Source organism: Triticum urartu, chromosome 3A, assembly GCF_056163025.1.
Source record: "Triticum urartu cultivar PI428250 chromosome 3A, HENAU_Tu73, whole genome shotgun sequence".
Taxonomy (NCBI): Eukaryota; Viridiplantae; Streptophyta; class Magnoliopsida; order Poales; family Poaceae; genus Triticum; species Triticum urartu.
Window position 1 is genome coordinate 665206973 of NC_141875.1, and position 72089 is coordinate 665279061.

Genomic DNA, 72089 nt, shown 5'->3' on the forward strand with positions numbered 1-72089 from the left:
GTGATAGCGCAGCGGGCCAGGCAACCGGACTATAATGCTTTAACACTTTCACTTAGCCATAGGAGTTTGACAGTGAGACTATTTAGGTAGCCCCTTGGTGGCGACTACGCTCGTCCGAGTTCGGGCGTGTATGTGCCTGACCGGGAAGCGGCCCTTCATTAAAGCGGAGGAATCCGATAGATTCCGATAGGTCATCGAGTGGCTGACCAGTCTCACGCTACATCATGACAATCAGTTTTCGGCTTTCTCTACTGAGGTGCTCACCCGGCTGAACCGGGGCACAATCGCAGTAGTTCTCCTGGTGCTACCTTAGCCGATAGAGCGGAACGTAAGGTAGCCGAACTCAGGAGCCGGGCAACCCAACATTTGACTAAAGACATGATTCGGAGCTGATGCATATAATGCCAAAACTCGCGACGCCGAACACTCCCTAAGGTGTTCGGTCTTTATGAGTGCGAGCGAAACAACACTCTTTATTAAAAAAGCCCCTAGTGCCCAGGTACGTGCAAAACATTCTGACGTGGCCACATGCCAAGACGCCAGCCTCCTCCTTGGTTATATCAGAAAAAACCAGGGGATGTGTAGCAACAAGAGACAGTAAAAAAGGTTTACGCAGGGTCTTAATCTAAAAAGAATCCTTTAGGACGGGTCCCTACTTCACGTCTGCGCCTGTGTCTCCGTTGTGCCGTATCCTGGACGGGCGCCGCACGATGTTCATCTGTAAAAGAGAGGAACTAAGTTGAAAACGGGTCGTGCGGAACAAAAGTTTAAAATAAACAAAGTATAAAGTAAAATATATAAGATTGCGCTTTATTGTCTCTTATTGTATATGCGTGGAGCCCCTAGTGCGGTGGTATATGGCCACTAAGCCTGCATCAATGATGATTTTGCACCGAACTCGTCTATCCGCGTTCGTGGTCTTGAATGGCCTATTTCGAAGTATTTTGGCCGGTGAGGCCATTTTGCTATGGGGCTGTCAAAGCGGCCGCACAGTCCTCCGCTTTGGGGAGGCGCACTTTAGTGCTTCCCCTTCAAAGAGATGATGCCTCGTGGACCAGGCATCTTAAGCGTAAGAGATGCATAATGCGGTATTGCGTTAAAGCGAGCGAAAGCTTCACGTCCTAGTGGTGCTTGATAGCGACTTGAGAACGGGACGATATGGAAGGTCAACTTTTCGCGGCGGAAGTTATCGGCAGAGCCGAATATGACTTCGAGCCGGAGAAAACCCATACAATGGGTGTCCGGACCAGGTATTACCCCTTGAAAGGAGGTTTTGCTGCGGCAGATTCTTGCTGGGTTTATCCCCATGTGCTGGATTGTATCCTGATATATCAGGTTTAGTCCACTACCGCCGTCCATAAGGGCATTTGAAAACTGGAGTCTGCCAATTATTGGATCGAGTATCAAGGCAGTCCAGCCTGCATTCTTGATATTTCTAGAATAATCTAGCTGATCGAAGATGATCGGTTTTGACAACCAGTGGCAGGACCCTTTGGGGATGGGTCGTGTGGTGCGTACCTTTACGGGCGCCGCACGTTTTTTTATGTGAAGTAGGTTCACTGTTTTTACTTCTTGTGGGAAGTTCTTTGGTTTCCTGGTGCTCTGCTTTTGGGGTTCGTCCTCGTCTTCGCTTGGTGTGTCGAGCCCCTTGTGTTCGGCATTGAGTCTGCCGGATTGTTTGAAAACCCAACAGTCTCTGTGGGTATGGTTAGCAGGCTTCCCGAGAGTACTGTGTATCTGACATATCCTATCCAGGATTGTATTTAGGTTGGATGGATCGTCCCTGTTATCCTGGGGGGGGGCGATTTTGCCTGATTTTGTCATGAGCCTTTGAATTCGGCATTGACTGCCGTGCTCTTCGGACTTTTGTCCTTAGTCCGGCGACGGTCCTTGTTGCGTCGCGGTTTTCCGTTTCCATCCCTAGTTTCGGATGTACTTGGGTCGCTAGGGCTGCACCTTGCCAACCAGCTGTCCTCCCCTGCACAAAAGCGGGTCATGAGGCTTGTTAGTGCGGCCATTGTTCTTGGCTTTTCTTGGCCGAGGTGTCTGGCGAGCCATTCGTCTCGGACATTATGCCTGAAAGCTGCTAAGGCTTCGGCGTCCGAACAGTCGACTATCTGATTCTTTTTAGTGAGGAATCTGTTCCAGAACTGCCGAGCTGATTCTCCGGGTTGTTGAGTTATGTGACTAAGATTGTCTGCATCCGGAGGGCGGACATAGGTCCCTTGAAAGTTTGCTCGGAAAGCATCCTCGAGCTCTTCCCAGCTTCCAATTGTGTTTTCGAGAAGGCTTTTAAGCCAATGCCGGGCTGGCCCTTTAAGCTTAAGGGGTAAATATTTTATGGCGTGGACATCATCTCCTCTAGCCATGTGTATGTGGAGGATATAATCCTCGATCCAAACTCCAGGGTCTGTTGTTCCATCATATGCCTCTATGTTTACGGGTTTGAACCCCTCTGGAAATTCATAGTCCAGGACCTCATCGGTGAAACATAGGGGGGGTGTGGTGCCCCTGTATTTGGGTGTGCCCGATTCTGATGATGGCTTCATAGCATTGCTTACGAGAGCTTGCTTTCTTGGCCCATAAATGGACCTGACTGGGCCATGATGCGAATCCTTAAGTGGGTCGCATGCCGATTTAAGTTCGGCGCCGCTTGCCGCTTTATGGGGTCGTCTATCCGACCGTGTGGCTTTCTCATTTTTTGAATGCGAGGGCTCTAGGGCCTCTTCATCGAATTCAGGCAGTAGCTTTCTTTTCAGATAACTTTTAGTGCGGCGACTGTCGCCGTATTTATCTGCGGTATTGATTACTTTGTTCCATCTAATCCGGAGTGTATCTTCCGCTGTTTTTAGCTTCCGCTTCTGCTTTTTTAGGCTGCGTGCAATTGCAACGAGCCTCTCGTGGAGATTCTTCTGCTCCATAGGTTTATCCAGTGTGAGGTCGTCCGGAATGCCGTTTTTGCCGGAGGAGGGATGTTCGGTTTCTCTATCCGTGTTGCCCTGTTCGGACGGTTGCTCTAAGGCCTGCTCATCGTCTACCGGCTCGTCCTGCTCTATGGCTGGGTTTTATCGAGGCGGGGCTTGGGTCGGCGTTTACGCCGACGCTTTGATTGCTTTTCGGGGGGTCGATCTCCCGTTCCATCCCCTTTTTCCTCATTGTTGCTTCCTTTAGGGGTATCCACCATGTACACATCGTGAGATGAGGTGGCTATCCAATGCCCTATGGGCGTTGGTTCGTCGGTATCTCCTGCATCGTCATCCATGCTGTCGATGTCTCCGGAGTCGAGGTTGAGCACGTCGTTTAAATTGTCGACAGTGGCTACCAAGTGGGTGGTGGGTGGGCTTTGAATTTCTTCATCGTCCGTATCCCACCCTCGCTGACCGTAATCCGGCCAGGGCTCTCCTGATAAAGAGAGAGACTTAAGAGAATTCAGGATGTCGCCAAAAGGCGAGTGCTGAAAGATGTCTGCGGCGGTGAACTCCATTATCGGCGTCCAATCGGATTCGATCGGCAGGGGCGCGGGGGGTTCGGAGTTCGGAAAGGAGTCCGGATCCTCGGAGTCACGGATCATGCAGAGTGCGGGGCTAGCGTTCGGCTCGATCGCCTTTGAGATCGAAGCCCCCAAGGTGACGTCCAACCGCTCATCCTCGATTGGCGCAATAGGCTCCGAGTTAGGGGTCGGAACCGATGCGTGTGCGGCCTCCAGGACACTGTCCGGAGGCAAAGCTAGATCATGCCCCTCGAGATAGTGCGGCGCGCTTGGCCATGGCTCGAACCCGTCGAAGATCAAGTCTCCGCGGATGTCAGCCATGTAGTTTAAGCTTCCAAACCTGACTTGACGGCCAGGGGCGTAGCTTTCGATCTGCTCCAGGTGGCCAAGCGAATTGGCCCGCAGAGCGAAGCCGCCGAAGACGAAGATCTGTCCGGGGAGAAAAGTCTCACCCTGGACCGCATCGTTGTTGATGATCAAAGGAGCCATCGGGCCTAAAGGCGACGACACAGAGGAACTCTCAATGAAAGCACCAATGTCGGTGTCAAAACCGGCGGATCTTGGGTAGGGGGTCCCGAACTGTGCGTCTAGGCCGGATGGTAACAGGAGGCAGGGAACACGATGTTTTACCCAGGTTCGGGCCCTCTTGATGGAGGTAAAACCCTACGTCCTGCTTGATTAATATTGATGATATGGGTAGTACAAGAGTAAATCTACCACGAGATCGAGGAGGCTAAACCCTAGAAGCTAGCCTATGGTATGATTGTTGTATATGGAGTTGATGTCCTACGGACTACAACCCTCCGGTTTATATAGACACCGGATAGGGTTAGGGTTACATAGAGTCGGTTACAATGGTAGGAGATCTTGAATATCCGCAACGCCAAGCTTGCCTTCCACGCCAAGGAAAGTCCCATCCGGACACGGGACGAAGTCTTCAATCTTATATCTTCATAGTCCAGGAGTCCAGCTGAAGGTATAGTCCGGCTACCCGAACACCCCCTAATCCAGGACTCCCTCAGTGCACCTCCGGACTGTTCACGAGGCAGGGGGCGTGCCCAAGGGGGTGGACGCGCCCCCACCCTCGTGGGCAGCCCGGGACTCTCCTGGTCCAACTCCGATACTCCGTGGGCTTCTTCTGGTCCAAAAAGAAGTTCCGTGAAGTTTCAGGTCAATTGGACTCCGTTTGATTTTCCTTTTCTGCGATACTCTAAAACAAGGAAAAAACAGAAACTGGCACTAGACTCTGGGTTAATAGGTTAGTCCCAAAAATATTATAACAGTGCATAATAAAGCCCATAAATATCCAAAACAAATAATATAATAGCATGGAACAATCAAAAATAATAGATACGTTGGAGACGTATCAGCATCCCCAAGCTTAATTCCTGCTCGTCCTCGAGTAGGTAAATGATAAAAACAGAATTTTTGATGTGGAATGCTACCTAACATATTCATCATGTATTTCTCTTTATTGTAGCAAGAATATTCAGATCCATGAGATTCAATACAAAATTTTAATATTGACATAAAAATAATAATACTTCAAGCATACTAACTAAGCAATCATGTCTTCTCAAAATAACATGGCCAAAGGAAGTTCATCCCTACGAAATCATATAGTTTGGTCATGCTCCATTTTCGTCACACAAGAATGCTCTCATCATGCACAACCCCAATGACAAGCCAAGCAATTGTTTCATACTTTAGTAATCTCAAACCTTTTTCAACTTTCACGCAATACATGAGCGTGAGCCATGGATATAGCACTATGGGTGGAACAGAATATAATGATGGGGGTTATGTGGAGAAGACAAAAGGGAGAAAGTCTCACATCAACAAGGCTAATCAATGAGCTATGGAGATGCCCATCAATTGGTGTTAATGCAAGGAGTAGGGATTGCCATGCAACGGATGCACTAGAGCTATAAATATATGAAAGCTCAACAAAAGAAACTAAGTGGGTGTGCATCCAACTTGCTTGCTCACGAAGACCTAGGGCACTTGAGGAGGCCCATTGTTGGAATATACAAGCCAAGTTCTATAATGAAAATTTCCCACTAGTATATGAAAGTGACAAAACAAGAGACTCTCTATCATGAAGATCATGGTGCTACTTTGAAGCACAAGTGTGGAAAAAGGATAGTAGCATTGTCCCTTTTTTGGCCTTTCTCTTTTTTTGGCCTTTCTTTTTTTTGGCCTTTATTTTTTTGGGACAATGCTCTATTAATGATGATCATCACACTTCTATTTATTTACAACTCAAAGATTACAACTCGATACTAGAACAAAGTATGACTCTATATGAATGCCTCCAGCGGTGTACCAGGATGGGCAATGAATCAAGAGTGACATGTATGATAAATTATGCATGGTGGCTTTTCCACAAATATGATGTCAACTACATGATCATGCAAAGCAATATGACAATGATGATGCGTGTCATAATAAACAGAATGGTGGAAAGTTGCATGACAATATATCTCGGAATGGCTATGGAAATGCCATAATAGGTAGGTATGGTGGTTGTTTTGAGGAAGATATAAGGATGTTTATGTGTGAAAGAGTGTATCATATCACGGGGTTTGGATGCACCGGCGAAGTTTGCACCAACTCTCAATGTGAGAAAGGGCAATGCACGGTACCGAAGAGGCTAGCGATGATGGAAGGGTAAGAGTGCGTATAATCCATGGACTCAATATTAGTCATAAAGAACTCACATACTTATTGCAAAAATCTACAAGTAATCAAAAACCAAGCACTACACGCATGCTCCTAGGGGGATAGATTGGTAGGAAAATACCATCGCTCGTCCCCGACCGCCACTCATAAGGAGGACAATCAAAGAACACCTCATGTTTCAAATTTGTTACATAACGTTTACCATACGTGCATGCTACGAGACTTGCAAACTTCAACACAAGTATTTCTAAAATTCACAACCACTCAACTAGCACAACTTTGATATCACTACCTCCATATCTCAACACAATCATCAAGTTTCAAACTTCTCTTAGTATTCAATGCACTTATATGAAAGTTTTTATTATATCCCTCTTGGATGCCCATCATATTAGGACTAATTTCATAACCAAAGAAAATTACCATATTGTTCTAAAGACTCTCAAAATAATATAAGTGAAGCATGAGATTTCATCTATTTCTACAAAATAAAACCACCACCGTGCTCTAAAAAGATATAAGTGAAGCACTAGAGCAAATGACAAACTACTCCGAAAGATATAAGTGAAGATCAATGAGTAGTCGAACAATTATGCAACTATATGAAGACTCTCTAACATTTAATAATTTCAGATCTTGGTATTTCATTCAAACAGCAAGCAAAACAAAATGAAATAAATTTACGCTCCAAGAAAAACACATATCATGTGGTGAATAAAAATATAGCTCCAAGTAAAGTTACCGATGAGCGAAGACGAAAGAGGGGATGCCTTCCGGGGCATCCCCAAACTTAGGCTCGTGGTTGTCCTTGAATATTAACTTGGGGTGCCTTGGGCATCCCCAAGCTTAGGCTCTTGCCACTCCTTATTCCATAGTCCATCGAATCTTTACCCAAAACTTGATAACTTCACAACACAAAACTAAACAGAAAACTCGTAAGCTCCGTTAGTATTAGAAAGCAAATCACCATCATAAGGTACTGTAATGAACTCATTCTAAATTCATATTGGTGTAATATATACTGTATTCCAACTTCTCTATGGTTCATACCCTCCGATACTACTCATAGATTCATCAAAATAAGCAAACAACACATAGAAAACAGAATCTGTCAAAAACAGAACAGTCTGTAGTAATCTGTATCAAACGTATACTTATGGAACTCATAAAATTCTCAAATAAATTGGTGTACCTGAGTAATTTGTCTATTAATCATCTGTAAAAATAATTAACTCAATAGCACTCTCCAATAAAAACTGGCAGCAATTCTCGTGAGCGCTAAAGTTTCTGTTTTTTACAGCATGATCGCAAAGACTTTCCCCAAGTCTTCCCAAAGGTTCTACTTGGCACAAACACTAATTAAACACAAAACTCAATAATAACAGAGGCTAGATAAATTATTTATTACTAAACAGGAACAAAAATAAAATTGGGTTGCCTCCCAACAAGCGCTTAACGCCCCTAGCTAGGCATGATGATTTCAATGATGCTCACATAAAAGATAAGAATTGTAACATAAAGAGAGCATCATGAAGAATATGACTAGCACATTTAAGTCTAACCCTCTTCCTATGCATAGGGATTTTGTGAGCAAACAACTTATGGGAACAATAATCAACTAGCATAGGAGGGCAAAACAAGCATAACTTCAAAACTTTAAGCACATAGAGAGGAAACTTGATATTATTGCAATTCCTACAAGCATAAGTTCCTCCCTCATAATAATTTTCAGTAGCATCATGAATGAATTCAACAATATAACTATCACATAAAGCATTCTTTTCATGATCTACAAGCATAGAAATTTTATTACTCTCCACATAAGCAAATCTATTCTCATCAATAGTAGTGGGAGCAAACTCAACGAAATAACTATCATGTGAGGCATAATCCAATTGAAAATTAAAATCATGATGACAAGTTTCATGGATATCATTATTCTTTATAGCATACAAGTCATCACAATAATCATCATAGATAGCAACTTTGTTCTCATAATCAATTGGAACCTCTTTCGAAATAGTGGATTTATCACCAAATAAAGTCATGACCTCTCCAAATCTACTTTCATCAATATAATCATCATAAATAGGAGGCATGATTTCATCATAATAAATTTGCTCATCATAACTTGGGGGACTAAAAATAACATCTTCATCAAACATAGCTTCCCCAAGCTTGTGGCTTTGCATATCATTAGCATCATGGATATTCAAGGAATTCATACTAACAACATTGCAATCATGCTCATCATCCAAAAATTTAGTGCCAAACATTTTAATTCATTCTTCTTCTAACACTTTGGCACAATTTTCCTTCCCATCATACTCACGAAAGATATTAAAAAGATGAAGCGTACGAGGCAAACTCAATTCCATATTTTTTGTAGTTTTCTTTTATAAACTAAACTAGTGCTAAAACAAGAAACAAAAAGATTCAATTGCAAGATCTAAAGATATACCTTCAAGCGCTAACCTCCCCGGCAACGGCGCCAGAAAAGAGCTTGATGTCTACTACACAACCTTCTTCTTGTAGACGTTGTTGGGCCTCCAAGTGCAGAGGTTTGTAGGACAGTAGCAAATTTCCCTCAAGTGGATGACCTAAGGTTTATCAATCCGTAGGAGGCGTAGGATGAAGATGGTCTCTCTCAAGCAACCCTGCAACCAAATAACAAAGAGTCTCTTGTGTCCCCAACACACCCAATACAATGGTAAATTGTATAGGTGCACTAGTTCGGCGAAGAGATGGTGATACAAGTGGTATATGGATGGTAGATAAAGGTTTTTGTAATCTGAAATTATAAAAACAGCAAGGTAACTAATGGTAAAAGTGAGCGTAAACGGTATTGCAATGCGTTGAAACAAGGCCTAGGGTTCATACTTTCACTAGTGCAAGTTCTCTCAACAATAATAACATAATTGGATCACATAACTATGCCTCAACATGCAACAAAGAGTCACTCCAAAGTCACTAATAGCGGAGAACAAACGAAGAGATTATGGTAGGGTACGAAACCACCTCAAAGTTATTCTTTCCAATCAATCCGTTGGGCTAGCTATTCCTATAAGTGTTACAAACATCCCTAGAGTTAGTACTAGAATAACACCTTAAGACACAAATCAACCAAAACCCTAATGCCACCTAGATACTCCAATGTCACCTCAAGTATCCGTGGGTATGATTATACGATATGCATCACACAATCTCAGATTCATCTATTCAACCAACACATAGAACCTCAAAGAGTGCCCCAAAGTTTCTACCAGAGAGTCAAGACGAAAATGTGTGCCAACCCCTATGCATAGATTCCTAAGGTCACGGAACCCGCAAGTTGATCACCAAAACATACATCAAGTGAATCAATAGAATAACCCATTGTCACCACGGTTATCCCACGCAAGACATACATCAAGTATTCTCAAATCCTTAAAGACTCAATCCGATAAGATAACTTCAAAGGGAAAACTCAATCCATTACAAGAGAGTAGAGGGGGAGAAACATCATAAGATCCAACTATAATAGCAAAGCTTGCGATACATGAAGATCGTACCACCTCAAGAACATGAGAGAGAGAGAGAGAGATCAAACACATAGCTACTGGTAACATACCCTCAGCCCCGAGGGAGAACTACTCCCTCCTCGTCATGGAGAGCACCGGGATGATGAAGATGGCCACCGGAGAGGGATTCCCCCTCAGGCAGGGTGCCGGAACAGGTCTAGATTTGTTTTCGGTGGCTACAGAGGCTTCTGGCGGCGGAACTCCTGATCTATTGTGTTCCCCGAAGTTTTTAGGGTATATGGGTATATATGGGAGGAAGAAGTACGTCGGTGGACCTCCGGGCTATCCACGAGGCAGGGGGTCGCGCCCACCCCTGGGCACGGCCCCCACCCTCATGGGCAGCCTGGGACTCTCCTGGTCCAACTCCGATTCTCAGTGGGCTTCTTCTGGTCCAAAAATAAGTTCCGTGAAGTTTCAGGTCAATTGGACTCCATTTGATTTTCCTTTTCTGCGATACTCTAAAACAAGGAAAAATAGAAACTGGCACTGGGCTCTGGGTTAATAGGTTAGTCCCAAAAATAATATAAAAGTGCATAATAAATCCCATAAACATCCAAAATAGATAATATAATAGCATGGAACAATCAAAAATTATAGATACGTTGGAGACGTATCAGGCCTTCTGGATACAAAGGTTCCTGAGTCATTTTACCAGTTCTAGTAGCCACTCTAACAGCAAAATCATTATTCTTACTATTCAATTCATTGAGCAAATCATTTTGAGCTTTAAGTACTTGTTCTACTTGAGTGATAACCATAGAAGCATGTTTACTAATAAGTTTAAGTTCACCTTTGACATTAGCCATATAATCACCCAAGTGTTCAAGCATATCAGCATTGCGTTTTAATTCTCTACCAAAATAAGCATTGAAGTCTTCTTGCTTAACCATAGATTTATCAAACTCATCTAAGCATGGGCTAGCAAACTTAGTAAATGGGATTTCAACTTTATCATATCTATAGAGAGAATTTAACTTTACTACCTGTGTCGGGTTATCAAGACCATGTATTTCTTCAATAGGAGATGGATTAAAATTATGCATTTCTTCGACAGGCGGTAAATTAAGACCATGTATTTCTTCAATAGGAGGTAAATTCTTAACATCTTCAGCTTTAATACCCTTTTTCTTTCATGGATTTCTTTGCCTCTTGCATATCTTTAGGACTGAGAAATAGAACACCTCTCTTCTTCGTAGTTGGTTTAGGAATAGGCCCAGGAAGTGTCCAATTATTTTCATTTGTCAACATATTATTCAATAGAATTTCAGCTTCATCCGGTGTTCTTTCCCTGAAAACAGAACCAGCACAACTATCCAGGTAATCTCTGGAAGCATCGGTTAGTCCATTATAAAAGATAGCAAGTATTTCATTTTTCTTAAGAGGATAATCAGGCAAAGCATTAAGTAATTGGAGAAGCCTCCCCCAAGCTTGTGGGAGACTCTCTTCTTCAAGTTGCACAAAATTATATATATCCCTTAAAGCAGCTTGTTTCTTATGAGCAGGGAAATATTTAGCAGAGAAGTAATAAATCATATCCTGGGGACTACGCACACAACCAGGATCAAGAGAATTAAACCATATCTTAGCATCACCCTTTAATGCGAATGGAAATATTTTAAGGATATAAAAGTAACGAGTTCTCTCATCATTAGTAAACAGGGTAGCTATATCATTTAATTTAGTAAGATGTGCCACAACAGTTTCAGATTCATAGCCATAAAAAGGATCAGATTCAACCAAAGTAATTATATCAGGATCAACAGAGAATTCATAATCCTTATCAGTAACACAGATAGGTGAAGTAGAAAAAGCAGGGTCAGGTTTCATTCTAGCATTAAGGGATTGCTGCTTCCATTTAGCTAATAACCTCTTTAGATCATATCTATCATTGCAAGCTAAAATAGCTCTAGTAGCTTCTTCATCCATAACATAACCCTCAGGAACAACAGGCAATTCATATTTATTAGGGGGAGAGTCTTCATCATCACTTTCATCAATATTATCAGTTTCAATAATTTCATTCTCTCTAACCCTAGCAAGTTGTTCATCAAGAAATTCACCAAGTGGCATAGTAGTATCAAGCATAGAAGTAGTTTCATCATAAGTATCATGCATAGCAGAAGTGGCATCATCAATAACATGCGACATATCAGAATCAATAGCAGAAGGAGGTTTAGGTGTCGCAAGCTTACTCAAAACAGAAGGTGAATCAAGTGCAGAGCTAGATGGCAGTTCCTTACCTCCCCTCGTAGTTGAGGGATAAATCTTGGTTCTTGGATCTTTCAAGTTCTTCATAATGATAAGTAGATATAAATCCCAAGTGACTCAAAGAATAGAGCTATGCTCCCCGACAATGGCGCCAGAAAATAGTCTTGATAACCCACAAGTATAGGGGATCACAACAGTTTTCGAGGGTAGAGTATTCAACCCAAATTTATTGATTCGACACAAGGGGAGCCAAAGAATATTCTCAAGTATTAGCAGCTAAGTTGTCAATTCAACCACACCTAGAAACTTAATATCTGCAAGAAGTGTTTAGTAGCAAAGTAATATGATAGTAATGGTAACGATAGCAAAAGGTAACGGTAGCAAAAGTAATATTTTTGGTGTTTTGTAGTTATGATAACAATAGCAACAGAAAAGTAAATAAGCGAAGAACAAAATATGGAAAGCTCGTAGGCAATGGATCGGTGATAGAGAATTATGCCAGATGCGGTTCATCATGTAACAGTCATAACCTAGGGTGACACAGAACTAGCTCCAATTCATCAATGTAATGTAGGCATGTATTCTGAATATAGTCATACGTGCTTATGGAAAAGAACTTGTATGACATCCTTTGTCCTACCCTCACGTGGCAGCGGGGTCCTAGTGGAAACTAAGGGATATTAAGGCCTCCTTTTAATAGAGTACCGGACCAAAGCATTAACACATAGTGAATACATGAACTCCTCAAACTACGGTCATCATCAGGAGTGGTCCCGATTATTGTCACTTCGGGGTTGCCGGATCATAACACATAGTAGGTGACTATAGACTTGCAAGATAGGATCAAGAACTCACATATATTCATGAAAACATAATAGGTTCAGATCTGAAATCATGGCACTCGGGCCCTAGTGACAAGCATTAAGCATAGCAAAGTCATAGCAACATCAATCTCAGAACATAGTGGATACTAGGGATCAAACCCTAACAAAACTAACTCGATTACATGATAAATCTCATCCAACCCATCACCGTCTAGCAAGCCTACGATGGAATTACTCACGCACGGCGGTGAGCATCATGAAATTGGTGATGGAGGATGGTTGATGATGATGATGGCGACGGATTCCCTTCTCCAGAGCCCCGAACGGACTCCAGATCAGCCCTCCCGAGAGAGTTTAGGGCTTGGCGGAAGCTCCGTATCATAAAACACGATGAATCCTTCTCCTTTTTTTCTCCCCGAACACGAATATATGGAGTCAAGGTTGAGGTCGGTGGAGCTCCAGGGGGCCCACGAGGTAGGGGGCGCGCCCCCACCCTCGTGGCTAGGGTGTGGGCCCCTGGACTAAGGCGGACGCCTTAGACACACAGGTAAGGCAAGGCCGACGCCTTGGCTCCTGGTGTTGGAAATATGCCCTAGAGGCAATAATAAATTGGTTATTATTATATTTCCTTGTTCATGATAATCGTTTATTGTCCATGCTAGAATTGTATTGATAGGAAACTCAGATACATGTGTGGATACATAGACAACACCATGTCCCTAGTAAGCCTCTAGTTGACTAGCTCGTTGATCAATAGATGGTTACGGTTTCCTGACCATGGACATTGAATGTCATTGATAACGGGATCACATCATTAGAAGAATGATGTGATGGACAAGACCCAATCCTAAGCCTAGCACAAAGATCATGTAGTTCGTATGCTAAAGCTTTTCTAATGTCAAGTATCATTTCCTTAGACCATGAGATTGTGCAACTCCCGGATACCGTAGGAGTGCTTTGGGTGTGCCAAACGTCACAACGTAACTAGGTGGCTATAAAGGTACACTACAGGTATCTCCGAAAGTGTCTGTTGGGTTGGCGCGAATCGAGACTGGGATTTGTCACTCCATGTAAACGGAGAGGTATCTCTGGGCCCACTCGGTAGGACATCATCATAATGTGCACAATGTGATCAAGGAGTTGATCACGGGATGATGTGTTACGGAACGAGTAAAGAGACTTGCCGGTAACGAGATTGAACAAAGGTATCGGGATACCGACGATCGAATCTCGGGCAAGTATTGTACCGCTAGACAAAGGGAATTGGATACGGGATTGATCGAATCCTCGACATCGTAGTTCATCCGATGAGATCATCGTGGAACATGTGGGAACCAACATGGATATCCAGATCCCACTGTTGGTTATTGACCGGAGAACGTCTCGGTCATGTCTGCATGGTTCCTGAACCCGTAGGGTCTACACACTTAAGGTTCGGTGACGCTAGGGTTATAGAGATATTAGTATGCGGTAACCCAAAAGTTGTTCAGAGTCCCGGATGAGATCCCGGACGTCATGAGGAGTTCCTGAATGGTCCGGAGGTAAAGATTTATATATGGGAAGTCTTGTTTTGGTCGCCGGAAAAGTTTCGCGCATTATCAGTATTGTACCGGGAGTGCCGAAAGGGGTCCGGGGGTCCACCAAGGGGGTCCACCTGCCCCGGGGGGGCACATGGGCTGTAGGGGTGTGCGCCTTGGCCTATATGGGCCAAGGGCACCAGCCCCAAGAGGCCCATGCGCCAAGAGATAAGGGAAAGGAAGAGTCCTAAAGGGGGAAGGCACCTCCTAGGTGCCTTGGGGAGGATGGACTCCTCCCTGGCCGCACCCTTCCTTGGAGGAAGGGCCAAGGCTGTGCCCCCCCCTTCTTCGTTGGCCCTATATATAGTGGGGGGAAGGGAGGGCAGCTACACCTAAGCCCTGGCGCCTCCCTCTCCCTCCCATGACACATCTCCCTCCTCCCGCAGCGCTTGGCGAAGCCCTGTTGGAATCCCGCTACTTCCACCACCACGCCGTCGTGCTGCTGGATCTCCATCAACCTCTCCTCCCCCTTGCTGGATCAAGAAGGAGGAGACGTCGCTGCTCCGTACGTGTGCTGAACGCGGAGGTGCCGTCCGTTCGGCGCTAGGATCATCGGTGATTTGGATCACGACGAGTACGACTCCATCAATCCCGTTCTCTTGAACGCTTCCGCGCGTGATCTACAAGGGTATGTAGATCCACTCCTCCCTCGTTGCTAGATGACTCCATAGATTGATCTTGGTGATACGTAGAAAAGTTTGAATTATTGCTACGTTCCCCAACACCTGGGGGTGCCCTGACGCCTAGGCGTCGCCTAAGCGACGCCTTAGGGACGCCTTAAAAACAATGGCGGCAGCTCTGTCACACCTAGGCTCTGACTATCTAGATCAAACTCAAGTATGACATAGTGATGATGACCGGTAAGCATAGTTTTAAATAGCCAGCTATAGCTCCGCTATAGCCCACTATAGCCTTTTCAGCAGGGTACCGCTAAATAGTCGCCTTCATAAATAGCCCGCTTTAGCCCGAGCTATAGCTGATTTGAAGGCCCGTCGCTATTTTCCATAGCCCACTATTTAAAATATTGTGGTAAGTAACCAGCAAAAGGAATTCCCAATCAAAGTACTGGGTTCTACAGTAGAGACAAACGATTGCAGCTACAGTGAGTTGATGTTGCTCCATGCGCCGTTGTCCGATGAGTAGAGGCATGTGAAACTCTGGTACGAGTGCTCCATCTGTTAAGGGCTAGCAGGGCCACCTGGAAATAGCTCGAATGACATCCTTGGCCGAGGCAGGGCGAAGCACCGCCCCGTTGAAGACAAGGTTTTAAATAGCGAGCTATGGCATATAGCGGCGACCCTTAAAAACAACTATAGCTGGGCTATAGTGAGGCTATAGCGGCAAATTGTACATGAAATCATTTAGCGGCAACATGCTCAAACAGCTACACTAATAGAAAAACGACCTAATGTGAAACACATTAGTACCGGTTTGTAACAAAACCGGCACTAATGTTGTCATGAGTGCTGGTTCGAACGGCTAGGCGGTGGAGCTAATTAGTACCGGTTCGTGGCGAACCTCTAATACCGGTTCGTGGCGAACCTCTAATACCGGTTCGTGCCACGAACCGTTACTAAAGAGGCTGTGGCACGCCGTGGTCCGGCTAGGGCCCCACCGGCACCTTTAGTACGGTTCATACCACAAACCGGTACCAGAGGTTTTTAGTTGCAGCGGTTTTTTAGTCCCACATCGCTCCGCTAACAGGGTTTTTACCACCTTAAATATGTTACTTCTTAAACTATCATAACCACTTGGTCTTCATTGAACTCTATGTGTAGAACTTGTGGCCACAATATGAGTTTTCTCCAGTTTCTAAACCGGTGAGGACTCATATTGTCAATTCAGATTGTACACAAAAAGATCATGGATGATCAATGTATTTTTGTTGTATTTCTCTATAAAAAAATATAAGAGCATTTAGACCACTATTTTAGTAATCGAAATGCTCTTATATTTCTTTATAGAGGGGTATATTTTTACATTTTTACGAACCGGTGCAAAAAAGTAGAGATGGTTACGGCAAAAACTGGATGCACTTCGTGTACAAACTGGACACTCTCTTTCAAAGTATCAGAGTTTCGGACGAAAACTCATCTGTTACACCGGCTATTCAAAATTTTAATAACTTATTACAACTCGAAACTTTTTGTGCATTTATTATGCACCATTCAAAGCCACGTCGTCAACTTTCAACCATTTCTGACATAATTTGATATTTTTTATGCATTTAATAATTTGTTTTGAGCTAAATGACCCTGAAATTGAAAAACACTACAAATGAACTCTGAAAAGGTTGAAACTTGGCATGGTATCATCATTTCACCCACATGACATGTGCAAAAAAGTAGAGATGGTTAGGCAAAAACTGGATGCTCTTCGTGTACAAACTGAACACTTTCTTTCGAAGTATCAGCGTTTCGGACGAAAACCCATCTGTTAGATTGGCACTTCATTATTTTAAACTTATTACAACTCCAGACTTTTTGTACATTCATTATGATCCATTCAAAGTCACGACGTCAACTTTCAACCCTTTCTGACATAACTTGATATTTTTGATGCATTTATTGATTTGTTTTGAGCTAAATGATCCTGAAATTGAAAAGCACTACAAATGAACTCTGAAAAGGTTAAAACTTGGCATGGTATCATCATTTCACCCACATGGCATGTGCAAAAAAGTAAAGATGGTTACGGCAAAAACTGGATGCACTTCGTGTACAAACTGGACACTGTCTTCCGTAGTATCAGAGTTTCAGACGAAAACTCATCTGTTACACCGGCTATTCAAAATTTTAATAATTTATTACAACTCCAGACTTTTTGTGCGTTCATTATGCAACATTCAATGCCACATCGTCAACTTTCAACCCTTTCTGACATAAATAAAGCAGAAGAGAAAAAACTACTCAGAAAAAATAGAAGAAAATAAGTAAAGCAGAAAAGAAAAAAAACTATATAAAAAACTACTCAGAAATAAATAGAAGAAAATAAATAAAGCAGAAAAGAAAAAATATAAAAAAAACTACTCAGAAATAAATAAAAGAAAATAAATAAAGCATAAAAGAGAAAACTATATAAAAAACTACTCAGAAATAAAAAGAAGAAAATAAATAAAGCAGAAAAAACTATATAAAAAACTACTCAAAAATAAATAGAAGAAAATAAATAAAGCAGACAAGAAAAAACTATATAAAAAACTACTCAGAAATAAATAGAAGAAAATAAATAAAACAGACAAGAAAAAACTATATAAAAAACTACTCAGAAATAAATAGAAGAAAATAAATAAAACAGAAAAGAAAAAACTACATATATAAACTACTCAGAAATAAATAGAAAAAATAAATAAAGTAGAAAAGAAAAAACTATATAAAAAATTGTTTGGGCGCTATCTTGTGGGCCTGTTAGGCCTCGGGCGTGGAAATTCAGGCCCACAAGGGCCAGCAGGCTCAGAGTGCAGCGCCCCATAGTTAGGCCGAGAAACCTGCTTTACACAGGAGCTCCAAGGAGCAGTCATGCTGAGTTTATAAACTAGTGCGGTTGCCCTTCGCCCAGCGAGGTGAGACTAAACTTTCTGCACCGTGGGATGGGAGCGCACCCACTTTAGTACCGGTTCGTGGCTCCAACTGGTACTAAAGGGGGGGGGTTTACTACCGGTTTTTGCCACGACCCGGTACTAAAGGAAGGTTGCTTCCCGCCGCTTGGCCTGGACAAATTTAACCTTTAGTACCGGTTGGCGGCACCAACCGGTACTAATGGCCTCCCCTATATATACAACACTTATGAAAATTTCAGTTGGTTTCAGTTCATCTGCTTGTTCACCCCCGTCGCCGAGCCCGTCGCGCCCCAGCCCGTCCCCGTCGCTGTCGTCGCCGCCCCAGCCCGCCCCCGTCGTGCCGTCATCGCCGCCCTCCGCCGTCGTCACCGGCCGCCCCCGTCGCGGGCCGGGCCCCAGCCCGGCCGTCCCCGTCGTCGACGTCGCCACCCCCGCCCCAGTCGCCGTGCCCCGGCCCGTCCCCGTCGTTGCCCCGCTGTAAGAGATCGACCGCGCGTCGGCGGCCTCACACGCACACATGATTTTTTTCTGTTTTTTCTTAATGATTTTTTTTCTGTTTTTAGTTTTTTAGTTTTTTATATATACTTTTAGTTTATATCAATGTTAGATTAATGTCAAATGTTAGATGAATTAGATAGAAATATATGTTAGATATTAATGTCAAATGTTAGATGAATATTAGAATTAGCTAGATATTAATGTTAGATGAGTTAGTTTTTAATACTTTTATAGTTATAGATGAATTAGATATATTAATGTCAAATCTTAGATATATTAAATTTACTATATATAGAACTAGCTACTTTATTTTTAGTAAGAAAATTAATTGAACTAGTTTATTTTTAGTAAGTGCTTAGTTGAATTAGTTGAATTGAACTAGTTGAATTAATTGAACTAGCTACTTTAATTAATTAGTTTAATTAATATAGAACTAGCTAGCTAGTAAGTGTTTATCAATTAATGTTTCAACTATGAACATAGGAAATATCGTCTGACGTGAAAACAATTTCGTTATGTGCGAATACTGTGAAGACGAGCGCGACCTGTGCGACAAAAATTTCCTAGTTGATGATAGGTGGTTTAGCATCAAGCTGGATGAGACCTTCGAAGTGGATACAGTAAGTATGCTTCATTTGTTTCAACTTATAATTTTAAATTTTCACTATTATACCAGCGTATCCCCTGTCATGAAAGAATTTTTGTCTTGGATAAGATAGGTTTCAGTCCTAACAAAACTATGGAGGTAAAGAGAGCTTACTTGAAGACCGAGTATGGTTATACCATCAACGTCAAATTATACAATGCAGACACCTGTACCTATTTTGAATGCAAAATTTGGCAAGCATTATGCAAGACTTATGCATTTGAGCCTGATATGTTTAGCACCTTTGATATTCGTCCCGAAGATGATATTGAAGGTAATAGAGACATTTGGGTCGATGTGCAGACGCCTCCAGTACTACCATTATATGAGTTTGTGAACCATATTTATGTCTTCGATATTGTTTATTCAAAACTAGTTGACAACTAATTTATATTAACAGCTTATTTCCATTCAAGCAAACATGTCCAGCGCTTGGTAGATAGTATCGTCCACTGTCCCGGGGCTGAACTAAACTGCGAGGAGATAAGTCACTATGTTTCATGGCTTGAGGATCTTGATGATGTCAAGAGAAATTATTTTCCTGAATTTGAAAATCTTAGTACTCAAAACATGCGACCAATAGTGATCATATTGAACTACGGTCACATCTATTTAGGAAAGATGGTAAGATTTTTACTATTTATCCTCAGTGCATCTTTTGCATACATTATTTTTCAAGCTAAACTTCATTGCTAAGTAATGTTACTATACACGATGTTCTTAAACAGGGACTCCCGGTGACAGTTGTGCCTCAGTGGATCGAGACTAAAGGCCGCATGTCAATGGTTAGATTACGGCCAAGATATCCTACATTGCACATGAGTGCATTCAAGATTTCTAGAACCGAGGAATGCTTAATAGTGAAAGACTGGAGCAAAATTATGAAGGGTCGCAGAGAAGTACTACGGGGCAGCAAACAGAAGCGCAACCCACGATTAGGAGACATGTTCATCTACATGCTCCAATATGATGAATCAGGAGAGCTATACATGTTCTATACTATTTTACCTGAGAGAGAGCAGCATGAGTGATTAGCATGCTCTTAGTACTTGTCCTCTCATGTCTGTGTTCTTCGTCGATCCTGGACTTAATCTCATGACCATGTTGAACTCGATGATATCTTTGCTTCTGGTACAAGTGAATGTTTCTTCTTTAAGCTAGTGTTGGTGGTGATTAGATAGCGGTAACGACTATGATGATTAAATAGTGGTAATGACAACTATATATGATGATTTTTAGCTAGCTAGTATACTGTTGTTGGTGATGGTATGATGCAAGAGTTTTATATTAATATGATGATGATGAGTTATTATTTCATTTATGAAAGAAACCGCAGATTAGTTTCAACTGGATGCAGAGCTAGCTAGCTAAGTGATCAAGTATATATATGCGGATATGGCATATATATACTTGATCACTTAGCTAGCTAGCTCTGCATCCAGTTGAAACTAATATGCGGTACTTTCACCTAATGATTTAACAACTCATTATAATGTAAAAACAATCTTTAAATTAAATTGAAAACACAAAATTAAAGGAAAAATAAAACCAAAACCACCCCAAACATTTAGTATCGGTTGGTGGTACCAACCGGTACTAAAGGTCTCCCCGCACCCGGCCCTGGCATGTGCCACGTGGTGGCACTTTAGTGGCGGTTCGTGCCGAACCGGTACTAAAGGGGGGACCTTTAGTCCCCACCCTTTAGTGCCGGTTACAGAACCGACACTAAAGGCCCTTACGAACCGGTGCTAAATCCCAGTTCTGCACTAGTGATAGCGGAGCTATAGCGGGGCTATAGCCGGCTATTTAAAACTATGGTTGAAGATGAACAACTGGTCGTAGTCCAGCTCTGGCGGGGAGACGAGGCGGCGCTGCTCGCGGGCGACGGGGTCCCACACAAATAGGCGGCACAACAGTCGACGATGCGGCTGCCCTTGTGGATAGGCATGGTGAAGCGAGCGCGGGGGATGTGATCTGGTCGATCCAGCATTGAAAAAAAATGGATAGGAGCCACAGTTGTCGATGAAGAAGCCAAGGAGAGGAGGCTTGCCGTGGTGGTCACGGAAGTGACGTTGGAATTGGGGGTCGGCGACGAGGCTGCACCAACGCTTGCAGACGAGAGAGGCCCGGGGGAGGGAGGAAGGCCGCGGGGGCAGGTGGAGGAGAATCTCCCCGAGTAGGTCGTCGGAGCCATCTCCCCTCCCGTGCTCATTGGAGGGCTTAGTAGTACAGGTCGGTGATTTGGTCGGTACGGAAGTCGCCACCGGAGGATCATGCTCGTGGTAGCGACTAGAGAGGGGAATTTGGGGGTTTGGTCAACTAGTCAGTCGGTCGATTTATTTATAACCAAAGAAAAAACATGCTCCTGGTCAATATCTTAAATCATCATAGATGGTCGTATTTTTTTAACAATAACAAAATTTTATTAATTGCAAATCACGGTTACATTGTCTATAAGGAGAGATACAATCTCATCCAAGGGCTCCTCAAACCAGTCCCTTGTCGCTGAAAATTTTGCTAACCTAGCAAGTTCATGGGTGACCTTATTCACTTCCCTATTACAATGTTCAAAACTATTAAAAGAAAAATCACAAGTCAAAAAATAGTAGTCGTCGAAAACACCGCCGCTCCCACAGGTTGTCCTCCATTCTTCATTGTATCAATGACTTTCATATTATCCGATTAATAACAAGTCGATTGCAACCCACTTTTTGTGCAATAGATAAGCCAAATCTTAGAGCCAACGCTTCAGCTATCAGAACATCAGAACACCAATCAATCTTCCAATTTCCACTAGCGGTGAGTTTTTTTGTCATCTCTGAGTACAACGCTCGTTGTTACCCTAAGCAGATCATGATCGAAAGAAGCATCTATATTTAACTTGACAAAACCCATAGGAGGTCTGCTCCATCCCATTTTTCTACTGATAGCATTAGGGGACTGAGCATTGACAAAATTTGCTGTTATAGCACGAACCCCCATAGACGTCTGGATTGCATCTTAGGACTTTCCTTCATGAACCAACTTATGTCTATCCCACCACAAGCACCAAGTGGTTATGGCAATAAATTCACAAACATTATGGATACCCAAACTAGGCAACTCTTGATCTGGCATAACGAGTAAGAATTTGAGGACTGCCTCACCCGCATGATCAACGACAGAAGCTTTGTTAATCACCTCATGCAAACCTAACTTGCTCCAAACCTCCTTTGCTTTCTAACAAAGAAACAATACATGCTCTTTATCTTCCGCCCCATTTGAACATGATGGGCAAGTGGACGAAACTTTCATGTGTCTATTAGCAAATGTAGCACAACACCGGAGTGTTCCATGTAACATTTGCCAAATAAAAAATTTAGCTTCGCTGAACAAGATAATTTTCAAATCTCACCCCAAATATGATTGACATCGATTCGCCCCATACCATTACTAGTGAATTTTGAATATGTTGAATACAAATATTAGCGATTTTTAATATGTTTTTAAGGGAATGCCACATGGTTTACTTTATTGATCAAATAAAAACACTTACATCGTTCACAAGACACACATTAATAAAAGACAGAGGATCATCTACTCAACTACAAAATAAATGGTTCTCTTAGATTTTTAGGGGTAACACCAAGTCTATTCATCAAAGTCCACAAATTGTGAGAGACGTCTTAGTTCGTGGGGTTGGCCAAACCAGGCGTGGTGTTCTGGACCCCTTGAAAGAGCAAACTTGGCTAGACTATGTGCTTCCACATTGGCCACACGACTCCCAAAAGTAAAATCACATTGAAATTGAGCCACCTCAAGATTAATCTCACTAACTATAGCAGCATAACTACCTCTACCTCTATTAGCGAGTTTCAGCCAGTGCAAGTCCTTATCTACATGCTATAGCTTCAAGGGCCGATGGATCCTCTAACCCATCAATGACAAGAGCCGAACTGCCCAGGTACTATCCATTACTGTTCTGGTACACCGCTGCAGCCGATAACAAGGCTTTGGTCACATCGCAATATACACATTAGTCCCGGTTGCATTATGAACCGGGACTAATGTGAGCATTAGTCCCGGTTCGAGCGGCTAAAGGCATTAGTCCCGGTTCAAATGTGCCCTTTAGTCCCGGTTTGAGACACGAACCGGGACAAAAGGGTATCGCACTCTTTAGTCCCGGTTCATATCTCGAACCGGGACTGAACCGGGACTAAAGGGTGTGATGCCCTTTTGTCCCGATTCGTGTCTCAAACCGGGACTAAAGGGCCCATTTCTCAAACTCTACCCCCCCCCCCCCCCCCGTGTATCGTCATTTCAGTTTTGAAAAAACAAAAGAAAATGATAAAAACTTCAAAAAATAAAATCCTTCGAGATGTATTATATTACTACATCTACTAGTTAGGAAAATTTAAAAACTTATATTTGGACATGTTTTGCAAAAAAGTGTCATGAAAAAGTAAAACGGCTATAACTTTTGCATACGATGTCGGAAAAAAGTATAATATATCAAAATGTTCAGCATGAAAATCCGCATCCGATTTTGACAGCCTACGGCCTGTTTGCAAATTTTTAGAATCCTCAAATTCTAAAAGGAAAAAAAGATATGCTCAAATTTCAGTTTTTTTTTGAATTTTGGTTAAATCTGGTCAAACTATGGTCAAACTACTCATTCAAGAAGTATTAGTGTTACTACATAATTATTCAAAAATATTAGTGTTATTAAATAATTATTTCAACTGTTTTGAATTTTGGTCAAATCTGGTCAAACTACTTATTCAAAAAATATTAGTGTTACTAAATAATTATTGTTTTTTAGAATCATAGTTTCAAACTCAAACAGTGAAACATGTGACTTCATGCTCAAGCTAAACTGCAGAGGGTTAATAGGATTGACATCTTACTATTGTCAGGAAAACAACAAGTGCAGACTTGGAAACGAGGGGGAATAGAACCCGGAAGTTAAGCGTGCTTAGGCTGGTGTAGTGATAGGATGGGATGGGTGACCGGCCGGGAAGTTAGATGATTTGGAATGATGAGGGGTGATTAGAGATTAGAGGTTAAATTGAGCAGGGGTGATTAGAGATTAAATTGTAAAATAATTCAGAAATTTGAAAACACGAAAAAATTCAAAAAAAATCATAAAACCAACCGGGACTAAAGGTGGAGTTCCAGACAGCAGCCACGTGGAGGGCCTTTAGTCCCGGTTCTTTAGTCCTGATTCCAGAACCGAGACTAAAGGCTCTCTAGAACCGGGACAAATGCCCTTTTTCTACTAGTGTTAGCGAACACCTGCATCTACGTGAATTTTTGCGAAACCCGACGGTGGAGCCTTCGGTCATTGTTGCTGGATATTAGGTGTTGCTCTCTGTATGCCAGATGAGGGTGTTACCTTAAGGACATCATGATCCCCTATGAATCCCGTGATGAAGGATGATGTCGCCTGGGAAGACTGAAAAATCCCCTCATGGATGGCCCTGCACCGAGCAGACCAAATTGCCCAAAGAATTACTTTAAGAAGTACAAATTTCTCACGCGATAATGATTCCAACACAATAAAAAGCCACAGTTTGGCACTTGGTTCAGCTATAGAAACCAAGGCCCGAGCCATTTCCTCATCAACTATAGCCCAAATGCATCTCGCCGTTGTGCAATTGATCAAGAAGTGTCTCCAGGAGTCCAGTGAGCCACACAATCCACAAGAAGAAGAATCAGACATGTGCCTATGAGCTCGACATCTTCTTTAGGTAACGAATGTTTAGAGAGCCTCCATAAGAACATTCATACTTACTTGATTTCACTAAGAAAACTCTATGCTTATCGAAGTGCCAGCTCCAGAAATCTTCGATTGATCTCGTAAATATAGTTCTCATAGCTATGCTTGGCAATTTCATGTGTGACTCGATTGGCTTCCCCAGGATAATTTTTGAATATGTTGCACATCACGCTTACTAGTTTTTTTTTGAGACAACGTCACGCTTACTAGTAATCTCTAAAAAAAAGTTGACTTTTTTAAGTAGAAAAAGTGTCTGGGTGGCAGAGGCACGCGTAAGTGGTGAATGACCTGGCCAGATGATTAGAGGTTGTGCGTTGCTGACCAAACTCGGAGCTGACGGCTGCCCATGTGGCGGAACTTAACGCGTGATTGGCTGATTGTAACTGATTCCCTTTTTTAATGATCTGCTTTTTTTAGAAGAATTTTTTTTTTGAGAATTTTAATTTTTTTGAGGGGTTTTTGAGAATTTTAATGCTCTGCTGGGAGCGAACCACCCCTCCCGCTTATGGGCCGCGGCCTATGGTTGAGACGGTATCCAAAGTCGGGCCGCACAGCCCGGCCGAATCCCTCCATAAGCAGGGCCTCTCGTGCGAGACAAGGCCTGCCGCAAGAAAAGGAAGGGGGAGACCGACGCGAGGAGGAAAAGAGAAGAAATCTCAATTGATCGCCTCCGCCGCTACACATCCTCGCCGTCGAGAACCACTTCGGCACCGCCGCGGCCGGCAGCGAAGACTTCGGCGGCCTCTTCTCCGCCGACACCGACGACCAGCTCGCCCTCGAATTCCCAACCTCTCCGCCCTAAAGAACCACTTCGGCGCCGCCGCGGCCGGCAGCGACGACTTCGGCGGCCTCTTCTCCGCCGACCAGCTCGCCCTCCAGTTCCCCACCTGCAACCACGTGCGTGAGCCTTACCCTCCGTCAATCCCCCTTTCTCCCCGCCGGCCTCTGATCCATTTGCGCCCCTTTTTCGTTTCCCGGTGGCAGTTCGATGGGTTCCACAAGGCGACCAACAAGAAGGGGACGACCACGCTCTCCTTCATCTCCGACAAGGCGTCATCGTCGCCGCCGACTCCCGGGCCAGCATGGGCGGGTACACATGTGAGTCCCCTGTCCCTTGGCCTCGCATTTGTGCTAGGGTTTGGTGCTGCGGGGATTCGATTTGCTGGCGTGGATGCGTGGTTTAGGGTCGGGATGTTTATAGATCTACTAGTGACATCTGATTCCTTTGTCCGTTGATTATCTCTGGGAGGACAATTTGGTGGTCAGGGGTGTGTTTCTTTACTCTTGCGTACCAGGGCATGTACATTTTCATATATAGTAATTCAGGGCAGTGGTTCATACTTCTATGAAATCTCAAACCAACTTGATTTGGGTGTGAAGAACTTCTGCTTAGGTTCTAGTGTACAACAGAGAAAAACATATCACAACCTCACAATAGCTGAGCCACCAATTGCAGTGCCATTATCTCACACCAGTTGTGGTGACCGTGCTTGGATGTGGCGGTTCATTTTAATTGTAACCATAAACTTCTTGTAGTGAAAGTTTATTGAATATCATAATTACCAAGTTGCAACTACCACAAAATGATTTTAACTACTAATATAAGACCTTCTGTCAATTATATTTCAACCTACACTATTTAAGTATTATTTCTCTGTGCTCTTACTAAGTCTACAAAAACAAAATACACAAATAGCAAATCTAAGTATGCTCTAGATATTCATCATGTGAGACAATAGGTGAAAAAGACCAGCAAAGTAAAGTATCATTCCGGAAAGAAATGATATCAACATCGGATTTGAATCTTTCACATTTTATCACAAAGAAAGACAGCTAAAAACTCACTTCCAATGGATGTGGCACAAACAAAAGGGACCAAGCAGGACTGAGTGCAAGTCTTGTCTTCTTCATCTGCATATAGATTGATAATGTACGGTCTATGTACAGTTGATTACACTTGAACTATCTTGTATGGGCAAAAAAAATTATTCAGATCTTTTTATTTTATAATTAGCGTGTGAATTTTCTTGGGGTGGGCAGTTAGTATAGGTATATATTCTGTAAGGATTGGGGTGCAAATGATGCAAATTCACATGAAGTTTAATATAATGCAAGTAAAAGTTGTATAGACTCACAAAATAATGGAACTTTTTGTTCTTCAGGCAAGCTGGAATGTTCTTGCATCAGCAGTGAATGTGCTGCTACCCATAATATTGATTTTAATTTTAAAAGAAATAATTAGACATCAAAATAAACTCATGAAATAATAGCACGACCAATACCACAATTGAGAAGTACGCTAGATGGTCTCTCCTAAAATAATTTTGTGATATTAAGTGAGCTAAATCATGAGTTTCACATATCTCTCTCTTGGTCAGAAATAGTTTTGTACTCCCTCCATCCCATAATATAAAAGATCATTTTGCAAGGTGTTTTAGCTTGCAAAATGATCTTATATTATGGGACTGAGGGAATAATTTACAGGACATGATAATCTAAAATAACATTTATCTTGCAAATGTGAACATCTTTTATATTGTAATAGTCAAACTTACATCTTTTTTACTGCATGTTTGGTAGTTCGACATCTGTTTACGAAAGGGAAGGTAGCATACTTGTGGCTGCACAAACAATTATATTGTTTACATCAAGCTAAAAGAATGACGGATTTTTTTTTACTTGCTAGACTAAAAGATCGATGGAAAAAATATTTCTCGAGTTGAACTCTTATCAGTTTTACCTCGACAAAGAGGCAGATCATTAATTTTGCAACCAACATTTCATTTGCATGGTACTCGGCAATCTGCACCGATGTGAATCCTATATCCCATCAATTGAGTTTTCCACGACAATCTATCTGTGACTATAAGTCCTGCGTTGCTATCTGAACTGTGTGCTACCACAAGTGAAATCCACCTCGAATTGCCTATTTTTGGATCGCATTGATGCGCATTGGTTGTAGACATAATCCAGTCTTCTACTGACGAAATATCGAAACAATGTTAGTAACTCTGTTAATGTTAAATACGCATAAGCAAAATATGTATCAAAACTTCAATGACGACATGCCTGCAACATTCTTGAATTTGCATTACTAAGCACTCCCTCCATCCCAAAATAATTGTCACTAACTTTGTACTAAATCAGCGGCACTTACTTTGGGACGGAGGGAGTATATACAGAACTGAAGTTTAACCAAGAACATTACATCATTGCATTTCCTTACAGAATTAGCCCACCGCTGTGATTACAATGCTAATTGTAGTAAATTTAGATTCAACTATGTTATACTCCCCCCGTCCCAAAAAGCTTGTCTTAGATTTGTCTAAATACAAATGTATCTAGACATGTTTTAGTGTTAGATTCATCCGTATCTACATAAATCTAAGACATACTTTTTGGGATGGACGTAATAGAACTGAAAGTGCCTACACCAAATTTCTCCAAGGTTTCTGAAGACAGCAAAAATAATAAAATATTTGCCCTAAGATTTCTCCAAGAAATGCATACCAGGAGCAAAATTAATATATTGATGTAGATGACTTTAATCTTCATGTAAGGTGGATCAACTGCCATACAGGAGGGTACAGGTACATGCTCATAAACTTGGTTGATGTTGCCGTGGCTCTAGCCTTATTTCTTGCCGCTGGTTTCTATGAACAAGAAACCAACACAACTAAAGCTTACTTTAATATAAAGTTTTAGCTGCAGCTAGAAAAGAGCCGCCAAGCTCTTGTACATTTAGTCGACGGACTTTAAAGAAAAATCATGGATAAATGAAGAAGTTAGATCTGGCCATATAGTGCAAGAAACAATTAGTGAGCGAGAGAAAAGCTTAGTGATGAGAAAGAATACGTTGGTATTGAAGACAAACACCATGGAAGCCTTAACAAATCTACTTTTCCACCCTTTCGGCGGCCGCGCAAGCACAGACCATGCGAACTCCAAGAATCTTGACCCAATGGCTCATGTACAACTGGAGTAGCTGCTGCACTCGGAGTCCTGCTGCGGTGCCACTGTTCGATGCGGTAGGAAGCAGGTATAAATGAAGGTCGTACATGACATAGAAGGTGGCGAGCTACATCTTGCATGTACAAACGAGGGCGACCTAGGCTTGTGTTCGACAATGCAGTTCTTGGTTGGTGTGTCCGATAGCGACCAGGGCAGTGATGCGAGGCGGCGATGACTGAACGAGATAGTAACCCTAGCTGGTCGTGCTTGCTCTTCACGAGAGGAAGAATAAATCAGATTGGGTCGAGCGAGTCGATGAGGCTGGGAAGAGAGCGGGCGGGTCCACTTGTCAGTGAGAATTTGGTTGAGAGAGGAGGAAGCGACACACGAACATGCGAATAGACGTACCATGACCTACCATCACAACCGTACTCCCCTTTGATAGTAAAAGATAGTAAGCATAACAGTAGTTTCTTCCTTCAGAGGTTCATGAGCTCCATGAGCTCGTGAACAAGCAAAGAATCTCTATTGCTGGTTCTTTGAAGACTTTGGCTAATATCCTTTATTTTCATATATGGCGGGATGGTACTTCCAATTGGTACAATGATTGTTGGATTTGATGGAACCGTGAGTGGCCCTTTGACATATTTTAGTGTCGTTAAGATGTACTTAGGTATATGCTTAACAATTCTACCCTTTTTCTAGGGTCCGGACTTGATACTATGTTGATAAGCGAGAGTGCAAGGCTCAAGGGAAGCCGGTTCTCTAACTCTCTGTATGCTTATGGTATCTTGGATGAGGGGTATGTTCTGTTATACCTCTATACGTTGCTTTCTCACTGTTCATATTATCTTGAAGTTGCATCCCTTATGTTCGTGTTTTACATTTCAGTTACAAATTCAACGTGTTAGTTGAGGAAGCTACTGAGTTAGCATGGCGGGCTTTTATCACGCAACATTCCGTGATGGAGCCAGTGGTGGTTGTATTCGTATTGGTATGCATTCTATTTCGTAGTATCTATCCTAATATTTGTTTTGTTCACTCGATAAGCATGATACAGCTTGCATGCATATTTGTTAAACAACTTATCATTATATCTTTTGAAATCTCAAACACAATTGTTTATTGAGTTACATTTACTTCGGTAAGTTTTTGACAAAGTTCAGAGATTGTTGTATTTTCCATCATGTAATGCACAAATAGAGATTACCGTCTAGACGATGGTGATAAATTAAACCACACCCTTCTGTTTACAAATGTACAGGGTTGTAGAGTATAGACATGGGTCTAGACATCTAGTGAGACCTACCTAGGATTTCTAAAACAATATAATATAATGGTTACATGTAAATTACATGCCTAGATTTATTCCTTTTTTATACGACTTACATGTTAGTAGATTCTAAAAATATGGTGTGATGTATAAAAAATTATGGTCAATGCTATGTCTAGTGTTTGGGTCAAATTATTATCTGAAAGTCGGGTTAAAGTTTATTGAGAAAAGAAGATTATCATTTGGGTTTGATAGAGTATATGACTATATCCCACTTGGTCGTGTTATGCAAACGTGGCCCACTTTGGAGAAGAATACACCAACCATTTTGGTAGTGAGCCTAACTCATCTCAACATGGCCCACTTTGCAGAAGAATACATCAACCATTTTGGTAGTGAGCCTAACTCATCTCAACCATTTTGGCGTCATTCCCCTAATACGCTAGACTATTTCTCTTATTCACTTCACGATTCGAGAGAGGGAATGCCAGCGGCCATGGCACCATTGTACCCCGGCCATTCATGCCACTTGAGAGGATGAAGGCTCTTGCGACATTGTCCGAGAGGCATTAGCGCTAGCGAGTTTGCCACCATCTGAGCCGTGGCAGCAATGCCATAGAGCATATAGTGGAGGGTAGAGCTGGATGGTGGCGTGCCGACGTTGCAAGAGGAGGTGCACTCGTACGGGCACTGCAGTCTGGTTCTTCCAAGCAATCAGAGAACCACTAGAAATGCACAGTAAGCAGAAAGTGAACAACGAATCCAAGGGATCACTAGCCCACATAGCATCTCAATATGCCTGGGAGCTGTAATGAACAGGAATGGGAAAGACTATACAATGAGGGATTGTGCCACGAATAATCAAAAAACACGAAGAAGATAACTATAGTGAAGAGACGAACTGACTCAAAATATGGACATGATAGGAGATATCCGGGTGAGTGATAGTTAGAAGACTCCCAACAAGATGACGATAACGTGTCGGAGCTGACAAAGGGTCACCATCAATAGCACGGAGGTGAACATTGAGCTACATGGGAGTCAACGGTGCGCTCATCAGTAAGAGCAACATGAGCAAGATCCTGGATTACTTTTCTTGACCAAGAAGAGACCTTACTCCTAAGAAAGTAGCAAAGTGGGTCAAGATCAGACATAAGAAAGTGCTCACTAAGACGTGCCTTCACAAAGGCAATATACTCTGCGTCTTTGCTAGTGGTGAACATGTCATCAACTTATAGAAGAAGAGTCCGGCCAAGAGCAGAAAGGTGGACAAACAACGCATGATCATGAGCACTTGCTGGTTGCAGCCACCGTAGAGGCAAAACGCTCAAACCAGTCTTGTGGGCTTGCTTGAGGCCATGGAGAGCGACGAAGACGACAAAGCATGTCGCAAAGAACAAAATAGCGGTGGTGGCTGCATTTAAACCTCCTCGCGTGGCTCACCATTAAGAAAGACATTCTTAACATCAAGTTGAGATACGGATAAGTGGCGAATGTGCGAACAGTGGTCATATGGTTCACATGAGCAAAAAGTCTTTTTGTAACCAAGACCATGGTCCTCCTGAAAGCCACGAGCCACAAGACGAGTTTTGTAACGCTCAACGGAACCATTGAGCCATCAGAGCGAGTCTTAACCTTGTAGACTCTTTACAAGTGACAGGACGAACACAAAGAGGAAGAGAAACAAGATACCACGTGTCGCTGCGCTCAAGAGCAACAATCTGCTTTGCCATCGCAAATTGCCATTTCGGATAAGCAGCAACATCACGACAAGAAATTGGCTCAAGAACAACAATGTGAGCGCTTGAAAAATTAGGGCGGCCAATTGGCAGAAACAGATGAGAAGGCAAGCCGTAAGTAGGCTGAGACGGGGAAGATGGCACATCAGTTGACACATGCACAACACGCGGTCAACGAGTATAAAAGTGAGGAAAAGATAGATGACCATGAGGAGGAATCATCGGGGTAAACTCAGGTGGTGCTGGAGACGGTGATGCTGTAGAATCCTGTGATAAGCGAGGCCAGGAAATCATAGGAGATGATGACGTTGGATCTGTTATAATCGGAGAAGCGAATGGATAAGGGATCAATAGGAATGATAGGAGGGTCGAGAAAATTGTAGAAAGAGATATCCTTCACTGAAAAGGTCGAGGAAGATGAATGCGTGTAGAAGGGACGAGACTAGTCGAAATCGTATACCGTGAAATAGGCATTCATCGATCGGTGTGATCTCAACAACAATATTCCTTATGCTCATTGCAATATCCTAAGAAGACCCTTAAAAAAACCGAGCAGTTAGTTTGATGCGTTCACGAGGGGAAAGAAGAACATAGCAAACACAACCAAACAATTGAAGCGCTAAATAATTAGAAAACAATCAAAGTGACGCTCCAAAGGAGCGCCACCGTGTAGGAAATGGATTGTTGAAGGTTGATGACATAGATGGAAGTGGAGACAGACTTGACTGAGAAGCGCGGCGAAAGATAGAGCAGTGACCATCAACTAACGTGTCGTCTCAAGAAGGCGATGATGCTTGCGCTCAACCACGCCATTCTGCTCAACCACGCCATTCTAAGCATGAGCATCAGGATAAGAGAACGAGCAAGAGTACCCTGCTCAGCAAGGACTCAAAGCAACAACTTGGAGATGTATTCTCCACCAGAGTCATCATAGAATACAAGACTAGGCTTAGAGAACTTAGTGTGAACCATGGCATCAAAACACTTATATAGATAAGACATCACTACGAGAAGAAATAAAGTATATCCAGATGTGTTGAGAGAAGTCATCTACAAAGTCCGCATACTAGCGATGACCTTTTGAGGCAAAGGGAGATGCACCCCAGACATAAAAGAGAACAATGCCGAAACGATGCCGAGACACTGTCTCGCTATGAGCATAAGGTAACTGCTATGAGCATAAGGTAACTGTACCTCTTTACCAAGCTGACAACCCTGGCGGTTTAGAGACATCGTTGGAGATGGATCGAAGGCACGTCAAACTAAGGATGAGAGATGAGAGCCACACAAGTGACTCCTGGCGATGATGCCACCGCTGAAAACAGATGGTAGACAAGGCAACAGAGGTGAAGAGACTGGCAGCAGTGGCAGCAGAGTTACTTGGTGCAGCATCCCACGTGCTTGTGCACTCTCCGTTACCTGCCGATCCGGCTTGGTGTGCTTCTCCTGTTTGCGGGTTGTGTGGCACGCACTTGATTAAGCATCCCACGTTCTCCTACTGTGCGCCCTTGGCCCTGGCTTTAGGTAGCGCCTGTTCTCGGCCTGCCGTGCATAATCCAGGTACGCGTCGACTGTCCAAGCTCTTGCTCACCATTGGTGTTGCTCGAGCGTGCGATTATGGTGTCGCCCAGCAAGGGAGCACGGGATGTGGGATTGAGACAGTTCACATAGCAACCCACAACAAGGCAAAGGATGCCCATCCAGACTGGCAGGGAGCGGAGGTGGACATAAAGGTGGACGTTGAGTCTCAACAGTGCGCTCGTTAATAAGAGCAGCACGAGCAAGAAGATCCTGGATATACTTCTCTTAGAAAACAAAGAAGCCATCAGAGGTAGAAGAAACCTCATTCTCAAGGAAGCAGTGAAGAGGACCAAGATCATACATGAGAAAAGTCACTATGACGAGCCTTCACGAAGGCAATGTAAGAGTTGTCCCTAGTGATGATCGACATATGGAGCAAGTGTTAGACACAAGTTGGTTGGTGGACAGAATGTGCAGGATCATGAGCACTCACTAAAAACCAGCCGCATTCATTGCTGAGATGAAGCGCTTAAATCAGGCACGTGAGGGGTTTGCTTAAGACCATATAGGGAGCGACGAAGACGAGAAACCATGCCATCTGGAAGAGCATACCCAGGTGGTGGCTACATGTAGGCATTGTTGACATCAAGTTGAGAGATAGGCTAGTGGCGAACGGAAGCCACAACGGAAAGTGTGCGAAGAGTGGTCATCTGGGCCATACAGGAGCAAGTTTCTAATTGTAGTCATGACTTTGTTCTCACCACTAGAAGAGCTTCGTAAAGCTCAAGAGAAACTTCAGTCTTACCCTTGTAGGCCCACTTACAAGTGATGTGATGAGCAAGAGGAAGGGAAATGAGATTTCACTAGCCGACGTGGGGAAGAGCATTCAATGCCATTATATGCTGCCATTCTGGATGAACAAAAATGTCACGATAACAAGTCTTCTTGGGAAGAGTAGCGCAATAACCATAGCAGTTAATAGGCAGAAGTTAGCGAGCTCAGAAGCCATTATTAGGCTGTAGGCTGATCTGGAAGCGATGTGTTGCCAACAGAAGAAGACATACTAGTCGAGGAAGATGAATCATTAGAAGAATCCACAACACGCGGACAATTATTGTAATGAAGTCAAGGAAGATGAGCAAAAGAAGGAAGATGAAAAGACGAAGTGCCAAGAGTGACTCGACTATCAACTGGTAGGAAGTCCATTTGACAGTAAAAACATGAATAGGGAAATCTAGATGTGGAATACCCAAGTGGCGGCTGCACGTAAACCTCCTCACACAGCTCACCATTAAGAAAGACATTCTTAACATCAAGCCAAGACGTAGACCCGTGACAAATAGAGGCCACAACAATAAGTCCATGAACAGTGGTCATATGGCCTGCAGGAACAAAAAGTCTCATCGTAATCAAGGCCATGCTACCGCTAAAAGCCACGAGTCACAAGATGAGCTTTGTAATGCTCAAGAGAACCATTAGAGCGAGTCTTAACCTTGTAGACCCACCAAGTAATGGGAAGAACACGAGGAAGAGAAACAACATGATGGGCAAGAAGGACACAACAAACACAACCAAACAATTGAAGCGCCGAACAATCAGGAAATGATCAAATAGACGCTTGAAAGGAGACCACCCTATAGAGCAGTGGATTGGATTGTCGAAGGTTGATGAGTTAGATGGAAGTGAAGATAGACTCGGCCCAAAAGTGTGGCAGAAGAGAGGTAGTGTCCATCAATAGATGAGCCTTAAGACAGTGATGATGCTTGCGCTCAGCCATGCCATTCTGAGCATGAGCACCAGGATAAGAGAATTGAGTAAGAGCACCTCCATCGGAGTCATCACAGAACACATGAATTGGCATAGAGAACTGAGTGGAACCAAGGTGGCAAAACACTTATATAGATATAAGACCTCACTATCACTACTAGAAGAAATAAAAGATATCCAATTGTCTAGAGAAGTCATCTATATAGTATACTAGCAATGACCTTCTTTTGAGGCAAAGGCAGATGGACCCTAGATATCAAAGAGAACAAGGTCGAAATGGCCTCCTTTTGAGGCAAAGGCATATAAAACCCAGACATCAATGACCAGACATCAATGAGAACAAGGTATGAAGGACGCTGAGACACTGTCTTGCTATGAGTATGAGGTAACTCTACCTGCTTACCGACAACCCTCGTTTAGAGACATCGTCGAAGATGGACTCAAGAAGACCACGTTGAACTAACTGATGAGACATGAGACCCACACAAGTGTCCTAAGGCAATGATGCCACTGCTGAAAATAATTGGTAAACAAGGCAACAGAGGTGAAGAGACTGGCAGCGAAGGCAGCAGAGGGACTTGATAGCATCCCATCTGCCTGTGCACTCTCCGATCCCGCCGATCTAACTTGGTGTTCTTCTCCTGTTTGCAGGTTGTGTGGCACACACTTGATTAAGCACCCCACGTTTTCATATTGTGCACCCTCGGCCCCGGCTTTAGGTAGCGCCGTGTCCTCGGCTTACCGTGCATAATCCAGGTATGCACCGACTGTCCGTGCTCGTGCTCGCCATTGGTGTTGCTCGAGTGTTCGGTCTTTGGTGTCGCTCAACAAGGGAACACGAGATGTGGGATTGAGACAGTTCACATAGCAACCAGCAGCAAGGCGAAGGATGCCCATGTAGATTGGTAGGGAACGAAGGTGTACACAAAGGTGGATGTTGACACCATAGGAGTCTCGGCAGTGCGCTCGTCAATAAGAGCAGCACGCACAAGAAGATCCTGGATATACTTCTCTTAGGAAATAAAGAAGCCATTAGAGGTAGACGAAACCTCAGTCTCAAGGAAGTAGCGACAAGGACCAAGATCAGACATAAGAAGCTCACTATGACGAGCCTTTACAAAGGCAATGTACTTAGAGTTGTTGGCACTGATGATCGACATATAGAACAAATGTTCGACCATGAGTTGAATGGTGGACAAAATGTGAAGGATCATGAGCATCCAAAAAACCAGCCACAGTCACCACCGAGACGAAGCGCTCAAACCAGACATGAGGGGTTTGCTTAAGACCATATAGAGAGCGACGAAGACGATAGACCATGCCATCAAAAAGAGAATACCTAGGCAGTGGCTACATGTGGGCATTCTTGACATCAAGGTGAGAGACTAGTGGCAAACAGAAGCCACATCAAAAAGTGTGGGAAGAGTGGTCATCTGGGCTATACATGAGCAAGTTTCTAATTGTAGTCATGACTTTGTTTTCTCACCACTAGAAGAGCTTCGTAAAGCTCAAGAGAAACATCAGTCTTACCCTTGTAGGCCCACTTACAAGTGATGTGACGAGCAAGAGGAAGGGAAATGAGATTTCACTAGCCGACATGGGGAAGAGCATTCAATGCCATTATATGCTGCCATTCTGGATGAACAAAAATGTCACGATAACAAGTCTTCTTGGGAAGAGTAGCGCAATAACCATAGCAGTTAATAGGTAGAAGTTAGCGAGCTCAGAAGCCATTAGTAGGCTGTAGGCTGATCTGGAGGCGATGTGTTGCAAACAGAAGAAGACATACTAGTCGACGAAGATGACTCGTTAGAAGAATCCACAACACGCGGACAATTATTGTAGTGAAGTCAAGGAAGATGAGCAAAAGAAGGAAGATGAAAAGACGAAGTGCCAAGAGTGACTCGACTATCAACTGGTAGGAAGTTCCATTTGACAGTAAAAACATGAATAGGGAAATCTAGATGTGGAATACCCAAGTGGCGGCTGCACGTAAACCTTCTCACACAACTCACCATTAAGAAAGACATTCTTAACATCTAGCCGAGACGCGGACCCGTGACTAATAGAGGCCACAACAAGAAGTGCGGGAACAGTGGTCATATGGTCCGCAGGAGCAAAAAGTCTCATCGTAATCAAGGCCATGCTACTGCTGAAAGCCACGAGTCACAAGATGAGCTTTGTAATGCTCAAGAGAACCATTAGAGCGAGTCTTAACCTTGTAGACCCACCAAGTAATGGGAAGAACACGAGGAAGAGAAACAATATCCCACGTGTTGATGCGCTCAACAATAGCAATATCCTCTATCTATCATGGCAAGGTGCCATTTGGTATGAACAACATCAAGATAAGAAGTCTTTTCAAGAACAACAGCGCCTGTGTTTGAAAGACTAAGGCGATCAGCAGGTGAAAGAGGAAGAGGACGCAGGCCATAGGTTGGCTGAGACGGGGAAGTTAGCGCATTAGTAGACGCATCCACAACACACGAATGATGTGTATAAAAGTGAGGCAAGAGGCAAATATAAAAGAATACGAGCAAGAATCATCGAGATAAACTTAGGTGATGAAGACAAGGAAGCCACCGGTGATAAATGTGTCGAATCCTGTGATAAGCAGGTGAGGAAATCATAGGAGATGATGGTGTTGAATCTTGAATAATCGGAGAAGCAAGAGCAGTACGAGGAATGGATTAGGGCTCAACAGGAGTGTCGGAAAAAGTATGGAAACAGATGTCCTCCACTGAAAAGGTCAGGGAAGATGGACGTGGGTAGAAGGGCCGAGACTCAATAAAAGTGATATCCCAAGAAATAGTCATCCGACGACCAACATGATCCTAGCAATGATATCCCTTATGCTCATTGTTGTATCCTAATAAGACACACTCAACGGACCGAGCAATAAGTTTGGTGCGTTCACGAGGGGCGAGGACACAACAAACACAACCAAACACAACCAACCAACCAAACAACCGAACAATCAGGAAAAGATCAAATAGACGCTCGAAAGGAGACCACCCTACAGAGCATTGGATTGGATTGCCGAAGGTTGATGAGTTAGATGGAAGTGGAGATAGACTCGGCCCAAAAGTGTGGCGGAAGAGAGGTAGTGTCCATCAATAGATGAGCCTTAAGAAAGTGATGATGCTTGCGCTCAGCCACGCCATTCCGAGAATGAGCATCAGGATAAGAGAACTGAGTAAGAGCACCCTGCTCAGTAAGGACTCCACGCAACAACTTGGAGATATACACTCCATTGGAGTCATCACAGAACACAGGAGTTGGTGTAGAGAACTGAGTGGAACCAAGGCGGCAAAACACTTATATAGATAAGACCTCACTATCACTACTAGATGAAATAAAAGATATCCAGCTGTCTAGAGAAGTCATCTATAAAGATAGTATACTAGCAATGACCTTCTTTTGAGGCAAAGGCAGATGGACCCCAGACATCAAAGAGAACAAGGTCGAAATGACCTTCTTTTGAGGCAAAGGCAGATGGACCCCAGACATCAATGAGAACAAGGTCTAAAGGACGCTGAGACACTGTCTTGCTATGAGTATGAGGTAACTCTACCTGCTTACCAAGCGGACAACCCTCGTGGTTTAAAGACATCGTCGGAGATGGACCCAAGAAGACCACGTTGAACTAATGATGAGAGATGAGACCCACACAAGTGTCCTAAGGCAATGAGGCCACTGCTGAAAATAACTGGTAGACAAGGCAATAGAGGCGAAGAGACTGGCAGCGAAGGCAGCAGAGGGACTTGATAGCATCCCATCTGCCTGTGCACTCTCCGTTCCCGCCGGTCTAGCTTGGTGTGCTTCTCCTGTTTGCAGGTTGTGTGGCACACACTTGATTAAGCACCCCACGTTTTCCTACTGTGCGCCCTCGGCCCCGGCTTTAGGTAGCGCCTTGTCCTCGGCTTACCATGCATAATCTAGGTATGCATCGACTGTCTGTGTTCGTGCTCGCCATTGGTGTTGCTCGAGTGTTCAGTCTTGGTGTCGCCCAACAAGGTTCACATAGTAACTAGCAGCAAGGCGAAGGATGCCCATGTAGACTGGTAGGGAGCGAAGGTGGACACAAAGGTGGATGTTGACACCATAGGAGTCTCGGTAGTGCGCTCGTCAATAAGAGCAGCACGCGCAAGAAGATCCTGGATATACTTCTCTTAGGAAATAAAGAAGCCATTAGAGGTAGACGAAACCTCAGTACCTCAGTCAAGGAAGTAGCGATGAGGACCAAGATCAAACATAAGAAGCTCACTATGACGAGCCTTTAGAAAGGCAATGTACTTAGAGTTGTTGGCACTGATGATCGACATATAGAACAAATGTTCGACCATGAGTTGAATGGTGGACAAAATGTGAAGGATCATGAGCATCCAAAAAACCAGCCATAGTCACCACCGAGACGAAGCGCTCAAACCAGACATGAGGGGTTTGCTTAAGACCATATAGAGAGCGACGAAGATGATAGACCATGCCATCAAAAAGAGAATACCTAGGCGGTGGCTACATGTGGGCAAACAGAAGCCACATCAAAAAGTGTGTGAAGAGTGGTCATCTGGGCCGTATAGGAGCAAATGTCTCATCCTAGTCATGACCATGTTCTCACAACTAGACGAGCTTTGTAATGCTCAAGAGAACCATTAGTCTTACCCTTGTAGACCCACTTACAAGTGATGAGACGAGCACGATGAGGAAGGGAAATGAGATTCCACGTGCCGATGCGGGCAAGAGCATCATTCCTCGATGACATCACATATTGCCATACGGGATAAGTCATCTCGGAAAGAGCGGTGCAATAACCATAGCGGTCAATAGGTAGAAGCGGGCGAGCTCGGAAGCCATAAGTAGGCTGAGCTAGAGGTGGTGCGTTGCCAACAGAAGATGTAGTAGTCAAGGGAGATAGCCCATGAGAAGAATGACAACATTTTTGAAATTTGTGAACATTGTTCTAGAATCCGCAAACATATTTTGAATTCGACATGAACATTTTATGAGTTCATGTATTCTTGTATATGTGAATGGTTTTTTGTATTCATGTGCATTTTTCAAATTCGCAAACTTGTTTTGAATACGTGAACAATTTTGGAATTCACAAGTTTTTTGGAATTCGTGAATATTTTTGAATTAGTGAACATTTTTTGCATCCACAATCTTTTTTGGAATTGGTGAACATTTTACGTATTCGCAAACATATATTTTGAATTTGTGAACATTTATTGAATTTCTAACTCTTTTGTCAAATTTGCCTTATATGTTATTAGATTCTAAGTGTTGAAGTGTATATGTGGATTGCCTAGCTCTTTTCATTAGTTCGGACTTTTGGTTGCGTGAATTGTCGAGCCTTTTCCATTTTTTTGGACTTTTGGTTTGCATTGGCTGGTTCATGAAGCTTAACACTAAGGATATGGTGTGATGTATAAAGAATTATGGTCAATGATATATTTAGTGTCTGGGTCAAATTATTTTTTGAAAGCAAGGGTTAAAGTTTGCCAAATAAAAGAAGATTATCATTCGGACTGGATAGAGTATGACTAAATCCCACACGATCCTGTTTGCGTCAAAAGCCTGGCCTACTTTGGAGAAGAATGCACCAATCATTTTGGTAGCTATGACTCATCTCAACAATTATGTTTAGGCCTCATTCCCCTAATACGCTAGCCATTATCTCATTTCCCATATTTCTCTTAGTCTCACTCCAAAACACTTCACGATCACCCTGTGCCACATGTGGTAAGCAATTAAAAAAAACACTTCACGATCCGAGAGAGGGAATGCCAGCAGCCATGGCGACATTATCCCCTCCGTCCGTTCATGGCACTTGAGAGGATGAAGGGTCTTGCGACATCGTGCGAGAGGCATCACCGCTAGCAAGTTTGCCACCATCCTGGACACGACGGCAATGCCGCAGAGCATATAGTAGAGGGTGTAGGATGGTGGAGCAACGACGCTTCGGGAGGAGTTGCACTCGAACAAGGGCAATGAATTCTATTTCTTCTTCTTGGCGAGTGGCAGCCAGATTGACAAGACTCCCAACAAGATGACAATAAAGTGTTCGATCCGACAAAGATTCATCCTTAGTAGCACAGAGGCGAACATTGAGCTCCATGGGAGTCTCAACATTGCGCTCATCGGTAAGAGCGGCACAACCAAGAAGATCGTGGATTATATTTCTTGAAAGAGGGCAAAAGATCAGACATAAGAAACTGCTTACTAAACCGTGCCTTCACAAAGGCAATATACTCGGGGTCTTTGCCAGTGATGATCATGTCATCGACATATGGCAGAAGAGTCCTACCAAGAGCAAAAAGGTGGACAAACAACGTAGGATCATGAGCACTCACTCAGCGGCAGCCACCACAGAGGCAGAACACTCAAATCGGGCATGAGGGGCTTTCTTAAAGCCATAGAGAGCGATGAAGACGACAAAGCAAGTCACCAGGAGCAGAATAACTAGGTCGTGGGTGCATGCAAACCTCCTCACGCAGCTCACCATTAAGGAAGGCATTCATAACATCAAGTCGGGACACAAACTAGTGGCGAACAAAGATCATATGGTTTGCAGGAGCAAAAAGTCTCATCATAATCAGCACCATGCTTCTGCTGAAAGCCACAAGCAAGAGAACCATCATAGCGAGTCTTAATCTTGTAGACCCACCAGGTGATGGGACGAACACGAGGAGGAACATAAATAATATCCAATGTGTCGATGCGCTCAAAAGCAGCAATCTCCTCTACCATCGCAAGGTTCCATTTGGTATGAGCAACATCATAATGAGAAGCCGACTCAAGAAAAGCAGTGCTAACGGCCAAGGTAGTCAACACGCGGAAGTGGAGGAGTATGCAAACAATAAGTAGGCTGAGATGGGGAAGATGGCACAACTCATAGATGGCGTGTATCAAAGTGAGGAAAAGATGGAAGAATACGAGTAGGAATCGTTGGAATAAACTCAGGTGATGGAACTAGGAAGTCACCGGCGATGAATGTGTAGAATCCTATGTAAATGAGGTGAGGAAATCATTGGGGATGATGCCGTTGGATCTGCAATAATCGAAGAAGCGGGAGCAGTACGACGAGTGGATAAGGGCTCAACTGGAGTGATAGGAGTGTTGGGAAAATTGTGGAAAGATATATCCTCCACTAAAAAAAGGTCGAAGTGGACGCGGCTAGAAGGGACTAGACTCATCAAAAGCCATATCCTGAGAAATAGGCATCTGACGACCAACATGATCCCAACAATGATATCCCTTATGCTTATCGTTGTATCCTGAGAAGACACACTTAAGGGACTTCGCAGTCAGTTTGGTGTGTTCACGAGGGGCAAGGACACAGTAACACAATCAAACAATTGAAGCGTCGAATAATCAGGAAACGATCGAAGAGGCGCTCGAAAGCAGCGCCACCTGACAAAGTAGTGGATGGAGGTTGATGAGATAGATGGAAGTGGAGACAGACTCGACCCAAAAGTGCGGTGGATGAGCGGTAGTGACCATCAAAGCACGAGCCGTCTTCAAGAAATTATGATGCTTGCGCTTAGCCACGCCATCTGAGCATGAGCACCAGGACAAGACTGAGCATGAGTACCTCTCAACAAGGACTCCATGCAAAACACACATAGAGAAGTGAGTGTGAACTATGGCAGATATACTCTCGACTAGAGTCGTCATAGAACACATGAATAGGCGTAGAGAAGTGAGTGTGAACTATGGCAGCAAACCACACTTATATAGATAAGACCTCACTATGAGAATAAATAAAGTATATCCAGGTGTGTCGAGAGAAGTCATCTATAAAGATAATATTCATGCAAAGGGAGATGGACCCCACACATCAGAGTGAACAAGGTCAAAAGGGCGCTGAGACACTGTCTCAATATGAGTATAAGGAAACTGATCTGTGTATCAAGGCGACAACTTGATGTTTAAATACGTGGTTGGAGACGTATCCAAGAAGACCAGTCAAACTAATGATGAGAGATGAGAGCCACACAAGTGACCCAAGGTGATCTCACTATTGAAAATAACTCATAAGATAATACAACAAAGGCGGAGAGACTGGTGGCGGTGGCAGAGGAACTTGATCCAGCATCCCATGTGCCTGTGCACTCTCTGTTCACCGTTGATCCGGCTTGTTGTTTTTCTCTTGTTTGCGAGTTTTGTGCCACACACTTAATTAAGCACCCCACATCTACTACTATGCGCCCTTGGCTCTAACTTTAGGTTGTGTTGTGTCCTCTGCTCCGACTGTCCGAGCTCCTTCTCGCCATTGGTGCTGCTCCACAACAAAGCAAAGGATGCCCATCCAGATTGACAGGGAGCGGATGTGGACACAATGGTGGACGTTAACTCCATTGGATTCTCAACAGTGCGCCATCAGTAAGAGCAACACGAGCAAGATCCTGGATATACTTCTCTTATAGGAAATAAAGAAGCCATTAGAGGTAGAAGAAACCTCAATCTTAAGTAGCAAAGAGGACTAAGATCATACATAAGAAACTCACTACGACAAGCCTTCACATAGGCAATTTACTTAGTCGTCACTAGTGATGATCGACATAAGTTTTTGGCCATGAGTTGAATGGTGGATAGAATGTGCAGGATCATGAGCTCTCATCGAAAAACTAGCCACATTCACCACTAAGGCGAAGCGCTCAAATTAGGCACGAGGGATTTGCTTAGGGCCATATATATATAGAGAGAGACGAAGATGACAAAACAATGCCCTCGGGAAGAGACCCAGGTGGTGGCTACATGTAGCCATTCTTGACATCAAGCTGAGAGACAGACCAGGAGGAAGAGAAACAATATCCCACGTGCCGATGCGCTCAATAGTAGCAATATCCTCTACCATGATAAGGTGCCATTTGTTATGAACAACATCAAGATAAGAAGTCGGCCCAAGAACAACAACACCAACACATGAAAGACTAAGGCGGTCAACAGGCAAAAGCGGACGAGGACGCATGCCATAAGTAGGATGAGACGGGGAAGATGGCAATCAGTAAACGCATCCACAACACGCGAATGACGTGTATAAAAGCGAGGCAAATATGGAAGAATACGAGCAAGAATCATCGAGATAAACTCTACTGATGAAGACAAGCAAGCCACCGGTGATGAAGGTGTAGAATCCCGTGATAAGCGATGTGAGGAAATCATAGGTGTTGATGGTGTTGAATCTGGAATAATTATAGAAGCAGGAGTAGTATGAGGAATGGATTAGGGCTCAACAAGAGTGATAGGAGTGTCGGGAAAAGTGAGGAAACGGACATCGTCAACTGAAAAGGCCGGGGAAGATGGACGCGGTAGAAGGGATGAGACTCGTCAAAAGCCATATCCCGAGAAATAGTCATCCGAGACCACAACATGATCCTAACAACGATATCCCTTATGCTCATTGTTGTAAGTTTGGTGCGTTCACGAGGGGCAAGGACACAACAAACACAACCAAACAATTGAAGCGTCGAACAATCAGGAAACGATCAAATAGACGCTCAAAAGGAGACCCCCACTCTACAGAGCAGTGGATTGGATTGCTGAAGGTCGATGAGATAGATGAAGTGGAGACAGACTCGGCCCAAAAGTGTGGCGGAAGAGAGGCAGTGACCATCAACGGATGAGCCTTCTCAAGAAGGTGACGATGCTTGCACTCAACCACGCCATTCTGAGCATGAGCACCAGTATAAGAGAACTAAGTAGGAGTACCCTACTCAGCAAGGATTCCACGCAACAGCTTGGAGATATATTCTCCACCAGAGTCATCACAGAATACAAGACTAGGCGTAGAGAACTTAGTGTGAACCATGATATCAAAACACTTATATGGATAAGACATCACTACGAGAAGAAATAAAGTATATCCAGGTGTGTTGAGAGAAGTCGTCTATGAAGATAGTATAGTAGCGATGACCTCCTTTCGACGCAAAGGGAGATGGTCCCCAAACTTTAAGAGAACAATGTCTCTTAAAGAACCATAGGAGTCTCAATAGTGCGCTCATCTGTAAGAGCAACACGAGCAAGAAGATCCTAGATATACTTCTCTTAGGAAATAAAGAAGCCATTAGAGGTAGAAGAAATCTCAGTCTCAAGGAAGTAGCGAAGAAGACCAATATCAGACATAAGAAACTCACTATGATGAGCCTTCACAAATGCAATGTTGTTAGAGTTGTCGCCAATGATGATTGGCATATAGAACAAGTGTTCGACCACGAGTTGAATGGTGGACAGAACTTGAAGGATCATGAGTGCTGGCCGAAAAACCAGGCATAGTCACTACTGAGACAAAGCGCTCAAACAAGGCACGAGGGGTTTGCTTAGGTCCATATACAGTGACGAAGACAACAGACCATGCCATTACGAAGAGAATACCCGGGTGGTGGCTACATGTAGGCATTCTTGACATGAAGCTGAGAGAGAGAGAGAGAGGGAGCGAGAGAGACTAGTGGCGAACAGAAGCCACATCAAAAAGTGTGCGAAGAGTGACCATGTTCTCACCACTAGACGAGCTTTGTAATGCTCAAGAGAACCATAAGAGGCTTAACCTTGTAGACCCACTTATAAGTGATGAGATGAGCACGAGGACGAAGAGAAATGAGATCCCTCGTGCCGATGCGCGCAGGAGCATCAATCTCCGCTGTCGTCGCATGCTGCCATTCGGCACGAACAACGCCGTCAAGATAAGAAGTCGTCTCAAGAAGTGCGGCCCCAGCCTAACCATAAGCGTCAATAAGAGGAAGTGGGCGAGCTTGGAAGCCATAAGTAGGCTGAGCTAGAGGCGGTGCGTTGCCAACAGAGGGAGATGGCTCATCAGAAGAACCCAGAACACGCGGACGACCAATGAAGTAAAGAAGATGAGGGGGAATCAATAGGGAGGCCTTAGGGGAGAGGAGAGGTAGCCTCAGGTAATGAACGGGGTGGGGAAGCCGCAGGTGACGATGCTGTGGGGTCTACAACAGTACTACGGGAAGACACGGTGGGATTGGTGGACGAGGGAAAATACTTTAGTGATAGGTGTATTTGAAAAAGTGAGGAAACAAATATCCTCAATGGGGGAGGCCAAAGGAGAGGATGGACGAGTGAACGCAGGTCCTTAAGGTTTTGAGGGCGAGGCGTTTCGAGTATGGCCTTGATTTTATTTGGGTCGATTTCTATTACCCGATGTCGAATGACAAACCCTAGGCACACTTCAATAGGTTTAACATGTTGCCTTAGGCGGTCAAGTATGATTTCGAGATGTTGAAGATTTTCTTCATAGGATACCACCTTTACAATGAGATCATCTACATAACACTCGACAATCTTATGTATTATCTCATCAAAGATCTTAGTCATGGCGCGTCGATATGTAGCACCGGCATATAAAGGGTGAGACTCATCTAAAGTCACACCCTAAGAAATGTGCATCTGACGACTGACAGATCACTGTAACCTAAGAAGACGCATTCAACAGACTGAGCGGTTAGTTTGCTGCATTCGGCGGCGGGGTGGGGGTGGGCAAGAAGAATGTAGCAAATGCAAGCAAACAAAGGAAATCATTGAGTTGTTAGGAGAACGACAAAAAAAAGCTCGAGAGGAATGTCACCTTGTAGAGCAGAGGAAGGATGAATGTTGATGACATAGGTGGAAGTAGAAACTACCTCAACCCAAAAGTGAGGTAGAAGAGAGGCGACAATCATCAACGGACGAGCCACCTCAAGGTGACGATGCTTGCGCTCAGCAACACCATTCTGAGCATGAGCACCAGGACAAGAGAACTGAGGAAGTGTGCCCTGCTCAACAAGGAATCTGCCCAGCAAATGAGAGATACACTCAAGGATTTCGAAGCCGCTGAGTTCCACATGGAGCACACCTTGCTCCAGCAACCATGCATTGCCCATCGTTGACTATGTCAGTCCTGCTCTGAAGGAAAGCGTGAATGCACTTCTCGATCTTCGCAAGTAACCATAGAGGTAGTTTTATTGCGATGGCTTGATAATCTGGGATGGAGAGCACTAATTTGAGAAGCCTCTCATGTTGAGTAGATTCTCAATCCAAGTGGGGAGGAAGTTGAGAACTTTGTCTGGAAGAGGCCGCAGGTGGACCGTTTGAATCTTCTTGCACGACAAGGGGAGGCTGAGGTAGGTGCCCAGGAGCAATGAGAAAGCACATACGAAGCTTAACTTGATCACCTAAATCTAGACGATGTTGCAGCAGTTTGGCGCAAAGGAGCACAAAGTTGGTTCATAAGTTTGACACGCCACCAAGATCAGGTTGCCGCACGTCGAAGACAGGAGGACGACCATGTCGGCATCATACAGTGACATGAGGTGCTTCGCGCGATGCCAACACGATGGCTCCAACATGACAACGCTCTTTACATGGACCAACAAGGCGTCGAGCATCACCAGCACAAAAGAAGAAACAACAACGACAAAAGGTGGTCATGTTGCCACATGCCACGACAGTGAAGAATATGCCTTCCGTGCACCTTGTTGAGGATGACTTTTGAGGATGTCCATGGTAGAATCATTCAGACCCACTTGGTGAATCTGCCGCCAATGTCAGCGTGCCACGCGATCATAGGAGGAAGGGTCATGAGACTGAACCGAATGCCTTCGCAGTGTCAACCTTGAGCATGAGGGTTGCGATCTGGCGTGCAAGCCCTTGTCGGTGAGCATGAAGGAGCTCGTTGCTCCAACTGTAGTTCCGACCAACAAGGTTGATCTCGCGAAGCTCAAGGTCATCAAGGAAACGGTGAAATTTGACCATCTATCTTTTTTTAGGTTAGCGTTAATCTTATCCCTTGCCTACTAGATAAAGTAGTCACCGGTAACGACCCAAGGACCATGGTGCAAGGAGCGGAACTCATAGCTCTTGGAGCAAAGCGAAGCGATCTGCATCAGCAAAAGGACCATATACGGTTGACAATCACCAAGGGGGTGCCTGAGACGAACACAGAGGGCAATGGTTCGCGTCAGTACATTAAGGCCCCACACGTTTCAAGAAGACCACGCCGAATGAAGGACAAGAGACGAGAGTCACACAAGTGACCAAGGCGATTCGCAATGCTGAAAAGAGCTGGTAGACAAGGAAACAGAGGTGGAGAGACTTGTGATGGTGGCAATGGAGGGAAGGTGAAGCCAGTCAAGCTCCTAGAGGCCCTAAGAGTCAAGGCACCAAGGGCCAGCACCTAGGAGAGCACTAGTGTGACGTTCTGGAACAAAGCATGAGTCAAAGTCGAGAATTACCCGACAACCAGAGTCAACAATTTGACCACCAGAAATGAGTTGCATGGTAAATCGAGGAACATGAAAAGACGAAATGCTAAGAAGTCCTTGGCCATTAACATGGAGGGATTACCTGTTGGAAATATGCAACTTGTATTTCCAGGTGGCCATATGCCGTTACACACAAACGTGCAAGTGTGTTACAATATGCAAAAAAAAACATGATAGAACGGGCAAAATACAAAGGGGTACACGACTAAATATATAACTCTTAACCTTCCCCTCCCCCTCCCAAACTCATAATGGATCAACACCAAGTTTGGAGAGATAGAAGTCGTGTTGTGCTCTAGTCTGGGCCTATCTAAAGAAATCCGCCAACTGTAACTCGGAAGGCACATATTGAGGAGCAATAACCTGAATCTTGCACAACAACATGCACAAAGGAAGCATCAATATGCTTGGTGAGCTCATTCTTCACAGAGTCGCTCACCATACTAAGAGCACATGTAATGTCAGACAAGAGCAGAGTGTAGTGACAGAAACACCCGATTTTTAGGCCTGACGGCCGGGCCGGGATTGGGCCTAGGTTTTTTGCATCGGGCTTTGGTAGGCCCGGCCCGACAGATGGCCAGGTATAGACAACGACGAGAAAAATATATCCACCAGAAGTAGAAGAGACCTTTATCTGAAGAAAGTAGCGAAGGGGGCCAAGATTAGACATAAGAAATTGCTCACTAAGACGTGCCTTCACAAAGGCACTATACTCAGGGTCGTCGCCATTCATGATCATGTCATCAACATTCTAACCTATAATGAGGCTGGCCAACTCAGCCTCCCAGGGCTCCCCCAGATTGAAGCTTCGTTGGCCGTTCGATTGAGTTGCTTTTGGCTAACTGGTTCGTCTCGGAGATTTGTTATGCTAGTTTTCACCGCGTGGTTAATTTTCAATATCCCTGACCGGTGGGTTCGTTCTTCCTCCCTAATGGCCGGGTGAGCCCTTCGTGGGTGGGAGCGACCCTATCCTCACACGCCGCATGTTGTGCCGCCCGTATTTGGCGTCTCCGCTTTTGCGTGCAACCCCATATGAACCCTAGCCCCAATCACGTATATGTCCCTCCATCCCTCGTCTGCCGACGTCCATCTCCTATCCGGCCTCCTCTTGTACCTCCCGTTTTCCTCATCCTTGCCTCCCCATTGCTTGCCCTTTGCCTGGATCGGGCGCAGGTTGTCGTCGTGGAAGACCAGGGCGACAGGGTCTTCACTGTGGGGGTGGAGGAGCAGGGGTGGTCATTAAGCTAGCGGTGGGGGATGAAGTAGCGAGGCCCGAGCTCTAGGCGTTGCACACATCGCGGGGTGGAGGAGAGGCTGGCGTGGGGCACAAGGAGCAGCAGGTGGGGAGTGGTAGGGCTATATCTCCCATTGTCCAGCACGGGGCACTGAAGAAGATGAAGGGAAGCCAGGGCTCCTCAAATGGCGGCTGCTCCTCTGTGGCTTGGACCAGAAGCCAGGCAGCTGCGTAAGTGCAGAGAAGCGAGCAGAGCAACTGGCGCAGCCGCCTCCCCCCTCGCTTTCTTCCTCCTCTTGGAGCCCCTGTTCCAGTTCTCTCTCTCTCTCTCTCTCTCTCTCTCTCTCTCTGGATTTGCTTATGAATTGACTCGTGTTGTTGATTGCTTTGCAGGTTTGGGATCAGATAGAAGAGCTCCATGCTTACAAACTTTTGGGATAACCGAGTTTATCAATGCCAAAGTATATGATGGTTTCTCCACTTCCACCCCATGATTTGCAATTTCCCCGTATGATGCATTGATACCATTCCATTGTGATTTTTCTGCAGAAAATAATCATCGGGTTTTCAAGTGTAGGCATCATGTGAAAGCCCAGTTAGTGTTCCTGGTTTATGAATTTAAGAATACATTCTCATCTCCCTTCTGTCTATATTCCATTATTTTAGATTTATAAGTGCTTTAGATGATTCTTGAGTGCCTTGTGCAACCTTTCCATTTCAGGCATCATTTCTAAGTTGTATGGCATCCATCCCGATAATTTGTTCTGCACCATGCTGCCTCATGTAGGATTTTGGTGCTCGTGGTCTACTTTGCTTAGGTGACCTGCTCCCAATCCTTCTTCCCCTCTCCTCTGACCTCTCTCTGTATGATGTTTGATATGTGTTTTGGTTCAAATTTGACATGACTTTTTGGTTGATGCTTGGTTCAGAAAGGAACAAGTTCTAGAATTGGTAGATGAGTCCTATGTCATCCTTTGTTTTTTTTTTTGTCAGGATGAATGCTTCATAACAGGTGTATGGAAGCACAAAAGTAGACTCATATAAACTACAGTTGCAGTTATGCAAGGGACGCCTCACATGTTTCTATCAAAATTGTGTATAAATTTAAGAGCTTTAGCAAGAGAATGGCATCTCTGTTCCGGGAGAAGAAATTTAAGAGCTTAGTAACAGAATAGCATCTCTGTATAAATTTTAGAGCTTAGTTTTTTGCATATGCATGTAACAGCAACTCTTTTGTGTTCTGGTCTTAAATATCCTATTCATGATACAATAATCTGCACCAAGCTTACTATGATGAATTTCGGGCAAGGGAACCCCATTGTTTATGCATCTTCTGTAACAGAAGAACAATATTTGGGGTATAGTTTCGTAATGTTTCGCCTGGAATCCATCTATCCAGTCTGCTTTTTCTTTGTTCGGTTCATCAAGGTTTGCTCCCTTCTTTTAATGCATTAGCTTTGTTTTCATTATACTCTTGTGATGCTTGTTAGTTAAGTGATGATTTTACATTCTGGATTAGGCCGACGTGTCGTGTTCTATTTTGCGTCGTGTTATATTTCGTATCGTGCTGCTTATATTTCGTAATTGCCTGTGGACAGGATACGTGCACTTGCTTGTGTTGTAGACCCCGGCCTGTAAATGTATTGATTTTTGATCCCATTGCTGGTAGGGTCCTGCAGGAGCGCGGCGCTTTGCTGACCAAGAAGATTGAGAGGGGGAGCCAATTGCTAGAGAGCGAGAAGGCCCGAACTGCTGCGTTGGAGGCCGGCCTCCATATCCGATTGCATCTGTGAGTACCTTCTGCTTACTGGCATTTAATTGGTTTAGACTTGTTTTTTGCTGATATAGCTTGTTATTGCCGTGAAGCAGCCGAGGAGCAATATTACGAGATGTGTCGTCGTCTTAAGCTTGGTTTGGAAGGAGGCCAGCAATTATCGGAGCATCGCCGAGTTGGGTGCTTTGGAGGCCCGTTCCTGCCAGGAATTGTTGTTGAAAACGCGAGACGCTGGGGATTCAAACCAAAACATTACCTCCGGTCTCCGGGCAATGGTGCAAAATCAGAGAGAGACAGACTGACCTGCGGCAACAAATCCAGTCCGTCCGGGATGAGATTGAAGCTTCAGGGAAGGGTGAGGGCCCTTCGATTGCCGAGGAGACCGCCCTGCTGAGAGGTCGGTCAACACATGTTGGTGGAACTGTCAGATCAATACAGCCAAATAGCCAAGCTCCAGGAGGCCGCCCGAGGTGGATGCCCTTTCTTTGTCCCTTTGTGACGTGCTTTTTGTCTGGCATCTCGCCATGTTTGCTAATTGTGGTTAATTGTTGCAGGTATTCTTCTGTAAATGTATATTGTGCCGGATTAAAGACAGCCTTGGTGCTGTCATTATTGTTCTTCAACAGATGTCCTAGGCGCTGACCCGTGTGTTAGGTCCGATGTGGATCTTGCAGGATGCTGATGTCCCACTTGGGTCCATTGATCGGACGTGCTGGATCGCTTGGTCGACCTCCAAGAAGCTGCCGCCAAGGAAGGAGCATGACCCGGTGCTTGCACGCTTGAGGTCGCGCTATCCTGAGGTCTCCACTCGTGTTGTTGCAACCTCCATTCCTGACGAATTTCTTGATGGTGGTGGCGACTGGATGTGAGCTTGCTGTGAGCCTGAAAGAGTAGGAACATTTGTTGGCCGTGTGTGGCGTTAGGCAATGTCAACTTTGTTACAATTTTTATGTTTCAACTTTTGTAGTTTGAATTCTTGTTTGATGCCTTTGGGCAAAGTTTTGACTGACCAAGCGCACGAGGGAGGGCATCCCTATTTCTCGCTTTAAGTGAGCACAGGTAAAGCCTCACATGTGGAGGAGCCCTAGATGGCCCGGCCCAGCCGCGCGGGAGGCTATGGCATGTTTTTTTTTCTTTTGTTCTTGTATTTTGCTTTACCTTTGTACTTTTTTATACTTTAAAATATTCTACATATATATATACAAAAAGCACTCTTCAAAAACACATTTGAAAAATGTTGAAAAGGTATATGAAAAATGTACACTAAGTATTTAAAAATGTTGAACAAGAGTTTTAAAAATATTGAACAAATATTTGAAAATGTTGAATAAGTATTAAAAGTGTTGAACAAGTATTTGAAATGTTGAATAAGTATTAAAAATTGTTTATTGAGTATTTGAAAAAAGTGTTGAAAAAGTTTTTAAAATTTTGAATAAATACTAAAAATGTTGAAAAAGTATTTGAAAATGTTGAATAAATATTAAATATATTGGACGAGTATTTGAAAAATATAGAACATGTATGAAAAATGTTGAATAAGTATTAAAATGTTTTTTGTGTGGGTAAGTATTAAAATGTTGAACAAGTATTTGAAAAATATTGAATAATAGTTCGGACAATGTTAAATGTGTATAAAAAAATGTTGATTACTTATTAAAAAATGTTTGTGACATATATGAAAATGTAGAGTGAAAACAAAAACAAAGATAAGAAAAAATGGAGAAGAAAAAAGAAAAGCAAATAAAAATGGAGAAGAAAAAAGAAAAGAAACAAATAAAAACTAGAGAAAACTAGCTGGAATTGGTCAGGTAGGATGCGTCCCCTTGTTCTAACAGCGAAGGGTCCTTGGGCGGAGTGGTTATTCGAGCGCAGGATCTCCTTGGAGATTAGGGATCAATCCAGGCTTGTCACCAGAGATCCCTTCCACCTTGCTGAACGTGGGAGGCCTAAGGTCACATCAAGTTGGTTCTTATTATGGCGGGGCACAGCGGCAACCAAAAATTGTTCAGCCCCTGACTTCTCGTTTGGCTGTTCCTTTGTTGCAAGGGCCACAGCATAAGTTTTGCTTATGTCGATGCAGCCCCTGCTTCATGGCCTTGAGAGGTTGGTAAGGATGAAGCTGCCCCTGGGTCGAAATCAATCGAAGAAATGCACGATGCACCCTTTGTGCGGAGTAAGGGGGGAGGTGGTCCACTATGCGCGATGCAGCCCCTTGAGTCGGTCAAGCAAAGAGGTTTGTTTGTTTCACTTCCTTGTCATAGGGTGTTCATTTAAAATTTTGCATTTTTTAGAGAAGTTAAAATTTTGCATTTGAGGGTATAGCAAATAGCAAATTGGAAAGAATATCCTTATTACCCAATTTGTTCTGGATTGAGCTAAGAAAAAAATGCTAAAAATTTGAAGCAGTTTATGCTAAGAAAGAGCATGAATTTATGCGCGAAAAAGACGTAGTTGAGTTGCATTCCGTGGTGGGTTCGTGATCCGTCTTGTTTTTCTGTTGTAGAGGTAGTATGCCCCGTCGTCGAGGACCTCGTGGATCAAATAAGGTCCCTCCCAACGTGAAGAGAGTTTGTTCTTCTTTTGCTTTTGCTGGAGGTGGAGGACGAGGTCGCCGATATTGGACTTGTGAGACCAAACGTGCCTTCCATGATACTGGCAAAGTTTATGCTGATAGATGGTGGTGCGTACCAGGGCGAGAAGGCGAGCTTCTTCCTTAGCAACTATGTCGTCCTTGCGGCCTCCTCTTCGTAATCACGCAGCCGCAGGTAGTCATACTCAATGCCAGAGGCCAGTAGTGCCTTTGCCCCGTATTACTCATATAAAGGATGTTGGAGTACCCGCTTTCCTGGGCTCATCGATGGCGAGAGCTCTTCCTGTCCTTCTGTTTCGGGTTGGCTTGCCGCCGGAGCCTTTAGGGACCGAGGCGAGCCGTCTAATCTGCCTGGATGGTTCGCGCCTAGGTGAGTTGGCTGGAAGGTCCATGACGGGTGGACCACCTCGCACGCCCGACACCATCGTCATTGGATGACATCCGGCGAGTTCGCACCCACACGCGAGAGCCTAGCCGACATCATCTGGCAACCTTCGAGTCAAACGTCTCGCGGTGGCGTGCCACGGGGGCCTCTAAGGGGTGCCCCGAGCCGTCTGATTGCCGGACGACTCAGACCTGGGCGACCAACCTCGAAGGTCCACGACGGGTGGACCGCGGTTGGGCGCACGGGGCCACCAACATCGGGATGGTCTGCGGCGCTAGCCGCATGTGGCAGCCTCGGAGTCGAAAGTCTCGCGGTGGTGTGCCGCGGGGGCCTCTGAGGGGCACTCGTCTCGAACTCGGGCGACCATGCTAGGAGGTCCATGATGGGTGGACCACAGTTTGACGCCCGGGGCCACCGTCATCCAGCGGCTCGGCAGTGCCTATGATGATCCGCTTGTCTCCCACTTGGCTGGTGAGGTTACCGAGGTTGGTTTGGATGAACAAAAACCTGGGATTCATGTTCTATGATTTCACAGCGTCTCCGTGGAAATCCAGATCGCATTCCTCTAAGAAGAAACAAGAACCGCCCAACAAGGCGAAATGTTCCACACCGACCCGAGTTTCCACATGAGAGGCATGTTTTGGAATAGAAGAGATCTCTCAGACTTGGTAAACATAAACACGTCGGTGATTATGTGCGTCAACATGGGTTGGATTTTGTGGCAATTTCTTAGGCTGGTAAATGTGACTTCCGCCCGCATGTGCTTGATCACCTATCAGGTGGTTTCGACTACACATGGCATAGTCTACTTGATTGTGGAAGGTCTGGAGGAATCCTTCTTGGAATAAAGACCACAACCATGGACTTGTTGGCTTTTTCGGCCGGTGAATTGAAGGAAATATGCCCTAGAGGCAATAATAAAGTTGTTATTTTATATTTCTTTATTCATGCTAGAATTGTATTGATCAAAACCTAAATACATGTGTGAATACATAAACAAACACCGTGTCCCTAGTGAGGCTCTACTTGACTAGCTTATTGATCAAAGATGGTTAAGGTTTCCTAACCATGGACATGAGTTGTCATTTGATAACAAGATCACATCATTAGGAGAATGATGTCATGGACAAGGCCCATCCGTTAGCTTAGCATTATGATCGTTCAGTTTTATTGCTATTGCTTTCTTCATGTTAAATACATATTCATTCGACTATGAGATTATGCAACTCCCGGATACCGGAGGAATGCGTTGTGTGCTATCAAACGTCACAACGTAACTGGGTGATATAAAGATGCTCTACAGGTATCTCCGAAGGTGTTTGTTGAGTTGGCATAGATCGAGATTAGGATTTGTCACTCCGAGTATCAGAGAGGTATCTCCGGGCCCTCTCGGTAATACACATCATAAGCTTGCAAGAAAAATGACTAAGGAGTTAGTCACAAGGTGATGTATTACGGAACAAGTAAAGAGGCTTGCCGGTAACGAGATTGAACTAGGTATGAAGATACCGACGATTGAATCTCCGGTATCGGGGTTCGACCGATGAAGATCTTCGTAGAATATGTAGGAGCCAATATGGGCATCCAGGTTCCGCTATTGGTTATTCACCGAAGAGGTGTCTCGGTCATGTCTACATAGTTCTCGAACCCATAGGGTTCGCACGCTTAACGTTCATTGACGATATAGTATTATATGAGTTATGTGATTTGGTGACCGAATGTTGTTCAGAGCCCTGGATGAGATCACGGACATGACGAGGAGTCTCGAAATGGTCGATAGGTAAAGATTGATATATAGGACGATGGTATTCGGACACCGGAAGTGTTTCCGAGAAAAACCAGATAGTCATCGGAGTACCGGAGGGGGTACCGGTCAACCCTGGGAAAGTATTGGGCCTATTGGGCCACAAGAGGGGGGCACACCAGCCCAAAAGGGGCTGGCGCGCCCCCCATGGTAGCCGACCAAGTGGGGAAGGAAAGGGGGAGGATTCGGCCTCCCCTTCCTTTCTTCTCCGACAATTAAGGAAAGGGGGCGCCACTTGGGGAGGACCCCAAGTAGGATTCGGCCTACTTGGGGTGCCCTCCTGGCTGCTCCCTCCCCCTCCCACCTATATATATGTGGGGGGGGGGGTCTACCACACGACAGACAATTGCCTAGCCGTGTGCGGCGCCCCCTCCACCGTTTACACCCCCGGTCATATTTTCGTAGTGCTTAGGCGAAGCCCTGCGAGGATCACTTTACCATCACCATCACCATGCCGTCGTATTGACGGAACTCATCTACTACCTCGACATCTTGCTGGATCAAAAAGGTGAGGGACGTCACCGAGCTGAACGTGTGCAGAACGCGAAGGTGCCGTGCATTCGGTACTTGATCGGTTGAAGCGTGAAGAAGTTCGACTACATCAACCGCGTTGAGAAACGCTTCCGCCTACGGTCTATGAGGGTACATAGACACACTCTCCCCCTCGTTGTTATGCATCTCCATGGATAGATCATTGTGCATGCGTAGAATTTTTTTTGTTTTCCATGCAACGATTCCCAACAGTGGCATCATGAGTCAGGTCTATGCGTAGATGATATGCAGGAGTAAAACACAAAGAGTTGTGGGCAGTGATAGTCATACTGCTTACCACCAACGTCTTATTTTGATTCGGCGGTATGTGGGATGGAGCGTCCCGGACCAACCTTACATGTCCACGCACATGAGACCGGTTCCACCGACGGACATGCAACTAGTTTTGCATAAAGGTGTCTGCCGAGTGTCTGTTTCTCCTATTTTAGTTGAATCGAATTTGACTATGGCCGGTCCTTGAAGAAGGTTAAAACAGCAAACTTGACAAAACACCGTTGTGGTTTTATGCGTAGGTAAGAACGGTTCTTGCTGCCGGTCCTTGAACAAGGTTAAAACAACAAACTTAACGAAACACCGTTGTGGTTTTATGCGTAGGTAAGAACGGTTCTTGCTAGAAGCCCGTAGCAGCCACATAAAACTTGCAACAACAAAGTAGAGGACACCTAACTTGTTTTTGCAGGGCATGCTGTGATGTGATATGGTCAAGACATGATGTGATATACGTTATTGTATGAGATGATCATGTTTTGTAAGTTATCGGCAACCGGCATGAGCCTTATGGTTGTATCTTTATTGTATGAAATGCAAACGCCATGTAATTGCTTTACTTTATCACTATGCGTTAGCGATAGTTGTAGAAGCAATAGTTGGCGAGACGACCATGACGCAACGATGGAGATCAAGGTGTCGAGCCAGTGATGATGGAGATTATGACGATGCTTTGGAGATGGAGATCAAAAGCACAAGATGATGATGGCCATATCATGTCGCATATTTTGATTGCATGTGATGTTTATCTTTTATGCATCTTATTTTGCTTAGTACAGCGGTAGCATTATAAGATGATCCCTTCGCTAAATTTCAAGGTAAAAGTGTTCTCCCTGAGTATGCACCGTTGCTACAGTTTGTCGTGTTGAGACACCACATGATGATCGGGTGTGATAGACTCCGCGTTCACATACAACGGGTGCAAGACAGTTTTGCACATGCGGAATACTTGGGTTAAACTTGATGAGCCTAGCATGTACAGACATGGCCTCGGAACACTGGAGACCGAAAGGTATGATCAACATAGAGATGTTCACCATTGATGACTACTCCATCTCACATGATGATTGAACATGGATTAGTTGATTTGGATCACGTATCACTTAGATGACTCGAGGGATGTCTATTTAAGTGAGAGTTCTTAAGTAATTTGATTAATTGAACTTAATTTATCATGAACTTAGTCCTGATAGTATTTGCATATCTATGTTGTAGATCAATGGCCCGTGCCACCGTTCCCCTAAATTTTAATGCGTTCCTAGAGAAAGCTAAGTCGAAAGATGATGGTAGCAACTACACAGACTAGGTCCGTAACTCGAGGATTATCCTCATTGCTGCACAAAATAATTATGTCCTTGATGCATTGGTAGGTGAAAGGCCTGCTGCAGGAGCAGATGCTGATGTTTTGAACGTCTGACAAGCTCGATCTGATGACTACTCGATAGTTCAGTGTGCCATGCTTTACGGCTTAGAATCGGGTCTTCAAAGACGTTTTGAACGTCATGGAGCATATGAGATGTTCCAGGAGTTGAAGTTAATATTTCAAGAAAATGCCCGGGTTGAGAGATATGAAGTCTCCAACAAGTTTTATAACTGCAAAAATGAAGGAGAACAGTTCTGTCAGTGAACACATACTCAAAATGTCTGGGTATCATAATCACTTGACTCAGCTGGGACTTAATTTTCCACATGATAGTGTTATTGACAGAGTTCTCCAATCACTGCCACCAAGCTACAAAGGCTTCGTGATGAACTATAATATGCAAGGGATGGAGAAGACAATTCCTGAGTTCTTCACAATGCTCAAAGCTACGGAGGTAGAAATCAAGAAGGAGCATCAAGTGTTGATGGTTAACAAGACCACTAGTTTCAAGAAAAAGGGCAAGGGAAAAAAGGGAACTTCAAGAAGAATGGCAAGCAAGTTACCACTCCCGTAGAATATGTAGGAGCCAATATGGGCATCTAGGTCCCGCTATTGGTTATTGACTGGAGAGGTGTCTCGGTCATGTCTACATAGTTCTTGAACCCATAGGGTCCGCACGCTTAACATTCATCGACGATATAGCATTATATGAGTTATGTGATTTGGTGAACGAATGTTATTCGGAGTCCCGGATGAGATCACGGACATGACGAGGAGTCTCGAAATGGTCGAGAGGTAAAGTTTGATATATAGGACGATGGTATTCGGACACCGGAAGTGTTTCGGAGAAAACCGGATAGTCATCGGAGTCACCAGAGGGGGTACCGGTCAACCCCGGGAGAGTATTGGGCCTATTGGGCCACAAGAGGGGAGCACACCAGCCTACAAGGGGCTGGCGTGCCCCCATGGCAGCCGGCCAAGTGGGGAAGGAAAGGGGGAGGATTCGGCATCCCCTTCCTTCTCTCTTCCTGTAACGCCCTCGATGCGGCTATATCTCCTACGTGTCGAAGCACGACTTAGAGGCATAACCGCATTGAAAGCAATGTCGCAAGTAAGGTAATCTTCACAACAACCCATGTAAATAGATAATAGGGGAAAAGGTACATAGTTGGCTTACACTCGCCACGTCAAACAAAGTACATGAATAACATTACAATCATCCAATACACTCATGGTCCGACTACGGTACCAAAATAAAAGATCAACCCCAACAAGCGACATGGTCCCGATCGCCCCAACTGGGCACCACTACTGATCATTTGGGAAAGACACATAGTAACGACGGGAGGCTACATCGAACTCCCACTTGAGCTCAAGCGCATCATCTGGAACGGAGTCATCGGTCCCTGCATCTGGTTTGGAAGTAATCTGTGAGTCACGGGGACTCAGCAATCTCGCACCCTCGCGATCAAGACTATTTAAGCTTATAGGTAAGGCAAGGTAATAAGTGGAGCTGCAGCAAGCGACTAGCATATATGGTGGCTAACCTGTTCGCAAAAGCGAGCGAGAAGAGAAGGCAAAGCATGAACGAAGAACTAAAGAACAACCTACGGCAAACATTACTCCAACACCGTGTTCACTTCCCGGACTCCGCCGAGAAGAGACCATCACGGTAACACACGCGGTTGATTCATTTTATATAAGTTAAGGTTCATGTTATCTACAATCGGACATTAACAAATTCCCATCTGCCCATAACTGCGGGCACGGCTTTCGAAAGTTCAAATCCCTGCAGGGGAGTCCCAACTTAGCCCATCACAAGCTCTCACGGTCAACGAAGGATAAACCTTCTCCCGAGACATTCCGATCAGACTCGGTATCCCGGTTCTACAAGACATCCTTGACAAGGGTAAAACTAAACCAGCAACACCACCCAAATGTGCCGACAAATCCCGATAGGAGTTGCACATATCTCGTTCTCAGGGCACACCAGATGAGCAAGACGTCGGGTAGGCCAGCCCAGAGTTGCCCCTGGTAGCCCCGGACATCGCTCGATTGGACCAACACTTAGAGAAGCACTGGCCCAGGGGGTTAAAATAAAGATGACTCTTGAGTCCGTGAAACCCAAGGAAAAGAGGCTAGGTGGCAAATGGTAAAACCAAAGTTGGGCATTGCTGGAAGAGTTTTATTCAAGGCGAACTATCAAGGGGTTCCCATTATCACCCAACCACGTAAGGAACGCAAAATCCGGGAACATAACACCGATATGACGGAAACTAGGGCGGCAAGAGTGGAACAAAACACTAGACAAAAGGCTGAGCCTTCCACCCTTTACCAAGTATATAGATGCATTGAGATAACAAGATAATATAGTTATATCCCAACAATAAACAATTTTCCAACAAGGAACGATCTACAATCTTCACCTGCAACTAGCAACGCTATAAGAGGGGCTGAGCAAAGCGGTAACATAGCCAATCAACGGTTTGCTAGGACATGGTGGGTTAGAGGTTTGACATGGCAATTTGGGAGGCATGATAAGCAAGTGGTAGTCATCGTAGCATAGGCATAGCAAAAGAGCGAGCATCTAGCAAGCAAAGATAGAAGTGATTTCGAGGGTATGATCATCTTGCCTGCAAAGTTGTCAGAGTTGATTGGATCCTCGTAAGCAAACTCAACGGGCTCCTCGTTAGCGAACTCGTCTCCTGGCTCTACCCAAACAAGACAAACAAGCAAAAGGAACACAATCAACCACGTGCAATGCTCGAACAACATGATGCAAACATGGTATGCTATGCGGGATGCGATATGTGATGCATATGCAAGATTTGACAAGGAATGATTGAACCTGGCCTCAACTTGGAAATCCAAGAGTGCCACTGGAAAGGTGAGGTGATTTCGGTTGAAATCGATATAAAGATCACCGGAATCGGATGCACGGTTTGGAAATGGCAAGCAAAACAAATATGGCACCGGTCTGCGATAAACAGCAAGTAGCCATCTAAATGCATCAAGTTAATTATGCTACAGCACTCAAACATGGCAACAAAATACATGGCAGGGATCCACTCATGAAGCTTGACAAAAGATGAACACTGAGCTACGGCCAATTCATCCATTAACAGGTTCAAACAAGCATGGCAAAAATGCAAATGGTAAACAGGTTTCAGACTTAGTGAAATTAACACAAGCCTGGAATTTCACATCAGGTAGCACACTTTGGAGCATGAAAACTATATGCTACAGGAACTTAACATGGCAAAGCAAGGCATGACATGACATGAAACTACTCAAAGCACTTAACAAAAGTCCCTTAGTGACCTTGAGCCAAAAGGGATCAGAAAATACAATTGCAAGCATGTGAACATGGCAAAAACATAATCAGATTACAGACTTAGTGAAAAACTGGAGCATGCAAATATGTTAACGAGTAGGCATGTTTACGAGCTCGATGCACTCACTACAGAGCAAGGCATGACAAACTAAGCATAAAACCATCAAGAATACATAACATAGAAGCTAGAAATGGCAATAATAACAATATAGCATGCACGGATCAACAACAACATCCTCGGCAAAATCGCTAACAAGTCAACAATCTGTCAGGATTCACGAAATAGCAAAAGTAGAGCTCGATTGACTCAAGCTAGGGTGCTCCATAATTGCAAACAAGGACATGGATGGATAGAGCACCACAATATTAACAAATCATCCTTATTTATCATCCTCAAAAGAGGCACGGATCACTAGGAAACAACATGAACATATGGCATATTGACAAAAATCAGATCAAGGACTTAGTGAAATTCTAAGTCCCTGAAATCAGCGTTAACGAATGCACTACTTTGCAAGCTTGTGCTAGTCACCAAATATATCACAAAAATACATGGTAAGCACCTCTGTAAAGATGGCATGGCATACAACAAAACACATGTAGAACTCAGGAGCATATCGTGCACACATTAATCATGGCAAAAATGACAAATAGCTATTTGATGCAGGAGTTCTGACAATTATCTCAAATAGCTCTCTTCCAACAACATTTCGGGCATCAAGAGGAGCTCAAATGAAAATGATGCAATGAGATGAAATGATGTACTCTCTGAGACGAACATTTTGATATGCTACACGCGCAAAGCGGAGCTACGGATGCGGAGTTATAGCACGATGAAAAATGCCAAGATTTCAGGGGAGTGGAGAGAAAGTCAACCCTCGCCAGGGTTTACTGTAGCTCGGATCTGGATCTGGCGAGGCACGCGGTTCGAGGATGGCCGGGGAGCTCGCCGGAGTTGAAGCGGCCGGCGGGGGCGAGGTCGCCGGCGTCGGAGAAGAGGCGTGGAGGAGCACGGGGGCTCCGGGCGGCGGACGGCGCCGGACGGGGGCGGAGGAGGCCGGCGTCGGTGGCGCGCAGCCCGCGGCGGCGAGGTGGCGACGAAGGTGGCCGGCGGCGAGCTGGAACAAGGCGGCAGGCGGAGGCGCGGCGGCTGGAGCTCCCGGCTCGGGCGAGGGAGGCGACAGGCGGCGGCGCGCCCTGGTTGGGCCGCTGGGGCCTGCTCCGGGCCTGGCGGGCCCGCGCGGTCGGCGGCGAAGTGGGCGCCCACGGGGACACATGTCGAGCGCCGGTTCGTCCGGCGGAGCGGGCGGACGTGTCCGGCCGGCCGGGTTTCATTCGGCGGCGCGAGGAGGAGATCTATTAGGGTTTGGGGGAAGAAGAACCGAAAATTTCGGGAGAGGATCTATATATAGGCATAGGAGGAGTTAGGAGAGTCCAAATGAGGTGCGGTTTGTGGCCACGCGATCGTGATCGAACGCTCTACATGATGGAGAGAGTTTTGGTGGGTTTTGGGCCAAATTAGAAGGGTGTTGGGCTGCAACACACACGAGGCCTTCTCGGTCCCTCGGTTAACTGTTGGAGTATCAAACAAAGTCCAAATGGTACGAAACTTGACAGGCGGTCTACCGGTAGTAAACCAAGGCCACATGACAAGTCTCGGTCCAATTCGGAAATGTTTAACCCCCACACACGAAAAGAGGTAGAAAGGACCACCGGAGGAGATAGGAGCGCCGGAATGCAAAACGGACAACGGGGAAAATGTTCGGATGCATGAGACGAACACGTATGCAAATGCAATGCACATGATGACATGATATGAGATGCATGACAACGACAACAATACACAGAGACAAAAACCCGAACCCGAGGAAATAAAATAACTTAGTGCCGGAAACGGCAAGAGTTGGGATACATATAAGGTAAATTACATCCGGGGTGTTACACTTCCCCCCTTTCCTTTCTTCTCCGACAATTAAGGAAAGGGGGGCACTTGGGGAGGACCCCAAGTAGGATTCGTCCTACTTGGGGTGCCCTCCTGGCTGCTCCCTCCCCCTCCCACATATATATATATATGTGGGGGGCGCCCTAGCAGACGACAGGCAAATGCCTAGCCGTGTGCGGAGCCTCCCTCCACCGTTTACGTCCCCAGTCATAGTTTTGTAGTGCTTAGGCGAAGCCCTACGAGGATCACTTCACCATCACCGTCACCACGCCGTCGTGCTGACGGAACTCATCTACTACCTTGACGTCTTGCATGATCAAGAAGGCGAGGGACGTCACCGAGCTGAACGAGTGCAGAACGCGGAGGTGTCGTGCGTTCGGTACTCGATCGGTTAAAGCTCGAAGAAGTTCGACTACATCAACCGCGTTGAAAAACGCTTCCGCTTACGGCTACGAGGGTACATACACACATTCTCCCCCTTGTTTCTATGCATCTCCATGGTTAGATCATTGCGTGTGCGTAGAATTTTTTGGTTTCCATGCAACGATTCCCAACATGAATTTCATATCAAAGCTGATCATTTTACATGGAGCCTCGTCGCAGTATATGGGGCTGCCCAAGATGAGCATAAATCAGCCTTCTTTCGTTAATTGGTGAACCTGGCTAAGCAGAACCCATATCCAACGCTTTTTGGAAGGGACTTTAATATCCTTAGGTACCAGCAAGAAAAAAATAATGACCGCTTCGACACTCATTGGCCTTTCATATTCAATGACGTGATAAACTATTTGGATCTTTGGGAGGCCAGTATGTCGGGGCGGCAATTCACCTGGGCTAATAACTGATCTATGCCGACTTACGAGAAACTCGATAGGGTACACATGAACACCGAATGGGAACTAAAATTTCCTCTGGTAACTGTGCGAGCCCTAGAGTGTATCGAGGCATTATCGGATCATCCACCCATCGTTCTGGATTGTAAATCTACGAACCCAGCCGCCCGTCGCCCTTTCAAATTTGAATTGGGATGGTCGGGATGGATTTGTAGACATACGCAAGAATGTTTGGTAGAAGCCTGCCGTTGGTCGTATGACTATTCAGAGATGGAACTTTAAAATAAGGGCCATGGGGAAACACCTCACTGGATGGGCGAAGCACACCAATGGGTTATATATAAAAGAAAAACAAAGGCTCTCTACCATTATTGACGACCTCGACAAAATTGCAGAGTTGCGCACCTTATCTCAACAAAAGATTGAGTTGAAAAATCAATCTAATGAGAAGGTTGCACGTCTTTTGTGAGAAGAGGAGATCAAATACTACTAGAGATCCAAAGTTGATTTCATCTTGATGGGACATAGTGATACAAGATACTTCCTATTAGTTGCCAATGAGTGGTATATGAAAAAAAATTATTTATAGTCTCCAACAAGATGAAGGGCGGATCGAAGGTTAAGAGTAGCTCAAAAAGACCAAATACTACAAATCTATGTTCGGAGTGCCATTTGAAGGCAACTTCACCCTTGACGAGACCCAAACGGATGATAGTCCACAAGTCACAGTAAAAGAAAATGATATCCTAACGACACCATTCTCAGAAAAGGAGGTGAGAGCGGCGGTGTTCCAAATGGAACATAACAAAGCTCCAGGCCCAGATGTTTCCCCACAAAATTCTATCAGGATTTCTAGGATATCATCAAGAGTAACCTTTTGGATTTATTGAAATGTCTTCATGCCGACCGACTAGACCTGTCCAGACTTAATTTTGGCGAGATTGTCGTGTTGCCGAAGATTAAGGAGGCCGAACGGATCCAATAGTTCAGATCCATATGCCTCATTCATGTTAGCTTCAAGATTTTCACCAAAGTGGCTACACATAGGTTAAACTTGGTAGCTGACCATGTTGTTCATCCATTTCAAACGACATTCATGCAAGGAAGGAATATAGTAGATGGCGTAATGATGTTGCATGAGACTGTTCACGAGATGCACCGAAAAAACATGAGTGGAGTAGTATTCAAAATCATCATTGAAAAAGTCTATGACAAGGTCAAATGGTCTTTCCTCCAACAAACCATAAGAATGAAAGGTTTCTCCAATAAATGGCGCCAGTGGATCCAAAATTTTGTAACTGAAGGTAGTGTGGCCATCAAAGTCAACGATGATGTAGGCCATTACTTTCAGACAAAAAAGGACTATGACAGGGTGACCCCATGTCCCCAATGCTTTTTAACATTGTTGCTGACATGTTGGGTATTCTGATTGAGCGTGCTAAGCAGGATGACTAGATAGCAGGAGTTGTGCCATATCTTGTGGATGGTGGCCTCTCTATTCTGCAATATGACGATGACACAATTTTTTTATGAAACATGACCTAGAGAAGGCTCGAAACCTGTAACTCTTTCTTCCTGGATTTGAGCAAATGTTGGGTCTCAAAATTTAACTTCCATAAAAGCGAACTTTTCTGATTTGGAGAAGCCGTTGAGGCGGCTGTCGATTATGCTGACCTCTTAGGTTGCCCACATGGCCAATTTCTGGTTAAATATTTGGGAATACCGATCCACTGTCGACGTCTTACCATTGCGGAGTGGAAGCATGTACAGGTGTATCTAGAGACACGATTGAGCAGTTGAAAAGGCAAACTGCTCTCAGTTGGAGGACGACTGATTTTGATTACCTCCGTCCTCACAAATATGATTCTCTATATGCTTTTTTTCTTGCAACTCCCAAAAGGGATCGTGCAAAGACTTAACTACTTTATATCTAGATTCTTTTGGCAAGGAGACAAACAAAATAAAAAATACAGGTTGGCCAATTGGAGCATGGTTTGTAGGCTGAAAAGACCAAGGCGTCCTTGGAATTCATGACTTGCGGGTCAAGAATGAGGCCCTACTCAGTAAATGGTTGTTCAAACTTCTTACTGAGGATGGTGTTTGGCAAACCATGTTGCGCAACAAGTATCTAGGCCAACAGGCAGTGTCTCGGGTATATTGAAAACCTGGTGATCACTTGCAATTTTAGGCTGGCCTAATGACATCAAAGAAAGATCTCTTCGCTTTGGGTCTTTCACAATAAAGGACGGGTCGAAGATTCGTTTCTGGGAAGACATCTGGCTAGGCAATGTCAGTCTCAGAGAAGAATATCCAGACTTATATAACATTGCCCATGATAAGTACAATACTATTGTGCATGTGCTTAGTTCATTCACGCCAAATATTTCCTTCAGGTCGGATTTGATTGGCCCCCGACTTCTGTCATGGCATAATCTTTTGTCCCGGAATTCGATTAATCTGACATAAGGCCAAGATGTGTTTCGCTGGAACCTTACTACATCATGGTCTTCCACAATAGACTCTATGTACCATGCGCTCACGCATCCTGGAGTATTAGTGAGCAATAACAAGAAAATTTGGAAGTCCAAGATTCCACTAAAAGTAAAAATCTTCATGTGGTATCTTCGTATGGAAGTTGTGTTAACCAAATACAACGTCGCACGGTGCAACTGGTCAGGGAGTAAGAAGTGTTATTTTTGTACTCATGACGAGACAATCAAACACCTCTTTTTCCAATGTAAATTTGCACGTTCTATGTGCTCAGTCATCCAAATAGCGTCAAATTTATATCCGCCCACAAGTGTTGCCAATATATTTGGTCACTAGTTGGACGGTATACCAAATAAGTTCAAAGCACATATAAGGGTGGGAGTGTATGCCTTAATTTGGTCGCTCTGCCTATGTAGAAACGATTTATTTTTTAATAAAAAAATGCTTCTCCTCTGCAAGTTATTTTCTGTTGTACGCACTCGCTTCATACATGATCTATACTACAACGACCGGAGCATCAACCGATGTTCAAGGTGGTGCATATGCGGTTGGAGCAGGTGGCTATGGAGATTTTTTTTTTCCAACATGGATGGCAGCATAACCTCCGCATCGATCCACCACCACCTTTGACATAGGCATAATGTCGGTCTATAGGACTCTGCTGTTGTCGAATGTCGGTTTTTATTTTATGATTTTTATCAAACATTTTGATTTAGTTGTGTGCATTTTAATTATGCAGAGGCCGGGTGTTACTCATAATACTTTGTATCTGCTTGATGCTACATCCCGAGATAATAAAATTGCGCTTTATAAAAAAAACTAGAGTGGATGAATTACTCATATGTATTTGTAAGTGCACGGAAGATTTATAGCGGAGAGAACAAAAGTTCAAGTGCTCTCCACTATGAACAATTATAGCACACCACAATTATCTATATGTTTGACAGTCTACTCTATATTGTACATCCATATTTGGTTATATATAAATGAAATAAATGGGATATAATTTTTTTTCTTAATTCACAAATACTTATCGGTGGCATTGATAGGACAAGAAACGCCGCACATCAACCCTAATAATAAAGCACGGAGTGCTTCTGATCGTTCGTCGCATTTTTTTGCAACAAACCCCCTCTGTTTTCTGTAACTTAACCCGTAGTAAACGTTTGAGTAATATCCAAATCATTTTTCTGCATTTTCTCAGAAAACCCCTTGAAGTTTCAGGTAATTAATGCGCCATTCATATTTAAGTCAGCTGAGTCGCACTGAAGCCACCGTTGACAACACAAATGTAATGGCATGTGAAAATAAAGAACGTGGACCTATATTAGGGTCTTGATTCATAGTTATTGGGTTAAGAGCGTGTGTTATTTTTTCTCCCGTTACAACACACGGACTCTTTTGCTAGTCAATAATTAATTAGCGATGTCCATAAGATTAGACGCCGGTAGTACCTTATACATTACAGCATCACGAGCCAACACCACTATCAACCTACTACTATTTGCCGTGTTGGCGTCATACGCCGGTGATAATGCCTTCGGCCATCTATGCCGGTAACGTTGTTTTTCAAACACCGCTATTAATCTTTTTTCTATTAGTGGTGTGAGAGTTTGATCCGTAACTAATTAGAAAACCTTTGTGAGATTTAGGAGCAAATTTTAACCAACAATGCTTATCAATACAGTATCATATAATATCATCTCTGAGAGTGTAAAAAATTTGCGAACAAACATTGCAACTCGATCGAGCAACATCGGCACGCTCTAAAGTCCAAACTGTAATTCCAGGAGTCTTTGTTCTAGGGCAACATGAGTGCTAGGCTTCTCCAATAGCAGCTCACAAACAATGATCAACTAATTACTTTCTCAATAAAGTTGGTAACTTGATTGGCTCCGTTCCAAGGACAGTCTTAGGATCAAAATCTGTTCTGCTTTTCTATTCATATCGATTGATAGGTCGATCATAAAGATTCCACTCCCTACTCTCTTCGTATCACGAAGACATGTCGCTTTGGAATGCTTTGAGTCAAACTGTTATGACCAGAAATTTCATTTTAGTTATTCAGAATGAATATTTGGAAATTATATGTATTGGTTCGTCTCAAAAGGTATTTATAGAATCATAAGTATCTTTTTTGGTTTTAATCTTATACTATTAGAATAGAAATAAACAGAGTGCCCGCAAAAAAAAACAGAGTGATCCGCTCAACAAATTGGCAAGTAGCATCGTTGGCGTTTGTGATCAAGGAACCAAGTGATCTGCTGCATGATTTAGGCACTCAAGATAAGGCTTCTGTTCGTCCTAACGCCACTCGGGCATTGACAGTCTTACTACAAATAAGCTCGTATCATCGCTGCATATAAATAAACAACAGCAAAGAAGGACTGTTCCCTCGGGCGGGGCTGGGATGGTGGGGTTTTGTAGCGCGCCGCGCTGCATGCCTCCCTCCGGGAACGGCGACTCATGCCGTATTGGCTATGTTGGTATTTACGCCTAGCCTAGGGAACACGAGAGTCATCATACCAGTCCTCAACTAGGGAGACGACTTGTTCATGACTTGGACGTAAATAAAATAAAATTCCTTGCGATGTCCCAAGTGATTCTTCATCACTGCAGCCTGCAGGAATGGTCTTTAGGAAATTTAAGCAAATGGATTCGAGAATTCAGAGCTAGCGCTGGAATTAGCATACACTAGTACTCCTACAGCGAGGTGCAACCAAAATGGTTGGCATCAATTAGCGGTACCCTTATCTATTTGAGTCGATTTAAAGTTCATTTGAAGCTGACATTGTTTTATTTTATTTGACTTCGGCCTAGTTTGTTGTGGGTTTTACTGGAATTTTGGTACATGCTTTATTTTTTAATCTAATTTTCATTCCTTGCATTTCCTTAACTTTATATCAAGAGAAATCCATGACGAGTTCTTCTGGCAACATATCGGGATGCTGACATGACCAAAAAGGCGATCAACTTCAGTTCGGTCAGTCGTTCACGAACCCGACCAACCAAAAGAAACCCAACCTCACTCACTTGCACAAGGTACAAACTGAAACTTGTGGTTTCCTTTCGCCTTGTAGTATTCTACAGTCCCAACACCAGTAGCAGCAGTATATCATCCCTGCTAAACCAACCAGATCAGATTACTTACTCGCATAAGGCCATCCATATGGATTCAGTCTACAGTGACCATCTGACAGAAGAAGGATTTGGAAATGACCATCACTGCTAGCTGCTAGGCGGGGACAGAAACTAGCCTCTGAAAATATCTGGATTCTGCTGTTTCCAGCAGGAGCAGCTAATTTTACTGGAGACTGGTGGAGCATACATAAGCAAATGTACAAGGTACAGACTCACGGTGCCAAAACTGCCAATTTTCTTGCCGTCTAGAGTAAATTACAAAAAACTACCACAATTGAGGGCCCTAATTCAGAAAGTCGCCATCATTTGATTTTTTTTTTCAAAAAACCACCAACATAGTGGTAACAGTTTTCAAAAAATGCTAATCGACCGATTATAGCAGTTTGACGCAAAATCTGACGGATGGGTCCCAATATAACAATATAAGAGCATCTCCAGCCGCGCCCCCAAGACGCCCCCGAGGCGCTTTTTTAGCGCCGGCACCAAAAAAACGGTCCAGTTGCGCCCCCAAGACGCCGAAATCCGCTGGATCGACCCGTTTTCTGACCCGGCGCGCCCAGGCCGAACCCAGCGCACTAGGAGCGCTTGGGGGCACCGGCGGAAGGGAAAATCGCCCGGGTCCCCACTGTCAGGCGAAAAGTCACACTGATTCGCCCTGTTTTCCTCTTTCCTTCCCCGACACCTTGCCGATCCCGGCGTCGCCAGCCACCTCTCCGCCGCCGCCGCTATCTCGCCATTCCTTGCCGTGAAAGAAAGAAAGATCCCCCCTGACGCCCTCTCCCCCCACTTTCCCCGAGTTTCCCTCGCCGCTCCGGCGCCCGCCGACGAGTCTGCGCACGACGCCCGCTACGTGTTCGGTGCTTTGCCTGCCCCGACCGCGATGGACTCCGACGACGAGGAGGTGCTCGCGGCGTTGCTCGAGGAGGAAGCCGACGCCGTCGCCCAGGACGAAGAACACCTCATGGTCCTCGCCGCCCTGGCCGGCTTGCTTGCCGGCGATGCAAAGCCGAGGCGAGGCGGCTCGGCGCCGGGGCGAAAGCAAAGAACCGTCATCGGCTCGAAGGCTATTGCATGCTCTACTCCGACTACTTCGCCGACGCTTCACTGCACGGCGACAAAGTTTTCCAGCGCCGTTATCGGATGGGACGAAAGCTTTTCCTATGGGCGCATGGCCGAGTCCACGATCATTGAGTGCACCTACAAGTTCTGCAGGGCTGTGGTGGCAGTGTTTGGACCGAGGTACTTGCGATCACCCAATGCTGAAGGCACTGCTCGGATCCTGGCACAGAACTCGGATCCTGGCACAGAATGAAGCAAGAGGATTTCCTGGTATGCTTGGAAGCATCGACTGCATGCATTGGGCATGGAAGAACTGCCCGTTTGCTTGGCAGGGGATGTACAAAGGTGTCAAAGGAGCTTGCAGCGTGATACTTGAGGCAGTGGCCACACAGGACCTCTGAATTTGGCACGCTTTCTTTGGTATGCCAGGAACTCACAATGACATCAACGTGCTGCAGTGCTCTCCTATTTTTGCCAAGCTCGTTGAGGGCCATTCTTCTCCGGTGAACTTTGAGATCAATGGGCACCAATACAACAAGGGGTACTACCTAGCAGATGGCATCTATCCGAGATGGTCAACATTTGTGAAGACTATCTCAAGCCCTGTGCCAGGAGGCAAGAACTCCCACTTTTCGAAGGTTCGGGAGGCTTGCAGGAAGGATGTCGAGCAAGCATTTGGCGTGCTCCAATCTCGATTTTCTGTTGTCCGGTACCCCGCTAAGACTTGGTCGAAAGATCAAATGTGGGAGATCATGACTTGTTGTGTCATTTTGCACAACATGATCATTAAGAGCGAGCAGGAAGAGACAGTGTTTGACACCGAACCATATTACAGGCAGAGTCCTCTTGCCCAAGTGGATCACCAGCTCCCTGCAACATGGACGGCCTTCCTCAACATGCGCCAGGAGATCCGATACCCACAGGTGCATCATCAGCTGCAGCAGAATCTAGTGGAGCATCTATGGAGGCTCAAGGGCAACGCCTAGCTGGACGTGCAATGAAA

General features: G+C 44.4%; 1 pseudogene across 1 annotated transcript; it reads left to right on the forward strand.

Moving 5' to 3' along the window:
- The first annotated feature begins 25321 nt into the window (after nucleotides 1-25321).
- Nucleotides 25322-52339, forward strand: LOC125545846 (uncharacterized; annotated as a pseudogene). Its single transcript, XR_015599375.1, has 7 exons — nucleotides 25322-25699; nucleotides 25787-25900; nucleotides 29459-29555; nucleotides 29645-29747; nucleotides 51232-51341; nucleotides 51419-51796; nucleotides 51881-52339. The product of XR_015599375.1 is annotated as an uncharacterized LOC125545846 (transcript).
- Nucleotides 52340-72089: the final 19750 nt, after the last annotated feature.